This window comes from Varroa destructor, unplaced genomic scaffold, assembly GCF_002443255.2.
Source record: "Varroa destructor unplaced genomic scaffold, Vdes_3.0 BEIS01000007.1, whole genome shotgun sequence".
Lineage (NCBI taxonomy): Eukaryota > Metazoa > Arthropoda > Arachnida > Mesostigmata > Varroidae > Varroa > Varroa destructor.
Window position 1 is genome coordinate 32,633,560 of NW_019211460.1, and position 66,138 is coordinate 32,699,697.

The window sequence follows — 66,138 nt, forward strand, 5'->3', positions numbered from 1 at the left end:
TTAATTAATCAGCCATTAATAAATATTTTCCCTTACATAGGTAGCTTTCTCTAATAATACGGTAATACAATACCGTCGTACACTAGTGAATAGGGTCCGCTTAGACGTTAGACGACGAATTAAAAACATATACAGAGCATGCTTATAATTATATTAGAATATGAATCAAATATAGCAACGTATTTGTATAACGCTAGTGTAAAGTAGGCGACAACAACAACGACAACGTAAGTTGTCGAAGACCTAGAACGTACCTTAATCACAAAAAAATAGGAATATTCAAACACTCATGTGTTAATTCAACAATGTCTTATGCATAAAACATTTTCGATAATGTTTTGCATAGATTTTAGATATGTTGGAGGAAAAACATTTGTTGAAAAATTAACTTAAGGAATATTTTGTAGCTTTTTTTGTAGCTCAGTGGTGTGACATTAGCGCCAGAGTCATGAAGCCACTTTCAGATTAAGAAGCTTCTTATAGACACAATCGTACACGCAGCCCTTTCGTGTGTGTACACAAATCGTGCCAAGCCCCCTCAAACAATTAATCTACAGAATGGAATTACAGGCAAACGTCTCTTGCCGCAGACATCATAAGTGCATAACACTACAGAGCTGTAAAGTCGTCTAGATCGCCCCATGGCTTTTGCCATGTCATGAAAAAGGCTATGCAAAAAGCGTTTTGTTCTTGGGAAGTTAGGCACACAGTAAAAGCTGCTCCCTATATCCATTGAGTGATAGATCGTTCAAGTATCGTATGGCTCTAGAATCGGCGTATATGTGCTGGTATCGGCTCAACGAATCATTAGCTATAATAATAAGGTAGACTTCTATTGGAGTTATCTTAATGCCAATAATGCTCTAACAATACTAAAAAAAAGGCTTCTCCGAATTTTTGGCTTTCTTATTTAAATAATACATTGGTATACAAATAGTGGCTGTTCCTTGAATGGCCTGCTTTCTCTAATACGCGGTCAGCTGATGGTCAGTTGTCACATACCGTTGTTAAGCTACCCGCTTTTTCTGGACAACTTGATTGTTATTAGAGTTCAGGCTTCAAACGGTTTCAACAGTTGGAACAGATTGAAAATAGCATTTTCTTCTTCAGCGTCTTCTACCAAATAAAAAAGGCGCTGAAGCGAACCGGGATGAAAATGCTTACCTGGGTCAAAAAATGGTATCTTCGACCTAATAAACGCATTTCCCCTCCTATTATTATACTTAGACGTGAATCGTCTTGATTTTTGAAGAACAACAGCGATTATTTAGCGAGGATAATAAGCCTAGATATGCTGAGTCATTTTTAAAAAAAGATAGTAAGATAACTGTTAATCAATGAAGACGGTAAACCTACGGCCTGTTAGGTATAGGTGCATCGAAATAGGCGAAAGAAATATCCCGCGCTTTCTTGATATAGGACAAAACGTGATGCAAAGATTATCTTGTACGTAGAATTTTTTCAGAACTCGAGGAAAATTCGATAATCTACACAAGACCGCAACAATGGCTTTATTGAGCCGATTGGTAGAGGCTTCCTAACGGTATAGAACACTAAACACTAAATTGGAATTTACCGTATTTCAGTTACGATACAAGGGAAGCCGTAAACATTACTGATGGATGAACGTACAATTGAATTAATTTAAGCTCAATTCGTTGGTGGCATTTAGTACAAGCTTCAATAGATATTAATTGTAGCTTAAACAGCATAATGAACCAAAGCGTTATTTTTTTGATATTCTTTTTGATACAAGAGTGGCTGCGCCTGTCTCGGTAGAGCTTGAAGGTTCACAAATCTGCCAGAGTGATAGGCTTGAATTATATATACTGTAGGGTAATGGGCTGATGAAGAACTTCTTCTACGAGTTAGTGAACATAAAGCGTCTCAGCCTTAGCTAATCAGTATGGGAACTATTGGTTCTGAATTGTTTCAGTGTGGCCACTTCTCCTCTGAGAAATAGACAGGGTCTTTATAGTAACAGAAATATACTCGTTGGAAGTACTCTATTTACACATTATACGGCATGAAACTAGCAAGTTTTGCACTAAAGGCACTTGATAAATTATATAAAGTCCTACTAACACAAAGATTTATCTAAACAGATTCAGCCGCACCGCAGCTGAAGCACCACTCACCCGCATTGACAATTACCTCTTTGCTGGTAAAGCACGACCGGCTTTCTGTACAAAAGTAGTCAATTGCTCGTAACTAATAGACTCGCTAGAAAAGGAATCATATCATACTTTTAATATGCCGCCTTCGGCGCAATAATGTTAACCTAGAACAATCTGAAATGAAAGCAATAAGCATTTAGGAAAGACATCTTTTTAAGACGTTCTGTACTCGAAAGTTACTTTACTTAATCCAATAACTGTTTATTGGCTCTCGCTTTCAGGCACACTTATTGCTATGATGACGTCTATGAAACATCAAATGGCCGGTTCAATTTTTCACCAAGCTCTTCCTAAACAAAATCTGATATTTCGTTAAGGCATAATTATTAACCTTGCTATCAAAGCAAATACGTGCTATTTGCTTATTTGAGTTAATTACCTATAATAATAATAATATAGAATTTTGTTGTCGCGTCAAGCTGACGGCAAAGTGTCGGCCCAAAAAGGGTCCTCATTAGTGCCCACGGGGTCAACGTGCCACGACAGTTCTTCCCAACTTCAGGACGCGGTAGCTAGCAAACGTAATCAATGACTATAAGCAGTTCAGTCAACATCAGCTTCTTGATAAAAAGAAAACTTCGCTACGGTTAGGCACGTTAAGATTATCCTGGATACTTTAGTTAAAGCTTGGAAAAAAAAAGCATCGCGTTTTTGAGGCAACAGCAAGTGCCACAGCGGCCCTATATTCTCTCTATTCTGTGCCAATACTATCGCCAAAATCGTTAAAAAAAAAAGGCCATGTCACTCTGTCATAGAAAACCTAGGGCAAAAAGCAAGACAGTTTGAGAAAACCTAAAAGCTATAACTTTCCGAAAGACACATATTTGCGGGTTTGCGAATAGATGCATCATTTTAATCGAAATAAGGCACGACTATAGTTTTTAGAAAACATCACTTTTACGTTTAGTAAGCATTTTTTTTACCTGATTACGTCGCCTTTTCTGACTTACGCCCTCACGTGCGCGCGATAAAAATCATAAAACTTATACAGCAGACGCTGAGCGTTTATTCTCGTATGTTCACTGTTATCGTACGGTTACTTAGCCGTTTACTATATCTATTATATGTCCTATGGGATTGTTTACGTATCGCATTCCATATGTTCCAGCGGTCGACAGCTGCGATGGCGACTGACATCCGTTGGGCCATTGATTGCTACTAGCAGCAATAGAAACAGTTCGCCCTGGACCAGAGCGATACGAGGAAGCCTCCACTTTGCATTGTTGCAAGCGAATTAGAAGGATCAAACGTTAGACCCTATAAAGAGCGAAAACAACGCACTTCAATATATGTGTATAGTTGGCGGGATAGCTTGTCACCCCAGTAGCAGCAGCAAGTTATATCGTTACCAAATATTGACGGCAACGTTAGCGTAGAAGTATAGGCACACTATCCTACTATTGTAATAGTAATAACAAATCCATTACCAATTATATATATATATATATATATCGTACAAAGGAAGACACACGCTAGATGAAACGTGCTTTCCGGTGCAGCAATCTATAAATGTATCCACGTAATTTTTATGTAAGTTCGTCGTGTGCGTGTGTGTCTGTGGGATATGCAAATAAAAACAGATAACACATTTACGCGCCGTGATCGGATCTTCATTATACAACAGTTAATTACGTACCGTATCATACCAACATTAGTAATACTAGTGCAGTAAAACATTTTATGCGCAGGCATATATTCACAGTGTTGATGCAGTGATTTACCAAAACGTTAAAAGCCTTAAGGTTCCATTTTTAAATTGATTGAATTTGACCCGAACAATAAGGCAACCGAAGGAAGCGAGGGTCAAAATGGCGCTTCCATAAAAGTTCGTATACGAATTAGAGTAGATGTGAAGCTTGCGCCGCATCACTTCAACCGAACGGATACTTTACGTTCAATCCACTTGGCATTGAACAGAGTAATGACGATTTAACGAGACCAAACAAAAGATAAAATACTGTTGGTCACTGACGCGCCCTGGTGGTTGCCAATTAGGCGATTGTCAATAAGCGAGCCCTTATTTTTTTGTTAAAGTATTATCATATCCATGAATTGATGGTTTCGTGAATCGAAATTTTCCACCATGTGCGAGTTTTACCAAACATATGCCATGTTGCACCTGTCCATAAATAGCATTAATCCCACTTTGGTCATCCTAGTAATATTTAATAATCGTTCATTATATGAATTGTGAGCTCTTTTCATGTACATTGCAACATTGTTGCAATCTGCTTAAGTCACAATACATTGTGAGTACAAGCTGCGACAGTACAAAGGGGTACTATCATACGGGTTGTAAGAGATCCTTTGATTGTGTTCGTATCGCAGGCGGCTGGAAGACGATTAAAGTCCGTTCCGAGCAAGTGCGTCAACCGAATCGATTACGTATATGTGTTTTGACTACGGTGAATACAAACAAATAATTAGTTCTATGACCTACAAATCATCGACAAGATGATCTGTTACGTTTAACAGGTGACTACCACGTGGCAGTTGTACCGAGCGGCTGTAGCCTTATATCGTTTCAGACGGAATCTAAACGTATTTGTACGTATTTTGATATCATCAACCTGGAAATACTGGCTTGAAAAAGTGTTGACCGTCTTTCTTCCTAGATGCCCTTAAGGTTACATATCTTAGGTCAGATGCGTTGCGTCAAGTTATCCTTTGAAGGCTGAGATTTGGCAGTGAACTTGTTGGAACGCCTTCATCCAGATCTAATGTAGAGTGCCTCGAAGATGAGTGACATGTCGGCGAAAATTGATTCTATTTTGCAATTTTATTATGTCAACGGCACAACTACTGACTGGGTCCGTAGAAACACATGTGTACTGTTTGTGGTCAAGATGCGTTATCGGAAGAAACAGTCCAATTATGGTTCTTACGCCTTCTTTCCGGAAATTTCGATTTGGAAAATGCCCCTCATGGTCGAGCAGCGACGCAAAAGTTTCTAAAGAGAAGGATCACCGGTAATGAAAAATAAACCACATACGACAATAATGTGCAAATGAAAAAATATACTTGGAAATTCGTGGTAAAAAAGGTGATGGCATGTGTTTGGTGGAGTCGGAAATAAATCGTTAAATAAAATGAGTTTCTGCCGTGAGGCAAAAAGATTGATTCGGACCTCTGCTGTCAATAACTATTAAGATTAAATCGGGCAAAATCGGCCAGAAACAATGAACAGAGAAGACGTTGCTTTCCACCGTAACAATGCCGGACCACGTACACATTAAGCTACTCGGCAAGAACTGAGAGAACTTCGATGGGAAATTTCAACGTATCCGCCGTATACTCCGGATTTTTTTATTATCCGACTATGATCAGTTTTGGTCTTTGGAAAACTCCTTTAATGGAGTTAATTTGATTTGAATGGAGGACCGTAAAAATCACTTGTCACTATAGAAGTGACCGAATTTCTAGAGTGATGGTAGTATGACACTAGAAAAATGGCAGAAGGTCACTCACTAAAACAGCGCATATTTATTTAATAATATTATTTTACATTATACAACGTTCGGCATAATTTTGAAGCCAGTACTTCTTTGACAACCCAAAATTCGCTTTCATAAAATACCATAGGAAAGATCTGTTATCCTAGAAAGAAAATTTTAAATAAATAGAAAATTTTTAAAAAAGGCAGCTTGATTAACTAATGACCACTATGGCAGAACAAATTTGATGAAGCACTGAGCATCGTCTGAGTTCATAAACCGATATTTGTTGATGGAACTTTCACTATTCAAATCGAGGAGACTCCTTCAGTTAGTATCATTTCACCGAAATATGATTTTATTGCTAATTAGTAATAGGGGTATCTGATATTTACTTGTGTCATTTTTACCGTACAACTTAGGCCGGCCATACATTTCGATATAATCTCAATAAACGTAAAGACAATCTTCGAATGTTAGTTGACACTCACCTGTCGAACCATTCAATAAACGAAGCCAGAATATATATATATACGTATATCCAATAAAGCTGCTATAGCCCACACTGGTGGGTTTCAGCATGCCCAGACTTGTTCTTAGTTAATAAATGAATGTATACAAATCATCAGTTCATAAACATAATTAAAGTGGTATGAACGTTCTGTGCTAGTAACATAATACGATTCTTGATTTAATTTACTTTGGTACGATGAAATATAAACACAATATCATGTTGTATCTAATTAGCAATACTAGTCCCAGCAATAGAAAATGCGGCACATGATTGTGATCGTTGATGACGACACTCGCGATGGAAACATTAAGTCAAACGTGCACCCAAAAGAGTTCACCCATAAGCACGCACCTTGTAAATTGCTGAATTATCGAGTGAGTGTACGTTACGGTTAATAATAATATACCACATATAAAAAAAAATTGGCGATTTTCATCGCAATAGAGGGAAAAAAAAACGAATCGTATAAAACAGTTACTTCTATGATATCATCCTGCGAATGTTCATATCGGACTCAAGATCTGTTCCAGTTCATTACGAGATACGGTGACGCATGTAGCTAGTTTTAAATTACTGTTAATCTCTGCAACGAACAAAAATATGGTCCTGTACATTGGAAATGCCCAGTTTGCCATCGGCAATTGATCACCGGGTATCGACTCAAATGCACGAAAATCGTCTAGTACTTAGTAAACTTTTTCATTCATCTTCAATTCATGTTTATTCAAAAACAAACAATACGCTTACGCGGACAAAAGGGTGATTGTATGGCTCGCTTCTAGCCGTTCTCCACCGTAAATTAGGTCGCGAATGCCGTCTAAAAGAGCATCGGAACGCACCAGACGTGCATCCTACTTCGTTAACTTAATGTCGTACGTTTACCTTGAAGGTAAGGCTGACACGAGGTCTCCGTTCGAGTTGACCGCTGGATCTCCAAAACAGAATTAGGTTACAATCGTTGGAGTAGGACGCATTTTAGAGAATATATTAAGTGATTTGCACAGCCCAAAAGAAGATTGGGCAACTAAGAGTTGCCTCGGACCTTGGAACCTAAGCTGGTACAATGACAAATTTCTGACGCGTTTGCCCTTTTCAACTCAAAGCGGACACTATTTGTTCAATACTATACCACCACTGCTGTGAATACCGCACAGCCCCAGGAGCTCTAGACAAAAACTTAGAACTGAATGGTCCAGTGCTCTAATGCTTCTACAATTCATCTTTGTCGTTAATCCATGCAGTGTTCTACCTCTGCCAACCGGTTTTTCTGCAAGAAATATTACATGAAGATGTTCCCGTTAGCAAAGTGATACAACACAGCGTCCATTTTGATCACAATTATTGTATGGCAATGAGATTCTTGTAAAATATAACTATGGATAGGTATGAAACGATGGTGGCAAATCGCAACATTATGGTTTATAACATAAATGAAAAGCTAAACTATCGTACCCTCAACAGACGGTTACTGAATATGATTTAGCATTGCCTTTTAATCGATTTCAGTGTTGTAGCAAATTGTCATTACCGCCATTTATGCACGTCTACCATTGATTTAGCGCCTTAAGTATTTCTTGTGTTGACGCTTGTTTTACAGTTCTCAGCGTCATTTTATTCCAAATTTTAATTGCGTTTTATCAGTTCTTCATAGGAAACGCGTCGATGTTTTGCTAGCGGCATGGATTATTCAATGGCCCTTAAATGTTATTTCTCCAAGGTGTTTCAATGCAATAGTTAGCTGGTTGTTTTTAAATTAACAGATTTTATGCATACAATTTTATCATTTTTTCCCACCATCTTCAATGCCACTGAACAGATAGCTGACCCGTGCTGTCTTTTATGGTTTTTGTCTATGAAGCTTAACAGATAAAATTTGTTTAAGGCGATATTATCGATTTAAAGAAAATCATATAAACATCATTTAGAATATATATGATAATGCTGAAGTTTAACGAGAGAGCAGAAATATCCGTTCAATCTATCGTTCATCATACGTCACACCAAGTCAACGGAAATAAGACTGATTCCTTCTTAAGACAAGTTTGATTCGTGCTTGAGGCGGAACACTTTTCCAATAGTAGCGACCTAAAATTATTATATACAATTGACTTTTTAAAAAGATAGATGATAAGCAGTAGTTCTGGAACTTGGATTAATAGAAATTTTACTTGCTTCGTGCTCTTTTTCTCTTTCGGGAGCGGATCAGAGCTCAACTTCTGGGGGTCTGATTTCAATGGAGATTCGATTAGTCATAATCTACTGGTTTGCTTTCAGTCTTTTTGAAATTCACCGCGCTAATTGGATTGTGTAGTCCATCTTACCGTTTCTTCCATCTGAATGTAGTATTTTGACTAAACGTAGATGCCTTTATCAAATCGAATATTTGCAGCAACTGACAGGATATTCAATACTGTACTATCTATGATATCGTTCATCACACATTCCTGTATAATATTATATTTATAGTGCCGCACACGCGGTACATCATGGTCAGTCGGCACCGATGAATCTCATAAGACATTTGCGTAAATCTAATGCTCGCAGAACAAGTTCCGTTTGCAACGTCACAACGATCCAGGCAGAAGATACCCGCTAATTCTCATTGGCTCACTGTGCTCCAGAAATACAAACCGTCTCCCTTTTCATTCAGTGTTGTTTTTTGTTCTCGTTTTGGACTGCCCAATTATAGTCCATGACTCACTCGCATGCGTTATTAAATAATTTTTAATAACTTATGAGGTACAACCTGCGTGAATTTATTCTTCAAATTAGTTAAATAGTTATGTGTCTTGATCTAGGTAATTGTGACGCGCCGCCTGAGACGTACAAAATCAGAGTGCAATAAACATGATTAGTTATTATGAGTGCGGGCTTTGTACGGTACCAGCCCTGTGTTGTCTTTTTAGCCACGACAATATGGGACAACAACCCCACTGTGAATACTTGGGGGGTGCCACCTCAACAAGAGCACTACTAAGAAATTCTGCTTTTGTTGGGAGAGGGCACTACCACTGCTCTTTCCGGGATCTCTTAACATTTGGATGTACAATTGGTTAACACCATTCAAAAAGAGCTCATTGGTTTGTTTTCAGCGATTGGGAGTCGTGTCGTGTACGATCAATATGGTGAAAGTTTTGAAAGCGAGATCGCAAAAAGCGCTAGGCAAGCTGCATAGGGACATCTCAACGAGCAATTCTGCGTTGACTCAGACTAGGCTTCAATTTAAGCCAATAATTAAATTTGAAATTGAGGATAGTAAGCGATCTAGTGTTCTCATAGACTGTTTGCCACGAATTCATCATCATTCGCGAGTGAAGTCTGATTTGGAGACGCTGACCGCTGATCTGATTGTAAATGCAATTGCTGAAAACGAAGAAGTGCAAAAGCTAACATCCAGTTTGGCGGCAGCCTCCGGCAACTCTCAGAAGGATGTGATCAGCAGGGTTAAAAAGGAGGTGTCTGAAGTAGCTGTGGAAGACCTGATAAGTGTCAAGCTTGAAAAAGAAGATTTAGAAGATCTCGACCCTACGAAGCAGCTGAAAAATGCTACAAGGCAAACGAGCGAACTAGCAGGCGAGAAGCGTCATCGAGCAGCAAGATCGAATGTGGAGCGACCCTTTGAATGCAGTTTCTGTGAGAAAGCGTTCAAGCGTCGAGCGCATCTACAGACGCATGAAAACGCTCACCGTGGAATCAAGCCATTTAAATGTAAGCACTGTGACCGAGCGTTTACCGATCGTAATGCCCAGGTTTGTCATGAACGCCTGCACGATGGCATCAAGCCGTACGCGTGTGAAGAATGCGGCCGAAAATTTACTCAGCGATCGGACTACGTTAAACATTCACGCACGCATACGGGGGAGCGGACGCATCAGTGCCGCTACTGCGATGCCAAATTCATTGGCAGCAGTAACTTAATCGTTCATGAGCGTGGACACACGGGCGAACGACCACACAAATGCGATAAGTGTAAGGCGACATTCAGTAAACACGGCGACCTGACCAGGCATCAGCGGATCCATACAGGTGAACGTCCTTACGAATGCAAATATTGTACCGACCGTTTCACACAACCAGCGCACAGACGAGTCCATGAAATGGCCCATCTAAAAGTCAAACCCCATAAATGCCGCTACTGTAGCACCTCGTTTCTACGGATCGGTGATCTCAATAGGCACGAAAAACGACACCCCCAATTTACAGGGACCCTTAAGAGGCGGAACGAGATTAGTCGTGTGAACAAAACAGAAATCGAATCAGATAGAGCAGAAAGCCAATTAGAAAAGGTGATTTTGGACGAAGATAGTAACTCGGAGGAGCCCAGTTCAGACTGAATGCTTCGTATTTGGTCCTATGGCCCTGATTACCAAAAACAGTGGCACAATTTCTGCGATAATATGCGATGCATGCCCGTAGAGATAATGCAACTACTGATTTGTACTAACCGCTGACGCACAATTATTTTTGCTCTGATATTTAATGCAATAAATGTATTATATGTATTGAAAAAATATTCAGCATATTGATCCAAATGTATGTTAGCCGTAGCCGTACAGGTAGGGTAACTACTATTAGTCGAACATGGATACTATTTTATGATAGTATTAATTTTTTTCAGGTAGAATCTGATATTCTTGTGAAAGCAATTTACCTAACACGGCGCATAGAGCTTTTAGCTTTCATATAAACAAGGCTAGGTCCTGATTATTGACATCGCAGACTCTTTAAAAAAGCTCTATTGGGAAACGTTGCGTGTGGATGAGCTGCTCGTAATAGATACACAAAACGTACCAGGATTTCAGAGAAAATTGTATTCGAATCGATACGGATAGGGTATTATAGATGTTTAAAGTTTAGTAAGAGTCATTTTACATAGTCACCCGCCGGCCAATCCATGCGGGAAACTTAATGTCGACTATCTCGTGCAAACCGCATAATAAGTACAAGCGCCTCGTGAAGAAAAACAGTGCAGCGACATCTATCTAATCATACATGCGTCTTGTATGTAGACCCGTTGGCCCTAGAACAGTGCCGAGATCAACCAGCATTTGTCCTATGCATGAGTGACAACATTCATCGAAGTGCAATCCGGGTCACTAGTGTTAGTTCAAATAATGCCTGATATTTCTTCTCTTGTTTTCTCTCGTTTACGTATATAATTTTTTGATGATTTCTAACACAAAGTTTTCGTAAATTTCGCAAGCCAATTTAAGCGAGCTTTTTGAAAAACTATATAATAAGACCCAGAGACTCTGGGAGAGTAAATGACAAGCAGTTACTTAGCCTACTATAAGCTCATTATGTTTATAAAAAAAAGGAATTCAAAATTGATATTTGAGGACGAATGGGATATTTACAGGTATAGGCAATCAATGTTTGCCCACGACAGCAAACTCCCTTGGGACTCTACTTTAATAAGCTAAAGGAGGCATTTATTTTCTAATGCCGGAATTGGTGATATTGAAAAGCCTAGCATTTCTTAATGTATATTGCGAGTAAAGGGCAAGACAGTTTCTTCATGTATTGATCTGCATTTATCATGCCCACTACCAGCACATAATTCTATATATAATGATATGTGAATTCAAATTTTGAATGATCCATTTTGTCAACGTCTATCTTTGTGGTCAAAGTCTATCCGATCCATGTTATCAGGATTAAATATAGTTTCAAGCAGACGCGAATAACATTTGCTGACGCTGTCACATCAGCAGTGCAGTCGAATTCAATCAAGAGCAGAATTTGATCGTACAACACCACATCTGACCATCGTATTACGTCAAATAGATCATATCTATCTCCTATGATTTTGTGGTCTTAGCAGACGGGACGTGCCGGCTGCTCACTCGGCAGTAATTCGAATCCAGTTAAATGCGGGATTAGGCGGGCACGTTTGGCGTGGCCAGTGAAGCGCGATTTCATTGAAATCGATGAATTATTCGGAAGACGACGTTTGTTTACGTAGATATATGCAGGGAGCACAGAAAGCGGCTACTGGCAACCGTGAGCGCCAGTCTGTCCTTGCGTGTCTGAAGTAAAATTGAGTAGGAAGAGGTGAAATAGGACAAGGCATGTAAATACGTCTCGCACGATCTCGTGCCGACGACAGTGGTACCGTAGCTGCACCATTCCTCTAGTTTTAGTTGCTTCTACCATTACGTGGCTATCTAAAGTAACCCGCAGAGTCGAAAGAGACAACAAATTCATCACATTAAAGATAATAGCAAATAGGGTATTTTTGCGTCTAACTAGATGAACGCGAGAATGCTTTCGTGACAACAAGATAGATCGCCAGCGCTAGACATAATGGACACACAGGTATTAATATTCACAGTTATGGCGATTCGCTTGACTTCTCTGGTAAAACGTGCTCCTTTAGTGCTCGATTCAGACCTGGACTAATACAATTATCTCTGTTCATCAACATACCTGATGAATCTACAGTAGATAGATAGGGTTGCTCACATTTCCTCTGCCAAAACAACATCAAATCGTCTGACGCGATATAAACGCTGTAAGTGGCGATAAGTATATTGAAACATCGATACATTGTGTACCATGGCAGTTCGTAACTTGTGCGCTTTTCAGTTGGTTCGGTTTACGTTGCTGTTACGGCTGCTTTTGATGCTGTCACCATTTGTATGCATTGTACAAAAACATTGGACATTGTTGGCACGACTGTTACTGCAGATCCGTCACGGACCTAGAATTGAAACGCGACTCGGCGGCTCTGCTAATATTGTAGCAGGCCATTAGGGTAACCCTCATTAAATTGCAACTGCCTTATTTCCGGTTGATTTAGCTGCCGCTGCATTTTCATCGGTATCGCGATCCGTTTTCGCTGTTATATACATATATGGGATATAGCGAGTGAGTTCGTAGGCGCTTCCCCGACATTGATGGTATATGAACAGAACCGGCAAAATTGAGTGATTTTTTTACTGCTGAATTTAGAGCCGCAACAGCAGCAGCCGTACTCCTTGACTATCGGCGATTTGGAAGCGATACGTTGAAGAGGCATCTGATTGGATCAATTTTTTTTGTTGGTTACAAGTCGGTTTTTCAGTCTGGTTGCGATTTTTCGAGTACTATTAACAGGAGAAGATGCACGGGGCTTGCTAGTTGGGAAATGATGTGGGTTGTAACGTGTGCGGGAACACAGGGCACTCGTCGTGATCAGCAAAGGAGTGATAAAATACTGGTATACTATCCAGACGCTACATGCCATTCGTTTTACATTTGCTAACTGACGACCTGTCAGAAAGAAACGAGACGAAAACAATATCAGCATCCAAGTCTCCACAGGCACACATATACACAGTCAAAGACACAGCTAGTGTAGAAATCAAGCGCGCGGTCAGCGGTGGCAACCGCGGCCGTACCAGCGACTGCGGCGCCCCATACGACAAGAGCTACGACGTTGAAGCGGGGTCGTAATGGCTTTTCTTTTTCAGTCATTCGCTCGTCGATAAGAAGTGACCAGCGCCGGGCACTCACGCGGCCGCTGCTAACGCCGCAGCTGCGGTTTTGGTGTTCCGTTTCGTCCCCTTGTAGTGTTTTGTTCATGTGTCGTGTGTTTTGATTAGTATTATTATTTTTTTCTTTTAGAGTGCTGTCTACGTCTGTTACATCTTTAAAGTCGAGCGTGACCCAAAAGTTATCTCTATCGGTGTTAATCTGTGCTCACCCTGAGTTCCGTAAGAAGTTACAAGAAATTCGTCACATTGCCCGTATCTGTGGAATACGCATCGGTGGATAGTACTGAAATCGTTTTGCTACAGCATCCTTATTCACGAATGGTGCAGTCGTTTGAAAAGTTTTTTTTGTTTGTTATTGATCGTCGAGTCGCATTATCAGTAGCAGCGGTGTACTATAGAGGCTGCTTGTGTAATAATCATACTGGCCCAGAATAGGATACTGGCCCAGAATTGGGGTGGAAGCAACACTTGTAAGAGTGTGCTCGAGAATCTTCTTGGAAATTAACACATACACAATTAGCCCCGTAATGCGTCCTCTACCGCGTGTTTTAATCTGTTCAGTGCCATCGATCTTCTGTTACATTTATGTAGCATCTTTCCTTCTGGGTCCATCACATCAAAGCGGGCTTTTCAAAATTTATCTACTGAGTAAACTCGTTCTGAAGAAAGGACCAACACTTCTACCAATTCCGATACCTATCAAGATTCCACAAGAACCGAAAATTGTAAAGGTTCCAGTTATGCACACCTCCCAGCACGTGCATATTCACTACCACAATCCGCCGCCTCATCAAACATCGATCTATCATTACGTGCCGCAGGCTGAAACCGTTCACAGCGAACTAATCAAAGAAGGTTTCTCAACTACAGACAGTATCGACCACGATCATATAACAAAAACTCATGTTGAGCATGACTATACGGGACACTCGATATATCAATACGACGCTGAAGATCTACATGGAAGCACGCAACCTTTGAGCTGGCCTCACGCTTCAACTTATTTTTCACCGGAAACTCGTCAAGTACTAGCCTGACCTTAGCTTTACAATATGAAACACAGTACGAAAACACTTGCACGTCGCTGTACAATTAGAAAATGGGTTACTTAACATATGCGAAAATCGTATGGCCCTGGATAGCAATTACTTAGAGAATTTTTTTGCTTCTGCAGGTCAGAGCACGGGAAACGATTCCATGCCCTGCCACAATAATTACCCTAGATTAATTAAGGCATTCTGTGCCTTTGTTTTCACATCAATTATTGGTCAAATTACATCAGTTATTGAAAAAATCACATCAATTATTGATGTGCCTCGTAGCTAGTTATTAGGTATAGCAACGAGATTTTTTTCGAAACTTTTTTTTCGAAACTAGAACCCTTTACAGCTATGTAAATGGCAAACCTGCCTAATCCATGGTTCTGGTCAAAAATATCAATTAGTGGTTTCGAAACGTGATCACCTTATTGGCAGCTGTAGCAGTTGAATGATTTTCAAAAAGCAGAGACAATATTAATACGGCATTGACCAAGAACGACGTTATTGAGTCTCAAGGCAGTAAAATTACTGAAAAAATCTATGTGCAATCGATGAAAGTTTGCCTGTTGAAACAGGAGCACTCACAGTAAATCTTTGGACGGGTCGTGTAGGGCATAAATAAATGGCCGAAAGGATTTGGGTAGACGTCGGCAAATGCGCACAAAGTATCTGTTGAGAAATGGACATGTGCGATATAAAAACCTAGAAAGTTTTATTTAGAAGCTAAATCTAACTGCTCTTCCAGATATATCCAACATAACATCCTGTTGCAAAGTTCCGTTACTTCATTGTGACATATTGCGTACATATGCGCAAGCTGGGTAATTACCAAATCGGGCTAGCTAAGCGGTAGCTCTTTGACTTAGTCATTTCAAGCAAATGAAACGTTACCATTGTGTACTGCACATGTTTTTCCGGTGTTTTTTTTAATTAATATTTAGTAGTCGAAATTGTCCTGCTTGGTAGGTACCGATATGAATGTGGTGCTTTTATTAAATGGACTAAATAGTAAAATAGCTCTCTATAAATTAAAGGTGTATTATTTTACTCTTATATGTACTGTTCGTACGATTCATGTTCTATGACAAAGTCTGAATCACGTTCCTAGTTATCGTGGAAAACAGCACCAGTGAATATACTTGCACATTTTTTCTTTTCATGTAGCATAGCGTAGGATATGTATAAATATCATCAAATGGGCTGGACCCGGCTAGTTCTAAAAGTCCAATTCGCAGTAACTGCCTACTTGTAATACTTCTTTACACATGTGGGCAGAATTCGTTGTTGAAATCGTAGCGGTAAGAGTAGTGATAATATACCTGGGGTCAGCAGGTGATCTTTATCCATTACGCCGAGAGAAGACGAGAGAAATTGAGCAGATCCATCATTAAATAGGGTGATAATGGTAATAATGACGTCTGTACAAACTAATACATTTTGCTAACGACACACTTACCAAGCCAGCTTCACATTGTCAATGTCAAGCGCTTTGGGTGTACGCAAACAGCATTGGGCCTCATGCGCATACACATCCGGATGCCACTATCTACCCGACTATATGATATATATTGGGTGCGAAACAACTCTAGCGATGTCTGCTAAAGCGCTCAGCTCGGACAAATCGGCACGATTTTCGTCGGAATGACAACTGCTGCGCGTGTCTTCATTGTATATGCTATATATATATATATATATATATATATATATATATATATATATATATAGGCATCATCGGCCAAGGTCAAAATAGAGCAATAAATATGGAAGTTGTCATACACTGATGTGTAGTCGCTGCTACGGGTCCTGTTATTACATTACGCCCATTCATTTTATACTTTTCGTAAAATATGTTCTTTTTGATGTAGAATATTTTTATTTCGTTTTGAGCACTCGATATCAATGAAGTTCGCAGTATGTAGCCAAGCCTGGGTTCCGCTATGCAGTTCTCTTTAATTATCATATTTAATAATAGTTACTAAATGTATTACAAGAGCGGTGCTGTAGGAAGCCTCACTTTACGTTGTCATTTGAGATACTTAATTGATCTAATGGCTTGGACACTTGAAACCTTAAAAAAGATATATAGTACATTTATTTACGGGTCTTTAAGTTATACTTTCGGTTTAGCAAATGACCAGATTTGAAAAGAAATCCTTGGTTTAGAACAATTTATAATTTGTCCTTCTTCTTGCTGTCGATATACGTATTCATGTTGTTATGCAAGGCATATCGCATAGAATCTTGATACTGATTGGCTCTATAAAATTTCATTCAAGTTCGTCGTCGGATAACGATGGTCGTTTTTGTTGTTACTTTTATTACCGCATACGAAAACATTTCTACGACAGCTTTTCAATTGGATATGATTTTTTGCGCAGTTGATCGATCACTTGATTGTAACGAACGGCCACGTTCTATGTAAATTTGTAATGATATGTAAATCTGAATGATAATTATCAACAGGCAAATGTAATCACGCTCATTGTGTCATTGATACCGCTTCGTTTGGTGTGATTTTTTGTCTACTATACCTGTTATGAAACGCCGAGCTTGTTTGGAACTCGACCAGTCATTTATGTGAAATACCTGCAATTATGGGAGCATTTCGCGTAAAGAAGTATTTGTCGAAAGAAGAGCCATAGAACTCTATGTACCTGTAACGTATAGTGTTTTAAAAAATAACGCAAAGCCACAAAACGTTGCTAGAAAAGTAATTCACCGCTTTATAGATGTTTGAAGATCACGACCAAAAAAAATCAGCGTTGTCCGCTCATTTTTAACTAGGCACAACCGCTATTATTACGCGCTCACTTAGTTGATTCGCCACAATTGATAGTAAGGTAATTTACAAAACATGTTAAAAAATACACGTAGGTATGTTACTGGTAGCAACTACAACGTTACTGTAATTCCTGAGAGCTGTAGCTTTGTTGCGAGTGCTCTTGCACTGGATGACTTAACTACAGAAACGATAATTAATTATAGAATTAAATTATTAGTTCAACTGTAATAAGGTTTCAATTCACAATCGATCTTTTCTTGCTAACACATTACACTTGTCTAACTTCTTAATTAGTAGAAAAATATCGTCACTATAGTAAAGCAAATCCATAACAACTTACATGAATAATACGCTCTAAACTAACGAGAACCATAGTACAGATTCAACTTGTGACATTGGCAGATAGGACAGCTTTCTGCCGCCGGATGCTGATATGTGTTAAGACCAACTTGCTCACCGACATTGTAATAGGTATAATGTGGATTCTGTACTCACCAACAATCGGTTGTGTGAATTATATATTGATTAATTAAAAAAAAAAAAAAGGATTGATCACTTGTCATATTTTATATCCGTTTCACCAGTTTTTCGCAGTTTTTATCTTTGCAGATACTAAAAATTGATTGATTTTCATTTTTATAAATTTAGTTCAATGCTGTAGTTACGATCACGACAATCGTGCATTTTGGGATAAAACAAGAACTAACCGGAAGCCCTCGTTTTCTTAGCATCGGTTGTTATAGTCTGTATAGAAAAGGGTTAAAAACAAGTTTATGCAATGAGTTTAAATGAAAATTATCATTACCGGTTCGATCAAGCCAATCGAATATTAAATTAATTACTCGAGCAGCAAAGACAGTCTGTAATAAAGAGGACAAGACGGTAAAATGAAGCATGCTGGCGACGGAACGCACGCTTTATAATATATACATATCGAATAAAACATCAAATCGTAGACACTATACTATTAGATATTCCATAATGGATGCTAAAATATAAGTAAGCAATTAGTTAATTGGAAAAACGTTTGCTTATCCTAAGAGCTAGCGGACGCCGACAGCACTCGTCTAATATTACTTCGTTTAGACCGCTAGCTGTTAAAATAGCTGGTTAAAAAAATATGGCGAGTTTGATCTAAAAAATAAAAAAACACTTTTCTATTCAAATTGTGGCAAAAAGTAGTTTCCAAAACCATCACTCTATACGACATTCTCTTGTTTCTCAATCGAATTATCTAATCCGTCTAGTTAAAATTTTTGACTCTTGTATTGTTTAACTAATTTTCGAGACCTATTCAGTTGCCAGGTGGTGAGTTTCATGAAAAAATTATTGGGTAAGACGGAAGTACATCACGAAGGATCTCAAGAATATTGTAACTGCAAAAGTATCTCCGACTTTATCTCTTGCAAGGCAGCTTGAAGAGGTTTTGCCATCTGTGGTCTCTATTGCTCTGCATGACTTGCCTCGTCGATCAGGTCTTTTTTGTTGGATAGTCTCGTTTACTCAATGTATTTCGGCCATATACAGATCCTGATTAACCCGAATTTACCAGTATTGAAGACAATTACCACACAATTAGATTATAGCGGATTTGTAGCGGCGATCGCGCGCTTCAGATTGATATATCATACCTAAACACTGGAGAGGCAAAGGGGCAAGCCAGTATCTAAATAGTGCGAACATTACTTTTTAAACAATCCAATACCTAATAGTTAGTCAAACAGCTGTTCGTAGATTGCATCGGTATTCCGATGCTTTCGATGATTGCACTGTGAAATCTATGTAAATCTCTATGTAATATAAAATCTCATAGAAAAAGGTGGGTTGATATTAAAATTCAGTTTACCGCAAAACCACTGAATGGGACAGTTTACTTCGGTAAATCTCGATTGACTACTGTTTGTGAGCGGAATCGACTAAACATTTTATTTCAGGTACTTTGTTATTAGCGTATCAGGTTGCTGGACGTTTTGTTAATTTGCTATTGCTGACAATTGGCTTTTCTCTCTATAAGTGTCTAAGCTTTCATTGGTGACAATTTTAATACCTTTTTACATTTAATAGTTATATTTAATAGCCAGTAAGTGAATCGTCTGTGTTATGATTTACACGTTAAAAATACATTTGAAAGGAAAATATATAGGGAGTGCAGTATTTTTTTCTCGTTTTTTTTAAGCCGTTCAAATAATGATTGAATGTACTATTTTTAGCCATCATTATAGTATATCTAGGCCAAATACTCATGTGAGATATTTTGTAGAGATCTTATGAACAAACCTTCCGTGAATTATCCTTGTATTCTCTTTCTTTGTAATGATTAAATGGTATTTGAAAATTACAGGAAGTAACATGGGTTGCTGTTAATGTCAATAATATAAAGCTACTCTGATGCACATAAGTTAGGGCGATATAAATCTGTGAATTTATGCTAAAAATCGCTATTACGAACAGATTCAATGTTTTCGTTAGAAATTCTGAATCCTATCTACTCTTCCAGAATTTGATTTTATTGATCAACAGAATCGCGAGTAGGTGGGCCCACATTATAGATGCGGCATCTTGGCTGATCGATGTAGCTGCATCCTAATTATGGAAACAATACTGTAATCATTGATGCTTTTGATGATAATCGGCAGCGCTGATCGGGTTTATGGTTGTTGAACTCCGGCTGTTAGAAAACCACTGAGGAAAAATCTTGTTTGAAAATCTTGAAAAAAAGTTTAGGCTGTTCCGCCGCTTATGTTTGTAGAGGGAACAAAGTCGATTTGAGTCATGCTATGTTTGAGTGAAGCAACATAATGCTCTCAAGCTAGCCATATTTGTTTACTCTGTGAATTCAGTTACGGCAGATAAAAGCCTCGGGGTATTTTACTTGGACAGTTGTGGCCATTTAATCATGATAGAAAGTCCCCGTAATAACGCAAAGGTAGCGTATTTACCAACTAAATTTTGGAACACTCAGGTTTGTGATCGAATTCGAGCTTAATTACACTTCGACTCGTGCTGCGAGTCAGCGGTCTAAAGAAATGTCTGCAATTTCGAGTAATTTATCTGAAACATCTATGAAAAACATTTATCTGAACATGATGATTCTAAATCGAAGAGTGACTACCGCTACACTGTGATATATAGCGGTCCATAATGTTACCTCTAAACTAGATATTCCCTAAAATAATTTCTCAGTGTATTTTAAGTGGTTTAATTTCTTTGAAAGCCTCAAGCAATTCTTCAGCATACGAAGCGTAGCTGACCCGGCATCTTATTCCATGTATAAAATAAATGAAGAATCCCAATGTGCATAATTCAATATTGTAGTAAGAACGTTTGCTTTTATGTGCAAATTTAAATAGTAAGTTAATTGTTCAGTACTTTATCCCTTTGAGAGATAGTTCTTGCCCTGCAAAGGATTTAGGAAGAAGCACAAATAAGGAGCTCTGCACTTGCTGAGAATACGGTCGAACCTTCTGTGTACGATCGATAGAACTACTTTGGGAAAGGGAAGTTTGTTTATGATTTTCACTACTTGTGAGCCTTGCACGTGCCAATATGTGATACACGGCTAATTTTTTGAATATACAGGTTTTAGCTTAATGAATCGAATTTTTTTTTCGATAACATTATTTGTCAGCACGATATCCATCACAACAGGACTTCTACATAGATATTATGAGTGAACCGCTTTCCGAGTTTGGCGAAGTTGAGAAACCCGTATAAATAGTTAGTTGGGATGTTAATAAACATTTTTTGCAATTGTGTTCAAAATTGTATGATATAAAGATCGGTTGTTTTATCCAGACGTACCGTGACATTGTTTCAAGAAGTACTGAGACGCCACAATATGTCGTCGAGCATCTTGAGCCAACTGTGTATGGGCATTTCGCTTAAAAGAAAAGTGCCAGAATCAGAAAGCCAGCCAAGGAAGCCTGTCGAAGTCTGTACAAATACCAAAGAGTTGGACCCTCGTAGGCTAAAAGCGAAACCCGAAAAAGTTCAAAACAGGTAAACCAAGATAATATGCTTGTTTACTGATTTCGGCTGATCAGTGAAATTGCCGATTGAACTCTTAGCAATTGTTACTCCAAATAAAACTTCTGACGTGTACTACTAAAACTTTTAAAACTAGTTAGTTTTTTTTATTTTCTTTTAAATTTTTTTTCGTAGAAAGACGAAGCGCCGGATCATCAGAATTAACTAATCAAAGTTCTGTTTTGATATTTAAAATACGGAGAACAGCGGCATTTTCAATTAGTGTTTGGCTCATTTAAGGAAACAGATAATTGCAAAGATATGTTTGGTTTCAGTTGAGCAGCGCATGATACAAGCACGTCCTCACTGAGGAATCAAGCACCAATATGCTATTAGAAATATATTTACAACATAGTTATACACTTCGAAGCAGCTTATAGAAACATTTCTACCGAGTAGATATTCACATCCGCAAGATAGCTTATAGTATACATTTTCTATTTAAAAAAAAAACACATCTGAAAAATCCTAAGTTAATTGAAATCAATGTTTCGGAGTAAATTTTATCTATTTTTCATTTTTTGCATGGATTTAACGGCCTAGGGTTGTCACAAAAAAAAACTGTTACGAATCAGTGTCAGTTTTTATCGAGGTATCCATCTGTGTTATATAATCTTTTTTGATTGCTCAGATAATGCGTAGAGTGCATGGCAGGATTGAACAAGCAACTTGTTGAATTCGGAATCCGTATCTACTTACCGATATCTAAACTCTGTAGGCTTGTATGATTTCAGATTGCGTACACATTATGGCATTGGTGTTTGGGGCGACGATATTCCTGCTCTGCTAACAGAGTTTGCCGAGTTACGAACTCGGTATGGCTGTTCTAAACAGCTATTGGATAACGTGGCTGCCTGTGGCTATGATCGTCCGACATCTGTACAGATGGCCATTATTCCCGCCATGCTCGAGCGACGAGAGGTGAGATGATCAAGGCAAGCTATGGCGATTTCATCATTTCTAAATGAGGGACCCTGTTATTCAAGTTTAATCGATCACGGTTCTAGTGGCATTTATGCATATAAAGGTCACTTCTGATGACGGATGGGTCCGAAATGAATTATTGTCTTGCCAGTCTTGTCTGGGTAACGTTCGGGTCAATAAACTAAGTGACCAGTAACACACCTGAAAAATGTTCGAACCTCTTGTTCATATAGAAGAGTGTGATAGAGAAGTTGTACGTCTATAGTAGAACATGTAGTATATATAATAAACACTGAGAAACACACCAATCTAAATATTTCAAACGTATTTTTTATGTTAGAAAATAACATATTGTCCATCCAGAAACTTATTTGCTAATTGCCATTTTTCTGAGTGCAGGTTCTCGCTTGTGCCCCGACAGGTTCGGGCAAAACTGCGTCTTTCTTAATACCACTCATACATTTGCTACGCGAACCATCGACAGAAGGCTTTCGAGCCATCATCGTCTGTCCAACAAGAGAATTAGCTAAGCAAACCTATAGTGAAGCCATGCGATTGGCAGAGGGCTCCGGCCTTCGTATCTATGTGCTTTCAAAGACATCAAATGCTCAGAGAAGGTACATTTTTTTCTCAGATGCATTGTTCTACTTAATTAAAGTGAATAAGATTTTATATTTGCCCGTTTTCCTTGGAAGTACAGATACATAAAATCAAGTCATAGTTGTCATATATGCGCTCAGTTGCTTGACAAAGCTTACCTTTGTGCAGAGCTATGATGGTGTATGACCGTGTTTATTTATCTGGAAGGTTCTCTTCAAAAATGTATGCAAGCTTGGATATAATGGTGACAACTCCCAATCGGCTGGTATGGATCTTACGTGAAACGGACCTATCACTCGCTCGAATACAATATCTTGTTATTGACGAGAGCGATCGACTTTTTGAAACTGGTAAAACGGGTTTTCGGGATCAACTTGAGAAGATTTACGCTGCTTGCATAAGTGGACAGCTTCGAAGGGCATTTTTCTCAGCTACAGCCAGCAAGGACCTTGATAGGTTAGTAGTTGGTCTGTAGCAGGATAATTCCAAATCACTATCATTTTACCACCTTTGAAATATTTACGTTCGTAGAGACGGGTTTACCACTGACACTAAATAAGCGTATCCAAACGAAAAAAATAAAGGGCTCGCGTAATATTTTTTTTAAATAATAGAATCGTCTTAATTCTAGTTGTGATCGGTTTAAAACGTTTTGCACTTACGTAACGTATCTCGCAGGTGGTGTCGCCTTCATCTGGATTCGCCAATCGCGGTGGCGATTGGCGCGAAGAACTCTGCCACAAAGCAGGTCGATCAGAAGCTCGTTTTTGTTGGAAACGATAACGGCAAGCTCTTTGAGTTGAGGTATACATTCTAAAATACTTTGTCTGTTTTTCATATGAATAGAATAGATATTCACTCATGTGCATCGTCTGATGCAAAAACAATCAAGCCAAATTTTGGAAAATGAAATTGAAGTAAATATCGGCCGACTTTAAGCTAAGCGCCCAGGAAGTCCGACTTTTGATTACTTTTCGAGAAAAACAGTTTTTCATTGATAACTAATTGATATATATTTCTTTAAAATTTTGGTTTTGGCATTTCTGAATTTACGCGCAAATTGCAGGCAGATCATCCGGAGCGGTGTGAAACTCCCAGTATTGGTATTTACTGAAACGAAAACAGCTGCCCAGCAATTATACGAGCATTTGGCATTGGATGGTTTAAGTGTTGATGTGTTACACGCGGGAAGAACACCTAGTGATCGAGATCGTATTATCGACAATTTCCGACTTGGTAAAATCTGGGTGCTCGTCTGTAGGTAAGTATTCCGTAGTCTGGAACGGATGGCGATCATATATTGTTATTCTGAAGAATAGTTGTGTGATTTAGTAATCGGACCCTCAAACTTGTGTCGTGAGCGCTATTTTTTCCGATTAGAAAATAACTTATCAGCATTCAAAAACCGATTATTTGTTGTTATTTTACATCGTTCCAGTGAACTTGCGGGCCGTGGAATTGATTTCAAAGGTGTTGAATTAGTTATAAATTACGATTTTCCTCAAACTACAGCAGCGTACATTCATCGCGTTGGCCGGACAGGACGAGCAGGTTGCACTGGTCGTGCCCTCACTTTTTTCACCGAATATGATGCACCTAAACTTCGTGAAATTATTCAGGCAAGGTTTTTACGATAATACAATCCTTATCCGTGTTGTTAATGGCTTTTTATGTATACCCATGAAAAATATGTTGCAATATGTTAGTCGCAATAGCTTTTTCGGGCTAGCAGAGACTGTCGTGTGTTAATCTGCATTAGGCATTATCACTTAATTTCTAAGGAAGTCATTTAGTTGAACGATATAATAATATTAGTTAATTCAACAAGTGCTAAATAAGTGCTAAATAAATAAACAGTATTGTTTGCTTGAGCGTCATAATGTTATCATGTAATTACTGGTTCTCATGTTGTACTTTTTTCATACGAGAGCAGTTTTTATGAAAGCTAAACAGTTGAGAAAGAACTATCTTGAGACGAGTACTTTCAAAAAAATAGCCTTCGCTATCGATCCCCAAACTGTTACCAAAGCAGTAGATCCGGGTTGAATTGGTTAGGAATCAAGAGTTCTTCACAATGATGCGAAGAATTATTGTAGTACGCAGTTAGTATTTACGCGATGGGTTGTTAAAAAATGACCTTGAATCTCAACCAAATTCTTATTCAATTCGAGTAACTTTCTGTAGGTGGTGCGAAAGGCCGGCTGTGAAGTGCCTGAATATATGTTGAAACTTAACACTAAACGATTGAAAAATAAGCTCAAGGTTAAGCGTGAGAAACGACAAAAAATGAAAAAGAAGACGTCCGAGAAGAATCTCGACGAAAAATTCGCTGAGAAGAAAAGGCAAAACCGTAAGCTGAAAAGGCTTCAAACCGGCCCCAAGAAAGACCGGGCTTTGGAATCATCTACGGATAACGTGAGTGCCTCAAATAGAAACTGCGAACAGGGCAAGCCATCAAAAAAATCCTTTCAAGAATGGAAAACAAAAGCAGGTGGTGAATACAAGTGTACACAGAAGCACCCTGGTCAAAAGCAAGAAAGTCTATTCCTTGATAGGATTGCTCAATCAAACGAATAGTAGCAAACCTGTATATTTTCATAAGCAGCGATAGCGTTTATTTTGTACATATAGTACATGTATAAAGCATAAATAAAGATGAAACGTGTCGGACTGCCATCCGTTTTTGTAAGTACATAATTGGGAAATGACGTACGTTTCCAAATAAGAGGCAATATATTTGCAAAATATACTAATGTATCTGCTTAGTCGAAAACCTTTAATCGAAATTTTGAAGACCTCATAAGGTTTTGCGTAACCGTATGGCAAATTTGAAGGCGAGTCAAAGGATACAAATATTATCGGTTGTGGTTTGGATTTATATGTGACCCGAGCGACACATGTACTGTCATTCAAGTGTTTTGCTAATGTTACCATAGAATGAACCTCGCCAAGGTCCTTTCGATCATTCGCGTATAAATCTGTTTGTGGAATTGAATAGTGCCGTTCGTGTGGGCAAGCGAATACTTGATGAATGTTACGTAATAATACTCTATCCTATTATGTCTGCAATACGCTTATTGTTATATATATTCGTTCAAATACAAATTTGAGTACGAGCCTTTCATCCTATTCCCTATCTGTCTAATATTGTGTACAAACCGTCGGTAAGTTTTGCGAATCGAAGATTGTAAAATAAGCCAAATAGTGCGTTTTTGAAATGACCAATTTTATATATCATCAAAGGTGGTGTTAAACAAACATTAATGAAATATGTCCGTTATTTTTTGGGGGGTTTCGAATCTTTATTTCCAAACACTTATAGAATATGTATTATTACTGGTATGCGTAAAAAAATTATGTCCTAACGCAGTTTCTAATCTTAATAATGGTTTAGATAAAGCAGTTTTTTCTGATCATTTTAGCATTTCGGTGCAAAGCAATAATGTGCCCTGTGCTTTATGCTTCCATTTGCCCTGCCTTAGAAGAAAGGATGAAATTAGACAAAGTAACTCTGCGTGGCTGTCGAGAAATGAGACGCTCTTGTTTTCCAAGCACTTTTTTATACTAAACGCAACGTTAAGCTTTTTCTGTCCCTGTCTCAATAGTGTAGGCAGTCGATAACGGCATTGTGCGTCACATGTATCACAGAGGAGAAACTCTTCTGAAGATACCTAGGTTACTTGTCGCTTTGTAACGATAAGATGAATTTTAAATTCATATCTGACTTTTCAAGCTGCATGATTGAGAAGAGTTTTTTTTAACTCGGTGGCATTGCTCATTCCATAACCAAGAAATATCATGTGGTATTTGCATTTGATGCCGCTGGTCGTGATCACCGCAAATTATATGCAATGGTCGATACTGACGCGATATCGGTGATAGGGCAACTACAAACATATTTCTATAAAATACGTAATGGTGACTATACTGCTATATACATAAGGATTATCTGGACACCGGGCTTTCATAAATCAGAACGCACGACATTTACCCGAGCTTAACATGGCACCTAAATGTTCAGGGTGTTCTACAGTGCCATATCTCATTATCCGAAATGAGCTTAACAAATTTCAGATCTATTATTATTATTACGGCCATTATTTTCTAACATTAACCGAGTTTTCAATAAACATACGTAGTTACCTTACCTACACACGTTCTACAGAGCGAAGGTAACTGCAGAGGGGATCCTGTATAAAATTATTAACTGAGCAGCCCAAAGCTAACCAACGCTGTGCAGGCACCTAAAAATTAAGCGTATGAGATATGCACAACAATAACAAGTTTATCGTGAGGCTTCATGAACCTGATGCTTACCAGGTATACCCATCCGATGTTATACTGTATAATTATGTATAAAAATAATTTCTAATGATGGTTTGGATTTGAGTACATGCAGCTCATGTACAGGATACGCAAGATATTCTATTATGTATGTATATGCATTACCATGGCCGGTTCAAACGACAGTCATATGTGTGCTTAAACCATCGATTGGTGCTCGTTTGTATGTATCTAAGGCCCAAACACAGGCAAGAGACTTGGGCCGCATAGGCTTGTTGCACTCACAAAGGGTGATAGCGGTCAGAGACATCCGAGCTTAAACCGTTGTGTGGACTGCTTTATGGGCATTTTTAAATAAGTAAAGTCTCTAAATTCGTCTCTAGAAGCTTTTAATTAACATGCCTTTCTTTACTCGTGCTAGTAAGCGTTTTCGAAGGAGTTGAACTCAGCATCGCCTTGTATTACACGGAAACCAACTAAATTTTCACCTCGTATCTAACAAACTCAACATCTCTCAAATGTCTGCCTTCAGTTGTTGTTTCCTTTAAACCTGCCAACCTTGGAGGTGCAACAATGTAAAACTTGCAAATGATTTAAGCATGCGTCGAAATTAAGGGCAGCTTTTGCACTCGTGTTTGGAAACTCTAAAGATCATTTGGAATATGGGAAAGTGGCTTCTGAAGCACATCAACTACCTCCAGCAGTTTTATCTCCCAATTATGACTGTTCCTATAAGAACTCCTGATGGTGCGTTTTTTCTTTGAGTACAACAGCCTAACTAATTTCGCGTGCATTTATCCTGGCTAGTACATAACGTTCGTTGGCTTAAAGTGGGCCTCCGCACCTAGCCAAAGCAGATATCAGGCCTTTGAATGTTCGTGCCATTGGGTGGAAACATCCAAACCCTGGGTCCTCGGTCGTCCAATCTGAAAAACTTCTTAACGCGGCTGTGCAAGCTGCTGGGTGAGCAGAGTTGAGCAAATTAAAAATTGTCATTGTTTCCTGCGTTTTCTCATGATATCGAACGAGCTAGCGATCCTATGGTCATAGACGCCACGGATGCCGTGCAATATACTTGTAAAAGGGAGCTACTTAATTCAACCTTTTGAGTACCGAAGGACACGAACGTTTTTTCAAACCGGAAGCGGCAATAAACGAAATATATGATTACTATGCTACAACAAAACTATGACGAGCTGACGAGCTCAGTCCCTCAACTACAAAAACTGATTCATTAATTCAATCGCTCAATAATTTGTCTTTAGGAAACTGCAATTTTAGTATACAAGAAACCAACTAACCTTAAACACTTCTCTGTCGCGCTCACGGCGGGGTCAATATGGCTGATGGAGTAGAGCTACCACGGCAGTACGCAAAAATTCACCTGCGGTGCAAAAAGTGAGTTTTGGGAAGCTCTGAGCTGCTGCAAGTTTACTTATCTTGCACATTTTAAAGCTGATTAATACATGCATGTATTACTTACCTCGTATTTTTTAATCCTTAGATGTTTAAGAAAAATTAGAACAATAACCTAATAATTACTGCGATGTTCCAAAGGCGTCCTAAGATAGATTTCAATATATCGGTAAGTACCTTCAATAGATCACACTATGCTGCAAGTATTCTCCAAAAAACGTTTGGATAAACGTTTCTTCAAACAGAGTAATCTATCTCTCCTTCATTTATAACTCTAAAAATATTTCACTAATTCACTAAAAAGTGAAGAAGAATATACCTATGACGGTGATTCAACTCCGTAATCGATGTTTGATGAAGGCGTGCTCGACTAATCTGAAGCTATAGCATGACTATTATGGGCGATCTCATATTGATTAAAGTGAATATTGATCCAAAATCGAAGTTACTTTAATCCCATATGTCTATGTAATTCGCTCACACAAGTTTAGCTTTTTAAAAAGTCCTTTTCCTTTAGTTAGAAACCGCACTATTGAAAAAACTTTTTTCTAAATAACAGCATCCGAATATGTTATCCTTTTATTAAAGTTATAATTAGTAAGCTCATTCGATAAAGTATTATTGCTGCTTGATTTCCTTCAAAATTTACTTCTTAATCAAATACCATGTATTTGTTTGTGCACATCTGTAAACGATACTGAATCGATGGTTCACGAAACAAGTACGAGGAACTAAGTGCTTAGAAGTCGATGTATGCCTTGCAGAGAAGCTTATTAGGTGATAACTGTTAAATTAGCAAGTCACTTAATCTCAGAAATTTGCAGCATTCTCACTGTTTTAGCTTGCTCTCTTGCTTACTTCAAAGCCATTTAATCTAATTAGCAATCTGACGAGTTAATAAAATGAGAAACTTACAAAAAGCTTGAAAAATAGCTTGCTGTTGTATTGCCATAGCTGTATATATGATCACGAATTTAGGCAGTTAATAAGATTCGACATAAATTAAGTGACAACGGAATGAGCAATCCTTACTCGGAAGTAGCGATTAAGCGAATTTTAAACAGACAGATATTTTTGATATTTGATTGATAATTGATGACAGTTCCACCGGAAGCAAACAATATATGAAAATTACCATCCAGCGTAATCTCTAATAGATGCATCATCAAAGATTCAAATCGCGGATGAAGAGCTGATAGTTATGATGAAATCGTCTTTGAAATCGGTAGACATTATTGCGTGACTATTCTGCCAGTCGTGTCCTTGTACTCGGAAAAGTGCACACAGAATTGGGACGAAAGTATACAGCTAACACGCTTGAATGAATATAAGTTTAAGAAGTTAGTTTATAAGCAACTTCTAGTAACTGTGGAGACTAAATAATATAAGAGAATAAATAACACAATTAGAGCTGGCTGGTCAGTAAGATTTGAACTGTTCGACGAAAGTAAAGGGTTAGCAAGAGACATTTACGAATATCAATTCGAATTTTTGAAGTGGAATCGTTTTTGCATAGGATCAAGTTGAGCCTATTACAGAATACTTTTTTCGACCATTAAGCTTCGTCTTTCTATGAATCCTGATTCTTTTATTATTTATTTTATTTTAGTCACTAATAGTTTTCAAACGCTTCCCTGGCCAGATGCACCGTACTCGCTGCATTATTTCGTTAGCCGTGGAGAGCCCTTGCAAAACACATGAAAAAGTTTATTATTCAGACATCGCATAGTTGCTCGGCAGTGACTGTGTCTTAGAACGTTCAAAACACTGCATCGTAACCATTTCGAGGTACCGCATTCGTTACTAAATGTGAAATTTGTATCCGAAATATATTCAGTCAGTTTTGCATGCGGCAAAGCATTAACTTGGCCTAGTCATTTCCGTTCTTAATGCTTAATTAAATACCCGAAATAAACGATTTGTCCAATCGTCTAAAAACGGCATACGAAGGCTGCAAAGGAGAGGTTTTATTCGGTACACTTTGCTAATGTTCTTGAAAATTTACCACACCACTTTCAATCTAATCGTTAACAGAAAGAAGCATTACGACAGTTCCTTAGTCAACCGATGCTAAAGTACTAAACTTCATTTGGCTCAGCAGAACGTCGTGAAGAGAGGGTCACTTTGGCGGCGTGAAGCTAATATTCAGGATTGACTATACTAGAAAAACATCAACGGTGGCATTAGTAAAATGGTGTGGAAGGCCAGGCGTGACTATATGGTAAGCTAGCGCAACGCTTGACTATTTGAAAGTGTCGCCTTGCGAAGTTTGAGGAAACTGTTTCTACGAGAGTGTGCAGGGAAGGTAACCATAGCAAAAAACAAGGTATCAGCTTTGTGAACATGGACTTCACCCTGTTTGAATTTTTTCAGCAGTATTGCGAAAACCCATACTGTTGAACATGCTACTACGAAGAATCCACAAATACACTAAGACAAAATCATTTTCGTTGACGAATAAAGCTATAACAAAGCAATAACACCGTTTTTTTTTTATATATTTTCAAATTTACGCATATCAACCATGTTGCCATTCGCAACAGTCATGCGCTGTACAGGTAGTTCTATCTGCGAAAAGCTGTATATCATATTCGATAATTGCAATCTCCGCGACAATGAGATGGGTTTGAGCTGAACAGAATAGACCTCCGCGGTCGGCATTATAAGAAGATCCGCTCCTTTAAACTAACAGCGACTAAGATAGCAGCAACAACGGAAGATTAAAAACCACAAAAATATGCGTTGCATTTTAGTAGCGTGAGTACCAAAGAGGCTAGCACGCTCTCAGACAAATCAGGCCAGATCATGGGATCTCGCGACACCTCAACCAGAAGCTGAACACGAAACGATATAGGCAGCCATACATACTTTAACAGCTCTCTCTGTACTGATGCCTGAGACCAAAACAATCAGAGAAATCGTACTAGGCAGTGCAAAATCCGATGTGCATTACGATGTTCACCACCTTTCTTGCAGTTTTAAATCGTAACGTGTTTAAGAATCGTCGGGTTCATGAGCCTCCAGGATCGGGGGCTAAATAAACAAATACATAACGACAAATGTTTATACGTCAGCTAGAAATGGACTGGTTTCAATCGAATCACTGGTATTATTCGAGATTATCAGTAGCATATCTCGTATCACCAAAAAACCGCCAACATATAAAAATGTTATAAAAAAAATCATACTATCTTATGCTCATCACACTCTTAAAGAAGCGCCATACGACTAATATTTTTACAGGCAATCATTATTACCATTTTTGCATTGGTCTCTTAATACTATTCGTACCTCGAGAGTTAAGACTACAGTTTTCAATTAAGTAAAATAATAAAAAGTCGATAATTTGACCACGTTTGACTAAAATAAACGGCATTCTACTCTGTACTTCTGATATGGCTATTACAAGCAAATGTAGGGGACTTTAAAATTGAACGGCTTTTGAACGGCGTGCTGCTAGTAGACGAAATTTGGCAGATAAATACTCCACTCTTCTGAAAAATTGCGAGTGAAGGCATCGAAGCTCCTCGAAGGCCATAGCTCTGCGGAAACTCATCGAAAGTTGGCGAAGATATTAGATAAGCAGGTCTTAAGCGAAACATAAACCAAATACTAGAAATGCGGAAACTAAGTAAAGAATGGGTCCCCAGTGAATTGAGTCTAGGTCAGTTAGAAATGTGTGTATTCTACATGCAACCTACAATCACTTAATCGACAAAGGTTCGCTGGGAGCCGTCTTAAATGAAGCATAGTTCAATCATTACCGCCAGCCGAAGGGGGACCAGACTAGCCAGACCCCATCGCCACGTTTCAGTTACTTCTTGGATTATGCAAAGGAATGTCGCCTGTTGGTTTTAACTCGCTTATTTTCCTAATCTGTGTCTATGTTATTATGAGGCCCTAAAAAGACAATTAATGGATAAGTATGTTTTACGATTAAGTTTACAAGCCATAGATTGAGAAATCACATATGGGAAAGCCCATCATATGTATATCATTGTGCAGAAGACTACAGAGCGATAGGACACATATGTAAGAAACAAAAGAGAGTTTCTCTAACATGTATTAAAAATAATCACTCCCAACTGGTTCAAAAGTCTGAAATGGGCCTACGGCGTCACGTGTTGTAAACATTTAGCAAGACTATTGAAACGAAATGTTTCAAGTCTTGTGTCTGGCATCACTGTTAAGCATTTTATGAGAACGCCGGCTTCCAGTACGAAACGGAACGTGTGTCTATGCCCGGATTCAAACCCAGACCACGACGTGTCTCTAAAGTTAGCAGGCAAATACGTTATCCTATAAGCTACCATAGAGAAAAAAACAATTGACGCTGAGACGTTTGGACCTGATCCAAGAAAAACGAATGTCCGATTTGTCTAATATGTACACCGCATCTTGTAGAATTGCATTGCGCCCGTATCATATCAGGAAACGGATGCTCATCGAAAAGCAGGCACTAAAGAACAGACGTTAGTAGGACAGCATAACCATGTTTCAGATTCAGATCGCTAACTCCTCTTTTCATTCGATAGCCTTCCACCGTAGTTTTGAATGTCAAGTATGTATCGCTTTTGGTAAAGCAGGCGGCTGAAATACGTCTTTATGGGGCCGTAATCAGATCGGATTGATTTTCTGGTACGATAATCATCTGCAACAATGTATCGATGCCGGCATCAGATGAGCTCCACAGTCAAAGCACGATGCTCACAAAACATGTGAACAGCAAACAGCAGAGTACAGTCAGCGTTTGCCAAAGAACGTATTGCAATGGGACTATGAGAGCGAAACAGAATGGTCGGATTACAGATACAATACTTTGATTTCGTCGTCGGCTGTGTGTTTTCATAAATTTTGAATCAGACTGTAAGTACCTAAACGACAAAACCCAGCGGACAAATTATTGGTAATGCGCGTCAGCTCAGCTCGTGTGATTGAACTGGTGTTTAAGGTCTTGTATTTGTACATGAATTTTCTTAAGGAGTATCGGTCATTCACTTCGTTATTACCTGTTCACGTAAGCAGGAACCTGCACATATGAATGATTATGTCGAAGCAATTTCCTTGATATCGCTATGCTAACACCAATAGTGACGACCATGACGTAAATTTAGTTTGGCCATAAACTCGACCGGGTCTCCTTTTACTGAAGTAAACCCTGATGTAAGCACCTGTCGTTACGGGCCACCTCACTAGCACCCCATATTTTTCGACTTGATAGCGTTCCAGATGTACTACAGTGTCTTTTAGCATTAAATATAGCATTTCTATTTTATACAAATCGTATATCCGTAGATTAAGATCGATTTATAGAGACACATATCAGTGTGCAGATGCTATATCGAAGTTGCATTGATTACTAAAAAAAAGTATGAAGTTATCTCTGCAAAAGAGATCTTGTTCGAAAGTCTAATAAAGGCAAAATTATAGTGAAATTTTCCATCATTTAGTTACCTATTAAATCTACAATTTAGGGCTAAACAAATTTACTCCATCTAAACCAGCTGTTATAAAAAAAACGGCAACATAGGTATTATATCTATCACTACTTGTATAGCAAATTTTTGTCGTGTAGATCATCATAACGTGGCCTTGAAACAACTCCTAATTTAGTAAGGGCAGCTAATTAAGATTGATCGCATCATATGGATATTCCCGTCGAAAAGACTAAAGATGTTTTGGACTCTTTATTTTTGCTCTAACTTTTTAAATAACCTCACATATTAGAAACTATACTAATTTTGTGGTACCTTTAAGGCAAGACCGGAGGTTAAGCACAAACGTAATTATATTTATTTCGTAGTTGCATTGTGCAACATTTGTGTCCGGTAAGCATATTAGTAATCTTCTTCGTGCCTTATTGTACTCAAAAAGAAATTACGTTGCTTTGTCATCTATATTATTATAGTTACGTAAATACAGTTTTATTGTGATTTGACCTCATACTGGTTTTAATTTCTTAAATACATTTGTGATAACGTGCTTGGTGCCAAGTTGTCATGCATACTTTCGCCCTTCAGTGGCGCTCGCGCTCCCCTTCGCTGTTGTTTTTTAAAGCAGACGACAGCGTGAGGATGTTCGACTGTGCGAAAAGTATAAACAAAAACAAAGTGGGATCTTGTCACATGTGCGGTCCGTAGTATTTTTTTGTTTTGTGTTGCCGTGCTCTTTCACTGGTGTAAATGCGAACGCGAAGGACTAGTTTTATGAATGCAGCACAATGTTAACACAAAAGGTGTTTATACGTAAGACTAAGCGAGGCAATATTCTGAAGATTGTTAGAGAGCACTACCTTCGCGAGGATATTGGCTGCGGTTCGGGAGCATGTTGTAAATGCAACGATAATTGCGCGAAACCTCTGCAAAAAGACTTTAAAAGTGCTAGTGAAGTGGTTAGCTACCCTCATTATGTTGTGCCGGATACGAACATTGTTTTCCATCAGGTAAGCTATTTCTTTTTCAATCAGTTTTCTCAACGGTAAAAGTTAAAGGCAAAAAACAAAGCTCAACGCAAAGCAACTAAGTTATATGACCTTATTCAAGAACTTTAATAGTAAGTAGCTATCTTATATTTATATCGGAAGTTGTATTCAAGAATTATCTTCAATCTACTGCCGGATATATTCCGTAATATCATATTTAAAGACATAATACGTGTATGTGCCTACAAAGCTCAATCTTTTAATGACACAAAATGTATGAAATTTGAAACGTCTTTTTTAATCCGGGTACGTATAGCTTCATTCAAGCAAAATGCTATCTGTATTTAGGCACCAAATAGCCAGTTTGCAGTGCAATAGGGGTATTAATCGTAAATTAATCAGCAATCCTTCATCAGTTTGATTTATCTATTGCCACAAAACTCAATAGCTCTATATGTGAGGTAGTGCAATTCTGACTAATAATTGTTGATTCTATGTTACATTGATCCCAGATGGATGTCCTAAAGGACGATTCTTTCCGCAACGTAATTGTCGCTCAGACGGTGATCCAGGAGTTGCGACATCGTCACGCGCCAGCGTACAATGCCGTCCGAGAAGTCATGGCTAATCAAAGCAGACATTTCCACTGCTTCGTTAATGAACATCATAAGTAAGAACAATTTATACTCTCTGTACTGGGTTGCTGGAAAGATATTGATCATTTCTAAGCCATTGAAGTATTTTTTCGTATTATAAAGTACTACTATGAAACTAAATATGCGTTATGTCATTCGATGACCTAGTACCATTTGTCGAATGACACCATAATCCCATTACAGTAAAACGTCGCCTGTTTCTAGGTGAAAAATTGTGACAGTGATCTTTTACTGTCTAATAAAGTAACTAAATGACTACCATTAAGGAAATTCTGCGGAAATCGAAATAGATTATTGTCTAATTGCAAAACCCGAATATGCGGCGGATGTAATAGAATTTCCTATCCAAGTTCTTTCAATGTTCGCCGGCCAGCTAATATATGTACGTTTTGGCATTCTCATGGTGGAAGGTGACGTCTTATTTATTAACTAGTCTCAACCGATTCTTTTTCAATGCCTTGTTGTAATATTGTTAGTTGTTGACAAGGTCCTAACCAATTTTTTTAGCAGGTGGCAGTACTTCATAATGCACCATTCATTCACAGTTCTGCTAACCCTACAGCCTTACTTCTTTAATTTGCCACAGACTGTAAAACACATTTTTTTAACCTTTATTTGCACGTAATTATTACATATATATATATGCCAAATATAGACTGATAATAAATCAGAGTCAGTACGTTTTCTTTTTAAGCTACATATACTCATTCTCGTGTTTTACCCTCTCTGCCAATTGCGCTCAGGGACACTTACGTGGAACGGCTTCCAGGAGAATCTGCTAATGACCGAAATGATCGAGCCGTCAGGCGTGTTGTCCATTTCCTTCAAAATCATTTCAATGAACAGGGATTGGCCATTAAGGTAGGCATGACCAACGCCGAGATTTGATGTAAGGATGATTTCGTCACGATGTTTTATACTTTGTTTTGCATGAAATATGGAGACTTTTACTGGATGAACGTTGAAGCTGAAAGTAGAGCGTCGTGTATTAACTTTACCTTTTAACGAAGCATTACTAAGCTTAGAACTAGGTCTAAGGAACGTAGAACTATGAAGGTAAAGCATTAATTATAATCAATGTTGTCTTTATTCACGATAGGTCGTCCTTATAACCGATAATCGAGCGTGCTTGGCTTTGGCGAAAAAAGAGGGTTTAACAGCTTTCACCCTCAAGGAGTACGTGGGAGGAATGAATAAGCCGGAACTTTTGGACAAGATTGTTATTGGGCAGGATGGATCCGGAGAGGTACTAATAGTATTGATATAATTGACTGTTTGTCTAGTGCGATAGTTTATTGAGTCCTGCCATTCAATATACAGCGGAGCATTATCTACCATTGTTTAAACAATCTCAACGCGCTAGTAATTCTTTTACAATATCCTCCGCAAGCTGATTATGCACAAGGTAGGCTTACTTGCCAGAGGCCATACGGGTCCTATTTATTGCTGTCACATGAATGCAATTTGCGCTCTTCTTTAACTGATGCGTCAGTTTAATAACTTCTACAAATTACTCACACGGGTTTTAAAGTTAATATCATGTATGGTATTTGTACAGTATACGTTTTATTTTTACCATCTACAGAGCCTTTTCAGCTCTCTCTTAGGGGCCAATAAGATAATTTTTACTATGTTCTAGGGAGATCCTGTAGCCTCAAAGAAGTTTATGTACCCTGAACATCTGACAGCAGCAGCTCTGCAGTCTGGAATAAGAGCTGGACGACTTCGCGCAGGAAAATTCATGGCGTCACGAGAAAATTATCTTGAAGGCTATGTATGTTTTGGAGATGTAGACAATGAAGATGAGGCAGATAGGGTGCTTATACAGGGCCTCATGAATCTTAACAGGTACTTTCTTTAGGTTTTTAGGTTTAGAGATTATTAATGAACATGGTACATTTATTAATGATAATCAAATTTATAATACAGTTGTTACCTCACATGCTTTTAGTACGATTTATTTGTAGTGACAATTGCAGTAATTGGAGAATTCGGTAATTTATTAGTTCTTTTATCCACTTCTGCTCCTGATATGGTTTTTCCGCGTCTAAACGATCCAAGTTTTTTATTATTACTTCTATCAATTTCTATATTGATTTTTTTCATGTTTTGTTAGAAAAGGAACAGCAACAATATTATAAGCAAACCGGCAGTAATTTATATAGCAACTGCTTAATGTGATGTAAGAATCTGCTAAAAAGGAAAATAATATAAATCCATTTGGATGTATTAATGCATTATGGATTAATGCATTTTCTTCTACAATACGACAGTTACAATTGTCTTCTATGATTTATTAATATTTTGGGAATTTTCTTATAGGTCCGTACAAGATGACACTGTTGTAGTAGAGTTGCTAGCCGAGTCCGAATGGGCAACTCCCTCATCCGTTGTACTTGAGGATGAAGTCGAGGAGGCAGATAAGGTCGATGAAGAAGACGACGATGGTGATGAAGCTCGTCGAGAAAGAGCTCTTGAACGGGTCCTGAGGGAAAGTAAAACGGAAAAAGGAGTGAAAAAAATGCCGACAGCAAAGGCTAGTGAACAAAAATCTATTGATCACGCTACAACAGCGTTATAGTTTAACATGCTTCTTCTAAAGACAGTCACTTATGAAAGCAAAAAGCTTAAGCGTACGCCTATTTGGATTTGTGCCCAAATGCGTATGTGTTTGATACATACTGAGATTGTAAGAACTTAATATGAAATTCCTATTGAGAGATTGTTCATTTAGCGGAAGTTTATGCCCTGACATCAAACCACTTATTGTGTCCTGTAGTGCGAATATCATGTTAGTCTCTATAGCATATTTAAATAATAACGTCTCTACTCGACGTTTTTATCACAGTGTTTGTATTTATCTTCAGGTGGTCGGAATCTTGCGACGTAAGTGGCGCCCCTACTGTGGAATCCTTGCTCCTAGCGCAATCAAGGAGGCAACTAAGCATCTATTCGTGCCAGCCGAAAAGAAAATCCCAAAGGTAGGTATACATCGAAAATATCCTGCGACAAGTTTTTCGTTATGAGGATAGGATGCGACAGTTCTTATGTTTACGATCAGTTGGTTGTGCCATTTAAATGTTTCAATAGATGAGAAGAAAACGATATGATGTAGTGTTAAAATCTAGTTCAATATCATGTATCTCTCTGAATTTAGATTCGAATCGAAACACGCCAGGCGCCGACTCTCGCAGGCAAAAGAATTGTTGTCGCCATCGACAGTTGGCCTCGTCACTCAAGGTCGGTGACACAACAAATAGCACATTAATATAATAAAAAATATTTATTTGGCATATTGTTCAGGTGTCTCATTAACCACATTTTGATGTCTATAAATAAGGATGTTAGCTGTATAATGCGACTCTTTCTCACTTAAATGTTTAATATTAGAAAACGAAAAGCCAATGCTTTTTACTCAATTCAACTCACCCTCAAATATGTCATGTTGCTTTGTAGATATCCATTGGGCCATTATGTGCGCACGATAGGAGAAATTGGCGATCGACAAACGGAGAATGAAGTCCTTCTGCTTGAACACGACATTCCGCATCAGCCGTTCTCAACAGCTGTTCTTAACTGCTTACCGAAGATGCCTTGGATAGTCACTTCCGAGGTTAAAAAATATACGTAAATTCACGATATTTAGCAAGAGGGAGACTACGTTAATCGTATCTATCTAGACTATCTCTAGTCATCGAAGAAGTAATCGCAACTTGATGGGTGTCTGTTTTATGTTCTTACAGGACGAAAAGCAGCGTGTAAACCTTCGAGACGTGCCAATTTGCTCTGTCGACCCCCCAGGCTGCACAGATATCGACGATGCTTTGCATGCGCGTCATTTGCCGAATGGAAACATCGAAGTTGGAGTTCATATTGCCGACGTATCTCACTTTATTAGACCAGGAACGGCCATTGACAAAGAGGCCGCGGATCGAGGAACCACAGTTTATCTCGTAGATCAGGTAGACTGCTCGTATAAAACTGCTACGTAAATGCGTAATAATAATTACTAATATTTGTTAGTCATTTACTTTTATTATTCATCAATTTCGATATAGAAAAATAACTTGTACTTTTTCTAAGGAAAACAGAGCCTTTTTAGTTACACTAAACATATAACATGCAAAGACAATCGTCTGCAACTTTGCGATGTCTATGGCAACTGTGTTATTCGTTTATGAAACCACCCTTTTAAATGAATATTCATTAAGACAAAATTCATATAAGGAGCTGTCCATATGAGATGGTCGTCAAATAAGGTTAAGATTTATATCTTTGGTATTTTATTCCGGATATTTGGTGACTTGCGAAAGGGCATGGTGGCTAGGCTAAGATTTTAGTGGCATAACTTATTTCTAACAAGTTAAGCTCTCTCTTGAGAAGAATCATACTTTTCACATTTTATTTTAGCGCATCGATATGATTCCTGATTTGCTCAGCTCAAATCTATGCTCACTTCGTTCCAAAGTTGATCGTTTTGCTTTTTCGGCGATGTTTGAGATGACGCCTGACGCTAAAATAGTATCAACTCACTACCACAAAAGTATAATTCGAAACAAGGCATCACTCACATATGCTGAGGCTCAAGCAATGATTGACGATAAGGGCCGAAATGATGACGTTACCCAAGGTTAGAAAAATATACAGTATTTTCCCTTACATATTTGATGTTAGTTTGAACATCTGTTAGACGCTATATTTACGGTGCAAGTAGTATGGTGTAAAGGTTTTCCCTTAAGCATGCTATCCTTGTAGCTCTATTTTGACAAGGTCAATATATATAGAATAGTGTATCACATTTTCTTTATGACAAATACATACTAGCACTTCACTACGAAAATAGTTATTTATTAACAGGTTCTGTTAAATGTGTTTAAAATTGCGTTTTTAATAACAACAAGGATTCAACAATTGGTGACGCAGCTTTCATACTGCCCTGCTATTAATATTACTTTCGGCTATGTTTTAGGTCTTCGCTTACTAAACGTGTTGGCGAAAAAGTTAAAATCAGAACGAATCGCCAATGGAGCACTGGGTTTGGCGTCAACTGAAGTTCGGTTTCAAATTGATATGGAAACGCACGATCCCATTGACGTGAAGACTAAAGAACTTCTGTAAGTGCCTATTACATAACTATTAGATATGTCATTCTGGATCGGTTAGATGAATACCTAAATTAATCCATAAACACCATGTTACCTAGTGTTACGCTGATGTCTTATTTTGCTATGTGTGTATTTTCCAGAGAAACTAATTCAATGGTTGAAGAGTTTATGTTATTGGCAAACAAGTCTGTGGCTGAACGAATTTATCGTGAATTATCTCATTGCGCCATTCTGCGACGACATCCGATTCCTCCTGTGGGTAACTTTGATCCTCTCGTAAGAGCTGCCGCCACACGTGGATTTACCGTAAAGGTAAAAACAAATAATTTAATTTTAAGTCTTTTACTTTAAATAAGTTGAGCTTAAAAGAGGCGTTTCATCAGCTCGAAGCTTGTAGATAAAGGCTACAGGGGTTCTTGATAGGTGGTAGAAGTTTTACTACAATGCAGATATTAAATTATTCAATTTGCATCATATTTCTTGATTTCACCACATAATACATGCAGCGTTATTTATTAGAATTGTAAATTTCTTTCAATAAAAATTTAACAGTGAACAAACCTGTAGACTACTCATATATATTCTAAATATCTATTACCTTTATAACTAAACAGATAACGTACATTGGTGTTTATGGAGGCGAGGAAGATAATTGCCCTTGTTTGCAAATTTTGACAGACGAAAAATCAAGCCCATTTTAATTTTGCTGATTGACAAATTTCTCAAAGCCTTTCCTGTTTGGCTGAAACTAAAGGTTTGAATTTTCAGCTGTTAACAACCCTTTTTGTTGATACACTTCGTTACATTGATGAAGCCGTATAATGTAATGCGTCACGCGGTTTTGGACGTATAACTACGAATATCCTCAGGAATACATTTTTGAAGTAAAAGCAGAGTTACTAGCGTTCAAAAGCCAGGTTGTCAATGCTGGCAGTGTAAGCATGAGAAATGTTGTTTATCTCAATTTTATCAATAAATTTAAATTAAAAAAACATTGACTGGCCTTTTTAGGTGACAAGTGGAAAGGAGCTGGCTGACTCACTGGATGCTGCAGACGAGCCGAACGATCCGTTCTTTAACACGATGTTACGAATGGTAGCAACGAGGTGTATGACTCAAGCCATATACTTTTGTGCAGGTACGGTCGCCGAAGCCGATTTCCTGCACTACGGATTGGCGTTGCCGTACTACACGCATTTTACTTCACCAATCCGAAGGTAGGTCCAAGCACATCTTGAAATGTGCTGCATTTGTTTAATTCGTAAGAAATAGAGTTATTCCCGTAGCACATAGGAACTAGCGGCTGATCCACACATACACTAGTAAGCAAGCGGTCTGGGATATTATATATGTGTTTAGAGATAATCGCTGTGTGTAGCCTCGTGATACATTTCCATATTACCCGAGTGGACTCAGTTCTTTGCACGCATATTCCTTTTAGATACGCCGATTTGATGGTACATCGTTTACTCGCCGTAACCATATCCGCTGACGCCACCTATCCTGATCTTCTGGATAAGCATCGCTCACAAGTACTTTGCAACAATCTCAATTACCGTCATAAGATGGCTCAATATGCAGGAAGAGCCTCTATGTCACTGTACACACAGGTGGGAATGCCAAATTGATTGTCGTTGTTGTTAATAACAACTCATGCCTCTCAGGTGTGCTTCTATATTCTTGTCAGGTTGTTCTCCGTTTCACATTTATATATGCTGTCATTTTCAGAGATATTTCCGAGAAAAGTGTGCCTATGAAGAGGGCTACATTCTGTTTGTGCGCGAAAACGCCCTACAGATTCTTCTGCCAAAGTTTGGTATGGAATGCACGCTCTATGTAAAAGACAAGCCAGGTACTGCTCAACCAAGAGTTACGATACCTTTCACCTATGATGAGGAGCGCTGCACGCAAGCCGCTAAGGGAGTTGTTCTCCGCCAATTTGAGCGTGTCACAGTTCGTGTTTCACTCGATCGAAGCAATATACAGCACCAAAAGGTCGTCGTGGACTTAGTCGATCCGTTCGTAAGTATCATTTAAATTTTCTTTAGTTTTTTCTTTTAATTTTACTTGAACAAGGCGTTAGAGATTTCAAGGTCCGTTCAAATGTATGAAATAATAGACCTTCGTATTTTATGGACTTGCAACTGTTTTCTTTGCTAGCTTAATATTTCGTAGATCACTGCCATTTAAGGTTTTCATTTCTGTCAAGCATTTCCAAAGCTCTGAAATGAATTGTTGCTCAAATAACGTTTTAATAAATATTAAAATACACTTGTTTTATCTAATGATCTACCTCTTGATTATTTGTAGATTCCAGGGTATAGTATTGAACAGGTGAAGAAAGAAAAAGTTCAGTTTAATGAAGAAAACCCTACTTTGGAAAAGAATCCGGCGAAATCCGAAGCAGCAGCTCGAAAACAGAAGGGAAAAGTCGCAAAAACTAACAAATAATAGCTCAAAAGATCTTCATGGAGAAACGTTTACTATTTCTCCTGTATCTGACTATGTATATACAAGCACACTCGTATTTCTTATACATTTCTATTATATATATCGAAGTAACGATATATACCAATGATGTCATAAGAATAATGTTTGTATTAATACTGCTGTTTTTGTTCTAAGAGCATTTCTATCCCAGTTATGAATTAGAATGGTGCCGATTATCCAATGATCCTCAAAATATGCGACCCATTATTTTTGGACGGTACATATGTCATAGTCGATGATACGATAGTAAAAACGTTAGGTGAGGATACTTATAATTACTGGACTATTTAAGAATTTTATGTTTATGGTTAATGTAAGAATGATGTTTCATTTTGTTTTTGATTATAATAATAACGCAGTCGCAATCCTGGTGTGCTTTATGTGAAGCTTTGTTTGTTCAACAACTGTCACTTAAATATATTTTTTAAATATATTTTGCTTAAAATATATTTTGCTGGAAATGACATACTACTACAATCGAACGGTAGTATTCTGGATTCAGGTCCCAGCTGAGTAAAATGGGATCTTCTCGGGAGAGTGAGTGTGAGTTCAAAAGGTCCTTTTTGTATGCAATTATTTAAGCTCACTATTTGAACGTTTGTAAACGGAAAAATGCTCTATTGCTTATAGGTAAGAACACAAGTGATATGTTCTGCTCTCGTACCTATTTTTGTAATAAATTGAGCTAATTTAAGTCAACGTTTTTTTATTCAAAAAAAACAAGGTTGTGACGCAAGATATGTATAGGTAGGCATTAGATTCGTTTATCGCAAAATAAGTCAGATTATATCTAGGAATATTATTAGTGAAAGTGTGACACAGTGTGATTTAAAAAAAACAGCGTAAAAGTGCGATTTCTATAGTAATGTTTTACCGCTTTTACTAAAATGCTGAGTCACCCACGGGAAAATCTGAATGATTAATCACTAATGGAAGAATGATTATGAAATATTTTTTTATTTCTATATGGTGTTTTTGTGGCATTACTTAAGATTACAGGTTTAACTTCTGGATATCAATAGATCGTTAATGTGGTAAGGACAGTGTTGAAAGATATAACGGATAGGACTGATTCATGATTTATGTGTAAACCCGCGTTATGTAGCTTATGTACGCGCTGGTTGCTTGCCAATCACTCTTGCCACATATGTAAACTTATTAGTCCTATACTAAAATCATACGCTGTAAATATAACCTTTCTGCAAATAGTGGGAAAAAAAAATAGGATATAATAACTGAACCAGTGGTAATTTTTTAATTATCAATATTTTTAGTACAAGGAAATCTATCGATATTCAATATTAAATCCGGCTCGCCAGAATGAAAAGGGCTAAAAAGCTGATGCGCTAGAGTAGTGTTTTTATTCTTCACACATTTTTATTTTATATACGTGTTTTCGTTCAAAGCACTTATTTTCTAACATATAGCACTTTTCTGCTACGTTCCAGCCGCATCAAGGACCAGCAAAACAATCATTATTTAACCCTCTCCCCTAAATGGACTTACAGTAGACGCTATGTTACTAAACAGACAAACTGATAAATCTTGCTTGGCCGCCGTCGGTACATGGTTCCGGCATAATGTACAGTTTGGAGGAAGATGAATAATAATTAAGAAGTTGTTAGTGTCCTCAGTGAGACATCGTTAAAGTACCTTCGTTTGTGAAGGACGTTTTTATGAGAAAAAATAAATAGAAAGACCCTTTGCACAACGTTACTCATCATGGACACATCCGGATGCAAGCATCTGTTTGACGGCACTCGAATGCTCACCTCGTTTCATTAGTTCGGTATAAGCGGACTGCACGAACTACCTTCCAGCTATGTCTGAGGTGATCCACCTTTCTTTTACCTAAAATAAAATCATTTCCGTCTATATTCAAATTGACAGTGAATTTATGAAAGAATGGATTTGCATGCGAGAGCAAACGTCATGAATGGCGTTATTCATTAAACTTAATGATCACATCATCTGTAACTTGTAATTGGCACTGATCTGCTTCAAAACGAGTTCGCAACATCTAATTGGGTGCGAAAGACCTTCGAGCCTTCGTATAGTTTCATAAAATGCCTCATTCGTGGAAGAAACCAAACATAGCTATGTCATTGGGAAAGGCGTTTCACTTTACCCCAGCCGATCTTCCCGATATACAAAAATATTCTAAATTGCTGTGCAGATTCCTTCACGAACATCAGTGGCTAATCGACGCGTTCGTCCTTGATTTTTTTCTGTGCAAGCATTGGCAGTATATTCCCCGCGGATGGAGCTCCCTGCTCGACAAAGTGACTATTCCACAAATTGCTTGCTTTCTTGAGGGTCAACCCAGATTTCCAAGCAAGGTGCCACCGCTTTCGTTTTTCGCGTTTCTGAGATTATGTAAAATACTACCAATGGGCCGTCGATCAGTAGTTTGTTCTACACGGGCTGAAATGGACAACTACGCCTTTGAGGACACTCGCTACTCTCTGACCACTGCCTTTAAGCGCCATATGAAGGGTAAAAAACGCCACGAAATCGGTCGGCTCGCCAAGTTGGCGGCCGGTTTATTCGAATCGCAAGGCAGCACTGACAGTAAAGGCGTCACGCACGTTCTAGATGTTGGCGGCGGTCAGGGCCATCTATCGCGGCTTCTAAGCTTCGGCTATGGGCTGCGTGTGGCCACGCTCGATGCGGAGGGTGCGCTTGTAGACAAGGCGCAGGTGTTCGATGGCAAGGTAACTAGAGATTTGGGACGGGCCAAATATCGAGAACGTCTGCGGCCGGGCTTTGTCACGCAGGAGTTTCTACCACCGGTTCACCTCGAGAGAACAATCGGAGTAACCACAGCTGCCGAGGATGTCGAGTTTGTCACACGCACAGCATGGAAGGATCCGACTGTGCAGTTTGGTTTGATTGGCCTCCACACTTGCGGAGATCTTGGACCCACCATGTTTCGACTGTTTCGCGAAAGTCCTCAAGTAAAAGCACTCGTATCGGTTGGCTGTTGTTATCACAAAATTCATCATCTATATCCGCTAAGTGATACGCTTTGCAGTGAACAGCTAAGCTACGAGGCCAAGGAGGTGGCGTGCCACTCGATTGAGACCTACATTAGAAAGCTACTGGAGGAAGACCCTGAGAAAGGACGTCTTCACTCATTTCGAGGCGCTCTTGAAGTGCTAATCGACCGATACAATCCGGAATTAAAACACACAGCTCTTGCTAATGTTAAGTACACAAGCGGGTTGACGTTTGAAGAGTACGCGGTCAAGGCGCTGAAAAAGGTCAACCACGTAATTCCTGAAGAAGAGTTCAGCTCGGTAGAAATTGCCGGATACCTGGACCAGTGGATGCACGTGGCGACCTTTTTCGCGTTGCGATTATGCATCGCTCCGGCGATCGAAAGCCTGCTACAGATGGATCGAATAATGTATTTGCTCGAAGCTGGTTTCGATGTTGATTACGTGCCACTGTTCGAGCCAACAATATCACCCAGATGCCATGTTATCGCTTCTATAAAGAAGTAAATCTTACTTATCTATATAGAATATGAGCAAAGCTATTTTAATAATCGGATGCCTCAAATTCCCATATATTTTTGTAATAGGACATAATCAGTTTTTAGAGGGTGCTGACGTCACGACCAGAAATCTAGGGAACAATGTGCCTGGTACGAGCTGATTAGCTAATGGGAGGAAGTACGAGCTACGGAGTAGATTTTAATAAATATATGTATACGATATTTATTTAATTAAACGAACGTGGTTAACACCACAGGAATTGTTTCCATATGTAAAAAATGTCTAGTGACTACATTATGTTGAAATAATTGAAAGCTCATGTGTGAGGGTTTGTCTGGCAGTCAGTCTAAGTGGAATTAGTATAACAGGGGTATAACATAATTGAATAAATATTAATGATATTCTTGCATTTTGTGTTGACGTTTGCTATTCAAAAATATTTGTTTGTTGCTCTTCAGTTGTTGTTTCTTGGTAATGTTGTTTTTTACAATATAACTAGTCGTCAGATGCTGAAAAAGAGCGACATCATATTACCATTTCAGTATTAAATTACAAATAAAGCGGAAAGTACAGATTACAAAATTAAAGAGGGTGTATGGCATATATATGCTGTACACAGTACTCAACAATTCTATTGATTTTGTCCTGTTGATTTGCTAATCACTGGTTAGCGCTAAATGATTTCGTACTTACGTAAAACCTCGACTGAACATCATCATATGAAGATAACCTTATATATCTGATTCCAATAAAAATAAAAATGACATTTTCACCAATAAGCTTGCGAGCGTTATTCTTGTTTGGTTTTTGTTCACTCTCTCTTCCTGTTCGAGGTACATCGAACTCTTTGCTGTATACGGATAATGTGATATTCTTGAAGAATTCGGAGCAACGAGCTCGGCTCGGTGCCCTTATCGAGGATCTGACTACGACGGGCCGGAGACAGCTGAACGAGGCCAGCCTCAAAGAGTTAAAGAAGATAGCTCGGTGGGTTTCTAAAAATGTCGGTAGGGTATATGTATATATATATATATATTCTTCTTTTAATAACTTTGAGACCATTGTAGGGCAGTAGGATATCTACAACTGATTTTGTTTTAGCCTTTATCTTGCAATTGCTTATTTTTGATAGCTATATTAGTAGATAATTAAGCGATGGTTGTCATCTCGGGGAAATGAGAATGGAGAACCGTGTCCTAACTTCCATCTCGGTTGTCATTCAGGTTAGGCAACTGCGTTAGCAGACTGCCTAATAGTAATTTCAAACGGTAAACCTAAAACCATAAAGAGTTCCGTTTAATAAAATATAGTTTTATTTTGATTAAAATATCTATCTTGCAGTGCACTTGTTTACAATTCAATGATCTGACTTAGATTTCTTAGTTTCTACTTATGGCAAGCTAACGAGGCTTGGTTAGCACATGCTTCTAAAGATTTAGTCTGCATGACTGTAGCCGGGTAATTAAGCTATACATCATAAAATAAATGTTAGTTTACAATAAGGATCATGGCATTTGGGCTTATTTGTGCAGAACTTCGGATGATCACATCCGACACGTCTTCTATCTGTTAAGCACCCAACTTGAAAAGGATCATGCCGAGATCAGGCTGTCAGCCGTTCAAATCATCGATCAGCTTTTCAGACGGTCCCATCTGTTTCGCACAATTTTACTCGACAAATTTCAGGTATGATAAATCAAGATGATAATATTACATGTACGTAATTGAGGTCGTCTCAGTCAAACCGAACAGCAAAAACCGATGCAATTTAACGCCGCAACTGCAAAACATGCTAGAGCACGTACATGAACTAACAGACCTCTACGTTTCTGTCGTTTTCGTTTGTTCTCTATGGATAAGGTAAAAATAATTTATTTAGTTACAGTCCCAGTACAAAAAAAAACACGCGAAACTCTGACTGAGGCTGGATATCGGCAATGCCTTTCCTCACATATCCCATAGCGCCGACTTCTTATTTAAAAAAAAGTTGGATTGGACTTGAATTATTACCTGCTTGTAACTAATTTTATGTACTGTGTATTGCTTCTACTAAAGGCACAGACACATAAGCTTCGTGATTAGCTTATTGAAATGTATTATTTTTTGATATGTCGGTTGGCTCACGTCGTGCATCAGATGTTTTTAGAGCAGACCGTGGAGACAGATCGCGACAATCCTCTACCCCCGCCGAAAAGCGCTGCTAAAGAGCTTAAAATGATGACACTTCGTTTGGTGCAAGAGTGGCACAACGAGTTTAAGAGTGGATATAAAAGTCTCACGCTTGCGCTAAATTACCTGGAAAACTGTCAACGCGTTGAATGGAACTTTGTTCAAAGACAGGCTGAGACTGCAGTGACAAGTCAAGCAGACATCACAGGCAGACGCTATCGCGAGAACATTCAGGTGAGGAACAAGCCGCGTTTAATGTAAGATGGGTGCTGCGAGGTCAGGTAAATATAGAATAAATATGACTTGATTGGTTCCATGTTCTGTCCTGTAGAGTATTGTAGACGCAATATCAGTCATACATTTTTTTAAAGTGTAAAATAAACTACAGTAGAATTAGCACATCTAAAAAGCCAGACTATAAAGATGTTTGTTTTTTTTATGTTCTTTTAGGCCGAACGAGCTAGAGTAATATGCGTCGAGGTGGATAATCAAAAAGATGTTCTTGAAGGAAATATCATCGAACTTGAAAACTGTATTCAACTTTTGCTTCCATCAGTTGATGATCCATTTGAGGTTTATATCATATTATGTATTTTACATATTGATCTGTCTGTGAGGTCTCTTCAAAGTAAAAACCTGGTGATTATGAATATCAGATTAGTTTTAGTTTATTTAATAAGCCGCGATTGTGACTTAAATGTATTATTTCCTAAATATTTCAATATTTTGTATTAAGCTTCTTCATTCATAGTTGATAGCTATACCGTACCGGGCTTACGTATGTAAGTCGACTTACGTAATGCGACGTTTAGTATACAAAGTGTTTGTTATACATCGATATATGTAGGTGGCAAAGTAAAAAAGCGTTTGTGGTATTAAAAAAAACACATTGCTCTCTAGGTTGTGTCATCTCAGGCTGACTTAAATAAACCGGGACCCAGTAACGATGCGCCCGGCAGTCGCTCGGACAGACTGCGGTTACGGGGTATACCAGCTAACTTCAACTTGGTCGTTGAAGTGGATCGCACCGTGCGAATAATGGAGGGCCCAGAAAACACCGATATAATAGCCAATCTTAAGGAGTTCAGTCAGATGTTAACGGATAAACATCTACCTCTCGTTCAGAAGTGGTTAAAGGTAATGAACGTTACAATCTTTCTATAACCTCTACTTGCTTAGGCATCTGCATAGATCCATAATCTTGAATGACGTCTGGAGCTAGACGAGCCTGATACGCGTTGTGCGATTAAAGGAATTGAGGAACGACTCCGCCCCTCCTCTTTTTTATATCATTTGTTTTCTATTTTTAAATACTGGCATACATTGACTTAATAAAATATAAGTGCCAATTACGTGAAAGAAGAGCTATTCAGTTGATTTTATTTTGCACCAAAATATGTTGACGATAACAATAGGTTGTTTCTGTTTATGCTGTTGTCGTAGTTACACCTGGTTATGTCTCTAAATCGATAATGTCTATCACAGATTCATAATATATGTGTAGTAACCTAAGATTCGTTGTATTTTTACACTTTGTGTAACTATTCAATCTTCTTTGTGCAATACATATTATGATTTCTTTATTGATACTTGGAACTAAGGTAAAATAATATTTATTTTTATTAAAAAATATGGATCATTGAGTAATATTATAATGGGGCGTTTCCCATGTTATGTGCAGTTATGGCATCGAAATGTTGTAAGCCTAGACTAGGACATTGATTTACGGGTATTGCCCTGTACGTCATGTCTATCGAACAATAACTAAATTGTAAATTGTAACTATGAAGTATAAAAACACTAATGCAGATTATATAAATATTAGAGTAAACAATAATATAATATTATAATAACAATAATATAATAATAAATAAATAACAAAGTGTTACCATTATATTCGGATATAAATAATGTAAGTTACTGTATGCATCTTTTGGTACTAAGTAACAGTCGAGCAAATCGTCTATATGACGTGGTTAGCATTGCTGTTCTTTTGCTCTTGTAGAATGAAGGTATATTTTCTTGTTCCTTGTTCTTCCAATTTGCTTCTCACCATGTACATTTGTACATTTGCAACCGTAGTCATCATGAACTTTACAGGCTCAAGGGCACTACTCTCTGTAGAGGATTGGGACAAATTACAATGTCATCATGAGCCCCTGGTTCTATTTCAAATCCTTGCCAATTTATTTTGAACATTAAATATCGTGAGCATACTTACCAGTATAGAAGTGACTTTTACTTTGAAGGTTTCCTGTTTTTATCCAATTGATTTCTCGAGTTCCGTTCAATTCGAGCTATCAACAACTGTATGTGTTGCACTTTGGCAACGTGTGCATTACTCTAACTAGGCAGCGAAGAGAAATCAGCACGGAATGATCTCTGATCGATGGCATATTTGTTATCCGCTTGGCACTCGTAATTTCCTGAGTCCATCTGGCGCGCTGGATCAATTTCTAGTTTGGATTTAATCCTATTCTCTTGCTGTTGCCATTCCGAGATCTGAAAGGTAGACTGTTAGACAAGTGCTTTTATTATCATCATCGCAACAGCAATAGTATTATGACGGTAATAGACAGATCCTTTAATTAGCAACACTCTGAAAGTCGCTTTTCTTCATGTGTTAAGATACCTGAGAATATGGATGCGCTTGCAGTTCCACTCCGTCTTTGAACCAAGTTATTTTCGGTCGCGGCAGACCCTTTGCAACGCACACAAAAACAATCTTGTGCCCCAGGAAAAACTCATAATCGAAGTGAGATGCTTTTTCTATAACCGCTCCCTGTAAATAATGCGATGAGTAATTTTGCAATTATTGTGCACCGGGAAGTTCAATTCAGCTATTCATGTTATAGTCAGACAGGTATATAGCATTTAGCAAGTTACTCATAATCGGGTTAAGGGCCTATCGTAGAACTATGCTCTGTGGTACGCAATTTTTTTTAGCAGAAAACACGAAACTTTTGTGATCTTACATTTGGGTTGTCGTAGTAATCCTTTCTTTTCGTATTCTGGAAGAAGATAAATCTCGAACTTCCCGAGCCTTTCCGAGAACGACCTCTTCCTCGCCCCTTGGCGCTTCCTACAAGTTGAATGGCTGCCAGAAAGATCAGGGCGGTCACAGCCAAACCGTATAACGGGCGCATTATAGCACACTTACAGATATTTAATCACCGTAAAATATGGAGATACCTGGTGCTGAGCATTCACTGTTTCTGCTGAAATGGTCAATAATATTCTTAGAATGCGTTATGCATGCGAAGGCCGAGATTGTAGCTATTCGCAAGTACTGATCTTTGACACCATTCCAAGTACTTAGAATAAGGCGATCATCTCTTCGTTAAGAATACGTCGATATGGGCAGTGCTTGCGTGCCCTCTAGCAATACTTCTTTTGCAATCAACGGTTATACTCCTTACAGCCTGTACACTCTGCGAACGGATTGTCACCCATTAGGAGAGTGTTTTTTGTCGCGTTGACGTACATCTTGATTAGTGCTGCGCCGAACAAAGGTAAACAGCTTCATCTGCGTGCTGACTTGGGTCTTCTTGTCTACGATGGTTAGAAACAGCGAGATATTTTTCTTATACATGCCTTCCGTGGAGGCTGACGGTAGACTGAGGTACCTGTGGCACTTGTGAGACTCGGGAGCAGGTCAGAGGCCTCTTCTTTTGAGACTGTTTCTATTGCCCCAAAATTACTATCACCAGGTGAGAAAAGGTTCGATGAGCTTCTGTATCTCTGGCAGATTCACTGCATGCATGCGATATATTGCCAAATGTTTTAATATCGGTTACATGAAGCAACATGATCGATGTAAATGTGACGTTGAGATTGAAGAAATGAGTACCTTTCACCAAAAGACCGAGACAAATAGTGACAACATACAAAATAAAAATATAATATCTGATAACATGTTTATTATGTATCCACAGTGTAGACCCGATTTCTCTGACATTTTGCGTAATATATTGTACGATTCAAAATCGGCCAGCCGATCTGGAATTAGAATCAAGATCCATTTAGGAATTCACTACCGAAATATGTTAGCTCCAGATCCAAGAGGGCTGGCTGATTGTTGTTGTCGTTGTTTCCCTATGTAATCAACATCAGGTCAGTCTTTTAGCAAGGGATGATGGCAATTTTATAGCCACTGTCGTCACTCTAAAGAGAGATCCTTGTATCCGTTGGGGATTTTTGCAGACGTTGAGCAAGCTCCACGGCGCATCGACTTATCACATAAAGTACTTGATCGATCTCAAAGAGAAAATGGAACGCCTTAAATGTAAACTGAATGATCTAAAAATCGAAACTCCAGTGCGTACAACAGGGCAGGGAGGAGATACCTCAGACGAAGATGATGACTTTGAAGAGGTGGAGCAGAAGGACATCGAGACATTGATTCCATCCCACAGAAGAGAGGAATATGGTTAGTTGTTAGAATCATCATGATTACTTTTTGGACGTTGACGAATAATCCGTATTGACTTGTGTCGGTATATTGCTTTCTGGTGGCTTCAAGACAACAGTAAAACTTAGAAATTCATACACCTAGTGTCTGTCGCTTATTGAACATGTGTTAATATTGATTTGATAACATTTAGGTTACTATTTAATTTAGTATTGATTTCTTAATTGCTTACCGGTAGGTCTCAAGCCAATCTCAGAAAAACCACCACTTCAAGCAAAACGGAATGTTATCGATGAAACTACGGATCCGACCTCAAGGGCAGCCCAATATAAAAAGATCGTGGAGAGGTACTCTCAACAAGCTAAGCGAAAGCGAATTGCAGAATCTAATTCGTTGTTGGAAGCACCAAATCATTATAAAGATAAAGCAGCATCGTCATCACGTCAGGAAAGTAAACCCGTCACAAGCAAATCTGATGCACCGACTGAAGAAAGGTTATCAAAGTTCATGGGAATAACAACCAGTTCTGTTAGTGAAGGTACTAAAGGCAGTACTGCACATAGTTTCAAGAATGATCGACCCAGAGCGAAAGAATTTCCGCCAGAAACGGCTATGGGTGACCAAAATGCCAAAAAGAATAACCGCAAGGATCAACTGCTAAAGAGGGCCCCCAAAGTGAACTTCGACATCGATCTCATTCATTGGGAGGATGAGAAGCTTGAGACCGCTGTTCAGGTTTGTTACAGATTATCCTTGTTTACCCACTAATAAATGCTGATATTATACTATTTCCCTGTTTATTAAACTCATTTAGATCGGATTTATACTATTACTATTTTTTTTTTATAGGTGATTCCGTTTGAATCCCACAATGGCTTTCATAAGCCTCGTGATGACGACCAGATCAGCGCTCTACAGAGGATGGCTGGTGAAGCGAGACTTCGAGAAAGAAAAATTGACTTTAGTGGAACATTTGAGCCAGTCCGGTGGAGCTGTAGAGCCCCACTGCCATCAGGGCGGTTGTGCCCTCGGCAGGATCGGTACAAGGTAGACAATATAATTAGGCTACATTTTATTTTACAACGTTGGCATTTTTAACAATATAATAAGACACAACGCCATTATGAAATTCTAGAACCTTTTCTCTTACCTTTATTTTTAGAGGTCAATTTTGTTTGCTCGAATGCATTTAGGTTTAAATAATGTATTCTAAAATCGATGAATATGCTTTGACCTCTCGTTTGTAGTGTCCGTTTCATGGTCCAATTATTGCCCGCGATAAAGTAGGAAAAGCCAGCAATGACGAAGGTGCAGCTGACAGTCCTTCAACTTCTTCGGGTGACATGACGTCACGATCGGGTCTTTTAGATTGGCAAGACCCAGGGTTGCTACGGGATATAGAAGCTCAAACTGGCATTGATCTACGAATGCCTCCAAAAAGGGGGACTGGCCAAAAAAAGAGAAAGGTAGAAAAAGGAGAAAGTAAAAGTATGATACTAAATAGATTATGTAAAGCACTACATGTTTCTAGCATACTAACTTGCACAGATTTATTTTGGTGCATGCATGTAGGGGTGTCTCGCAAAGATGTATACTAGAGTTAAAATAATGATAATAAAATGTGTTATCAATTCACTTGTGCTTTTCAGAAAAAGGGTGGCCTTACAGATGTGAAAAAAGAAGAAAACACCGCCCGGCGAAGATTAGAGAGAAAAGTCTTTAATAAGTAAGTAAAACATCGATTCTGTTATTTCACACGCTCAGAAATATAATTATTATGCAAGCTAACGTCTAATATTAGCTTTGGTTTAGTATCTGCATTTAATTTAAAAATACTATTAACATTAAAGTAAAAAAAATAACTGACAATAAATATGCTGCATGAACCTATGTGCCTTGCTTCAAGTAAGATTGGTTTTTATCGTTATTAATACTTACATAATCTCATTCAGCTGTATATGCTTTATCTCCATCGCTCCCATTGTAAACAATATATATTGTCATATGAAGGCTAATATTTCGCGGTTTGACGTATCGCATTGTTTCAAAAGAAATGGCTGCAATATATGAACAAGTATTGTTTATTAACAGTGAATTCTTTTGTTAATGTTAATATGAATTTTTATGTTAACAGGTCATCAGTGATGCGAGTCGCAGCCACCCTGGATGCATTAGATAGCCGAAAATACGACGATAAATTTGGGGACCAATGGAATTACACTTAAATATAAAACTCACTTCCAAAAAATAAAACTCACTCGCAGTAGATTTTTTGGAAGTTCCTATGTACAAACAATTTATAATTATGGCTTTCATAAAAAACTGATAGTAATTTTAGTAAATCTATGTTCATCCATGTCAGTGTATCAGGTAGAACCCTTGCATGATGATGAGGAATATGATTTCTAGGCAGGCCTATTTGTATTAAGCTAATAAGTACATAGTAGTAATTTCAGCTTATTATTCTTCTTCTTTAGATTTTGTTCATTGACATTCAAGTGTTATATACCGGTCTTTACCTTCTAAGCTCGCCGTCATCGTCTTGTTCGGTTGAAGCGGACCCAAATGTGCTTTAGGATGTTCTTGAATTTATTTTAAAAAGGGGTATATCGGGTAGTGAAAAGCAAAATGTTCGATGTCTCCTATTTGTTTCCGATCCAAGTCAAAAAATTGCAGAAACAACACAGGGTCGACGTCTTCTGCACAAAAAGGATGCTATAGAGGATAATATTGCTCAAAAGTGACTTACTTGACTAATATAGTATTTTCAATCTAGACAATGCGCTTACCTCGATTTTTCAAACTTGTCAACGAGTAATTTGCGCATTTACAAAAAACTCATAAATAATAAACCCAGATAACCACTAAATGTTTTTTAATAAACTTCATATACTAACCATAGACTCAGTTAACCTTTCAATATCAGGGAGAGATTTTAAACAAACCAGGTATCGAAAGTTTTGTGTTTTGTCAGCCATCATACCCATCTTAGATGAAAAGGTTTGTGATTTGGGCAAAACAGTTCTCTAGCATGGATCTTGTAGACCATAGAAAAAAGCTTTTAGAAAGTATAAAACACTTGATAAACAATAAATAAAAAAGCAATTAACAAAAGTAAGCACGTACCAATAAAATATCCACATGTTTATAGACTGTTTTGTTCAGTTCAGTTGTCCACTATTAAAGCCATGGTTGGCCGTTAAATAAATGCATATGGATGTCGCATTTACAGGCATATTTGTATGTTTCGTTATTCGCCTAATTGTAACAAAAGGATTCCATTGTTACTTACGTAAATATGGAGTTTATACGTTATTAATAATCATTGTCCTCAATGCAGCCGACCTTTCGCAAATCCCTTTAAGTAAGCTGGAACGAATATTTTTTCTTTGCTTAAATCGACTGGAGTAGCGTTCGGTAAATTGAGCGTGTAATTTGACATCATAAAAAGGCCTTCGCAATTTTCAAAACGTGTTATTTTTAAGGCAATTTAAACTAGGTCCTGGAGTATAATTCAGTTAGCAAATAGAACAACCACTTAATTTTCTGAAGGCTACCTGTCTGCCTGCTCGACACCAATGCACGATGTAATTTAGTCATCATTTCCAGCATTCTTTGCTACTTCTCTACAATTTTGTGGTAGAGTGCGAACGACTGACTAATTTCTTCTTGCACATTTAGATTTCGTTTATCGTCGATTCTTTAGCAGTAGTCTAGCAGCGAAACTTTACTTATCCGTAATAAAGAGAAATTTCGCTACATGCAAAATAAGATCGTAATTTCTGTGAACGCTATGCCTAAGATTGAAAATAAGTAGTGCATTCTGCGAAGTGTTCCGATACTCTCATCTTGATCCTATGTTCTTCGTACATGGAGGCAAATTAGTAATTTTTTTGGGTCCAGCAATACAATTAGTGAATCCTGGATGGAGAAATTTTGTGGATACGTCTTCCTGCGGTTTAATGCATTACACACTACGATCAAAATAAAATACACAAAATGCCGAGTACTTATTTATTTATGCTTGTATTCATAATATATATTAACAAACATCGATCAGATTTTCTTTCAAATTTAAATTACATACTCGTTGTTGCCACTCGTATGTTGTTGTTCAGGCCTATCAAGGCGCATGCATACTAGGTAATGCAATTCAAAAGCAATATCTTGATTGTCGGCCATGGTCCTATAAAAACGCCTAGCTCTATTCGAGGACACTAAATGCATGTTTTAACTTTATAGAAATGCGACTGATAAGCAGCACTCAGCGGGAACGGGGAGCATCACTTTACTATTATGAGTTGTGTATTTACAGCTGCAGTAACAAAATGCTTCTTGTATGTTGATATGAAAGGCATTTGATCACGTAGATAACTTACTAACTCATACCGGATACATCTTGTATGGACCGCTGTATCCGTGCGGAAGATACTCTTAGTTTTGTGACTGGCAAGTGTGTAGATTAGAGATATATTTTATGCTACTGTGGCCAATAGTATAAAATATATATCTGTTTGTCAGTTCTAGCAGTAAATATTTCGCGTCATAATGGATTGAAAAAGCCTCATGATACCATGAATAAATCCCATGTTAAAACACACTGTTAGGTCTGCTTTGGCAACGGCATGACACGCTGAAGGGCTAGTTCCGTTACTGGAATATCTAACTTCCCTTTAATGATCCGACCATACATCCTCATCTCAACAGCATGTAATAAATGCGGTCAGAACGATACGCAATACTAAAAAATAAAAATTAAAAAACGAAAACAGAATAGAATGCGTAAAACTAAAGAATGATTTTAATGACGTTTTCTACAAAAAGCGTTAGCCAACCTTTGTGATAAAACTTCCACCTTCACGGCAAATTGTGTAATTAGCTCTTTCATCATGCGTCAATTTCACTACCATGCCAACGCTATTACCATCGATAATTTTATGTCTTCGTTCCTTTTTCACGTTTTCCCTAATATCATTTTCAAATTAAGCGTAGCATTACCTTAATTAATGATCGTTTTAATCTTGCATATGATATTCATCTACATAACGCAACCTATAATGCCGTATAAAAAATTAAGTGATAAACGAAGAATTCAATCGTCATCTGTCTTGAAGAAGCGACAAAAATATGAAAACAACGTTAGGGCCTCATTCCGTAATAGCTAGCAGTCTCTGCTTCTAGAAGACTACATACGTCCGTATGCAAGGTCTAAAAAGTCGTTACTTTTGTTTATAGTAATGATAAAGTCAAATATCTGTACGCTTACATTCAATGACAAGTAACACTACGGTACGGTTTAATCTTAATACTACTGGTGCATAGGCTTAGTCTGCTATTGCGTCTTTTAAGCAACTTTTCGATTTAGATTGGGTTTTGCCAGATGCTGGTTAGGAGCAACTTTGACGTCCATCATTGTCCACGGTTCAGTTTCATATGGTTTGCTACGTGACCTGCTTCAGCATAAACGCAGGTGTTCTGTTTGCCCGCGGCCAGCCCAGCAAGGACCCACATCTCCTGAGAACTTCACACCGTCACAGCTGATAAGTAAGGAAAAACCGGTAAAAAATATGAGTGAAAATTGCGCAGAACGAACGGGTTCGACAAAAAAGAAGAAGAACAATAACAATTACATACAGTTCATTAAATAGCGTTTATATATTTACTGAGTCAGGCACGCAGCTAGTCATTAACTGAAGCGTGAACTAATTCGCTCTTTAAATGGCACGGTAGAAAGCAAAAATCAGGGCCAGTACCGCAGGCTTACACGTTTATTTATAATCCTGTTTTCTATAATTATTGTTGGGGTAACTCTGCCGAAATAAAAGCTCATTCCATATGCATGGCGTACAAAGCGATCCTATGTAACGAGCAATTTCTGTACCCATATACTATTGCTCTAAAAATGAGTGTGTAAAAGTTACGTAGAATCATAAATGTAGCATGAATCACGATTAAGACAGCAGCAAATGAGTGTTATAAATATGTATCGTGTCCCAAGTGGCACATCGTTGTCACAATAACAGGCCATAATCCATGGCATCGAAAGATATGCGCAGTAAATTTTCTGTATTCGATCTGCGCATCGTCTCCAAATTGGTTAGACAATTACAACGTCAAGTGGGCAATTTTTCTCCTGGCAAAATGTAGGCCAACTTATAATTAAAATTTCACTGGGCTGGAATTGGGCTAATTATTTATATGGGTCTTAGTGCAAAAGCGTCCAATTGCTATGTTACTACGTCGAAAACTGCGGCGGCGACATTTGCCAAATTCAATTAACAGATACAGTTCAGGCCTTTAGTAGGTATGGCACGGATAAATATAATCGATTCAGTTATATATATACATACATACACAAGTAAAATAATCGTTAATCTAAATGCCGTTGTCATCAAATCAAGGAGCGAGTGCTTACTTGTATCGGGCTTGTTGGCATTTTTCTCCACTAGAATCGTCCTGTAGTCATCATCAGGTATTTCTACGAGGTGTTCATGCAGATACTGTAGCAGCATATACGAATACCGAGTGTGAAGTAAGTCGAGCCTCAACTTTGGTGTAGATCTTCAGTTTCTAGCCCACTGGCACCCAAGCACTCATACAAACTGCACTCTAAATGTTTTTTTTCGCAGAAATATTCGCTGGTAGCGTGAATAGCTTATAACGACAATATTACTGTTCGTAAAAAGTAAAAGGAAAAAAGGACATGGCTTTGTTTGAAAACGTCCGTACTGTCGTTTTAACGGTTCAAAAGTTCCTGCTGCGATATTTAGTATGTTATCGGCTTCTCAATTCGAGTATATGTCTCAATGTGCTCATTTCCGTGCAGTCTCTAGATCGCCTCGTACTGCACCTCCTACATGAATTACTATCTTTTCAAGACTTATTAGTATGCTTCTCTATACAAATATTCATAGCAAAATACAATGAAAGATTATTGTTGCTCCCTAGAATATTCGCGGTAGATTTTATGCTCGAGTGATGGCCGAATGCGACGATATTCATCCTTTCAATAGTATTCGCAAGGATTGGGCTATTAGAAGAATGTATGCATTAATATATCTCATCAGTTTGTATGCTAACCTCTAGTCGAAACCAGACACAAACTTCACATGTGATTTTCTGTTTGTGCAAAAATTTTGGGAGGCCGACTACATAAAGTTGAGGCATGGCTTTAACAAATGACTATTCCCCCTGCTTTCCTGCCCTGTTTTCCTCAAAATACTCCTTTACGAAGGGGCTGCACCTTCTAGTCGACTCAATATATAATGGATCAAAGTAGAAGGCCACGGCGGCGTGGAAATTTATCGAAAATTGGTGAAGAGATTAGGCAAGAAGACCTCGCGTGTAAGTACAGCATCTGGACGTTGCAAAGAATGGAAATTAGAGTGTCAAAAACGAACGAGGGAATGATTAGATCATGAGATCCAAAGGACAAAAATGGACGGGGGAATGTACATTAGAGGCATCTTCTAGTGTAAGATATTCGCCAAAAATAAGTCAATGAACGTAGCCGACCATCGTAAGTGTTTCGAGAGACATATGGACCATTGGCACGCCAACCGAAGTCACCGTTTCCTCTACTATTTCCTGAATTGGACAAAGCTGTTGTCCACCATTGGCTTCAACCCGCTTATTCTATCAATCGAGGACTGCGCGATGGGGCTTTCTACGCCCTAGAAAGATAAAAGAGCATATCTCACTATCGACTTGCTTTGAGAAATCATAAACAGAGGAATTATATATGGGACCGTGAATGGTCGGTACACATATTAAGAAATCACAATTGTAGCCCAATTATGAAGAAAAAATTATTCAGTTTTAAAATCCACCGGATTTTCTTGTAACAGCCTTATATATATATATATATATATAGAAGTGGATAAATAGTTTCACTTAATGTTTTTCTTATCTAGATGTAAAATTTTTATTTTATATCCGCACATATAAGTAGATACAGCAAATTTAAGTCGAAAAAGATTACGGTACGTTTAAAAATAGAAGATAACACCTGGATAAGATACCGTTCTTTTCTGATTGGGCTCAATAAGCCAAGTGGAACAACAAACCCATGTTCGCAATAACGATAAAGCACTTACATTCATTAGCATTAGCACACGCCTACCCCATAGTACTGTTGTAATTATTTACGTGGAATTTTGTGACTGGAAATAAAGGACGTGAGAAAAATATGTTAAAATCCAAAGCCGGCAGGCACTGCAGCTGATAAATGTACCAAATGATAGTAGTTTTAGTTCTTTCATGTACAACCAATACATACACTGTTTTCGATTTTTAAAACCACTGATAAGCCACTTAATAGTTGCCAATTAATATTTCGAATATGCAATAAATTTCTTCTATATCAGTCATTGCTAAGAACAGCTGGCCCAAATGAACCGAAAAAAAACAACACTTACTTAACTTATTATGTCGAGAAACTATTAATAAGCGCTAAAGAAATCTGGAAAATATACAGCCAAGCAAATGTGAGCGCATTGTTAAAAGATCACCAACTATGGACCGCAGGCCCACATAGGAAATATGTATGTCTCGATCTATGTATCGATATATAGATCGAGACGTATACATCTGCCTATTTTTCCTATATTCTCACTGAACCAGCTATTAAATATAATATTTATTCAGGGTTACAGGGGTTTGTATACAATTTGTTCCACACCCTAATTTGTTTGATAACTTTATAATGTTTTATATATTGCATGCGTGTGTTTATACCCTTATACTTGATGTTTTGCAACACATACAACAATAATACAACCATTACGTTTGTTTTTTTATAATCTAATCTTTCTCATTTGCTGTTACAAAAGCGGAACACAACGCCTCGGCATCTTATTCAGCGTGCATCACAATCGCTGGCACGTTAGCCATGGTATTGTTGTATGCACTGTGTGTAATCTTAGAGATGACACGAATGTACTATGTGCGCCATTACGGAGGACAATCAGAATCGCTTACACTCGTCATATTTTTCTATCCAATCACGGTTGATCCTGTTCATCGTCTTGGTCCCGCTTTGCCGTTTTTCTGCAGCGTGATCTTCTCGATCATCATCACCATTAGTATGAACTGCAGTAGCGGCAGCTGTATCACCACAATGGTTAGCATCATCTTGGTTCATTTTTCGTTTCCCTGCAGCAACGTCCCCTCCCCCAGCTGCTTTTCCTCGTGCTGGCCTCTTCCGTCGTCGTTGTCATCGCCTGTCAGAATAGTTCTGGTGATTTCTCTTTCTATTTTTTTCTATCTGCATTTTTTCACCCTCTCTTTCCCTTTCCCTAGCTAATTTTCTTTCGAACGCTCGCTATCTCGCCTCATGCGAATTTACTCTTCACGTGCAGTCGTTGACCCGACCCGGGTGATTGGATGGCGGAACAATCACCGTTTTCGGGGTACGTTGTGTTCTGCGCTACGCATTTGGGCGGTTAAAGCCGCACGGACAGGGACGTCCGAGCAGAGATAAGAAATTGATGGTAATGGTTCCGATGAAGATTGCTTGAATTGATATTGTTGACGATGCTGATGATGCCGGCAATACCAGAGGTTAATTTCAGGGTCAGGCATTTATTTAGCTGTTGTTGTAGCTCAGAGCTGCCAGCGGAGCAGTAGTTGGAGAAACGAAACGATAGCGGGAGCACGAAAAATTATATTATCATACGTGATATCTATATACAAGAGCCATATTTATTCGATTAAGTGCTCGTCAATCGTTGGGCCGAAGTGTTATACAAACAATTTTTAATGATGATTTAACCTTGTTACTGACGTACACCATCTATATTCGTATGCGTAACATATCCTTTCCTTCCCCCTCGTGTAGACGTAGTGGGTCACGTGGAGAAATTAAGCAGATCAAACAAAGCGTTATATTCATCTTTCCCTATTTATGCACACAATCGAGTATTTAGTACATAATGTAATGTTGACAATGTTAGAATATCTATTATATCCGGTGATAATTGATAGACTATTTTTTTGACAGCTGCGCACTATAAGCGAGTCAGCTATACTAATAGGAGCAGTATCATCAGTAGCAATTTATTATGTATAAACGCATTTTTTTGCGGCCTCATCGTAACGTCTAGTTAAATATGAAATAACGATATAATGGCTTTCGAACGGTTGTTATCGATTATGCTAATCGATAATAACCGTGCGGTTCAACGACTAGAATTCCAAATCGCTTGAAATTGCAGTAATTTGCCTTGCCTCTGTCTGCTTGAGTATAAAGAATTTGCCTCATACTGTAATATGAAGCAGACACTTAGTCCCAATTCGTACGTCGTTCCATATCGTACATAACGACCGTAGGATGGAAACGATACTCACAACAGCTGCACTACGAAAAATTGCTCCTCGAGATGTTGTCAAGCTTGATTCCATATTTATTTTCGAGGAGAGGTCTATAGGACCTTGAACCACTACTTTGCTATCTGAAAACAAAGGACGGCCCAGGTCGCGTGGACGGCTACGAAACGTTTGCTTGCGCCGCCCACTGTATTTATTACAAGAAGTTTTTCGTCGTAACGAAATTATTAACTATATAGAATATTCGATTCAGTGGTCCTAAATGGCAAGTAAAAGCTGGCACATAACGAAACAAAAATGGTATTTTAAGAAGTAATTTTGGAAGCACTAGTACAGTATTGTAGATATTCCCAATGTCATCTAAATTAATTGAAAAATAGCTGGTCGAAGCGAGATCTGAATATTTCTGCGCGCAGGACTTCGACAGTAAAGCGGCGCCCTGTATGCTATGTGTAATTAAATCACAATGTTTTGAGACCTAGAGTCTGGACCAATAGGTGTAGTAACGACGAATATAGTTATGGGAATTAACACCGTTTTTTATTTCTACCTTTACCGTTTGGCGTGCTTCATTTTTCTTCATCCAATCGTTACTACCATAACAATAGAATAGAAAGCGAGCTTTATCTACATTAAAAACATGCGTGGTAACGACGTTGGTTTGACCATATATATATATAATTTAAAGCTTCAAAATAAAGAGAGGGTAGTGTTGCAGACGACGACGACTGAATTTGCAACGGCGCACAATTTTTGTTGACATCATTGGCGTTGTATAGAAATGCGTTTACTGACTTCAAATACGCACTTCTTCTAGCTATAATATTGAGACTCACAAAAAAAGCACCACGCAATTACTGCACTGAAAAAAGGTAATATTTTTTGCACCCACTTGACAGTCTTTAAGCACCCCTTTAACTAGTTGAACGTATTCTGAAGGGACTAATCTATGGAGCAGCTCATTACAACACGAAATACATATCTACATAGCTATGATTGAAAATTGGGGCCTCCGGAGACCTCTCTCAGACATGAAGGTAAAATGTTTTTCAGTAATAAATATCAGGGTCAGAATGTAAACCATCAGTAATCTTCATAAAAACTGCTTAAGGAATGAATTCTACTGGCCGTCAAAGAAAATTGCTCAGATCTCCGTTTATTTCTCGTTTAGTCTACAATAAAATAACAAACATGATGGCGACTCATGTTTAGCTGGGCGTCGCTGCGTCGAATTTCCAGTCAAAATACTGTCTATTTTTGTTTAAATATTCCACATGTTCCGCCCTTATGGTTCGCGTCACCGTCACTGGAGCGATGTTTCCCGTGAAACAGATTCGCTAAATTGGCTCGTACTGCTTTGTAGTCGCGTGAGCGCTAACGACAGTGTTGCTCACATTAGACAGTAAAGCAGTGCACTGGGGCGTTAGAATTCGATGTTTTCGGAATTTATACTTCACGGACGCAACTCACAAAAAGGCAGCATCGTGGTAGACCAAACGCATGAACGTAGCTTATAATAGATGAAGCTAATGAAGAGTGAAGTCTGCTTAGCAGTCGACGATATTATTTGAGTGCACACGCTTTTTTGACGTGAACAGGAATTAGTTAAACTGTATGACATATTAGATAAGCGAAACTGAAGATGTTGTTTCAGGGTGAGATCAGATACAAACGTGTCATTCGTTTTTCTGGGCGTGGCCGTTTTCTGGGCGCAGACACCAACAAAATTCGTATTGCCTGGCCTAGGTTAAGTGCTTTTTGGGAAAGGTCGGGATTACAGCCAGTTTACTCGAAGATCGAATCCTAAATGATGAGCTTTCTATCCCATAAATGGGACGGCTTGCCTCAGAGACTCAGTCAGCCAGTAATACTGGCATGTCTATAGTCTAATCACATAAGACAGCCAACAAGTAGACATAATTTTTTCAAGCAAAGAAAACATATTATTATCGTTTTTTTTAAATTCAATTGTGAAATAATCTAATAGTAATAAACAATTGTACCATTACATTTAGGCTATAAACAGCCCGATTTTTTAAATTTCTACACACGTTGATGGGCGTACGTGCATATATAAGCGGCTATGCTTCAATCATTTTCAATACATTCGCCACATTTGAATAATAATTGCTCTGTGTACGCATGCATCTCTATCTAAATGTAATACGTTCAATGTAAACGATAGTTAGTGCACTTCAAGTATCAACAGTAGGGGCTGAGGATAGAACAGTCTATCTATCAGCAAATGTAAGTAGCATCACGATGATGGGGTACCCAGAAAAACTGGTCTTACTCACACTGCGGAAGACGGAAGGGAGTTGTTCGTTAACGGAAATGACCCAGTTTCTGTTCAGTACATTTCCAGAAACCATAAAATTCTTTGCC

The 66,138-nt window shown here is 38.3% G+C and overlaps 7 protein-coding genes and 1 long non-coding RNA gene across 12 annotated transcripts in view; 6 read left to right on the top strand and 2 right to left on the bottom strand.

The window, feature by feature from the left end:
- LOC111253654 (uncharacterized) overlaps positions 1-3,774 on the top strand; it is a 7,777-nt gene extending 4,003 nt beyond the window's left edge. The window contains exons 5-6 of one of the 2 annotated variants that reach the window (XR_002674758.2): positions 2,399-2,763; positions 3,286-3,774. This is a non-coding gene — a long non-coding RNA (uncharacterized LOC111253654). Of the gene's footprint in view, positions 1-2,398 lie in introns of both variants that reach the window. The other variant, XR_015317840.1, reaches the window with a different exon arrangement.
- A 5,473-nt stretch (positions 3,775-9,247) lies between these two features.
- Positions 9,248-10,459, top strand: LOC111253652 (uncharacterized). The gene has a single exon (XM_022813371.2). It carries the CDS (start codon positions 9,248-9,250, stop codon positions 10,457-10,459), a length of 1,212 nt encoding a protein of 403 aa, XP_022669106.1.
- A 10,474-nt stretch (positions 10,460-20,933) lies between these two features.
- ais (DExD-box helicase 52) lies at positions 20,934-25,651 on the top strand. 2 transcript variants are annotated; one of them, XM_022815487.2, is made up of 8 exons: positions 20,934-21,424; positions 22,186-22,372; positions 22,775-22,992; positions 23,183-23,431; positions 23,654-23,779; positions 24,042-24,236; positions 24,414-24,594; positions 25,160-25,651. In XM_022815487.2, the coding sequence occupies exons 1-8, from the start codon at positions 21,264-21,266 to the stop codon at positions 25,550-25,552; spliced, it is 1,710 nt and encodes a 569-aa protein (XP_022671222.1). In that variant the 5' UTR covers positions 20,934-21,263; the 3' UTR covers positions 25,553-25,651. The 2 variants fall into 2 exon arrangements, with proteins under 2 accessions (XP_022671222.1, XP_022671223.1); XM_022815488.2 differs by lacking the exon at positions 20,934-21,424 and having other exon boundaries at positions 22,248-22,386.
- Positions 25,652-34,758: 9,107 nt separating this feature from the next.
- Dis3 (exosome complex exonuclease RRP44-like protein Dis3) lies at positions 34,759-44,041 on the top strand. The gene is made up of 17 exons (XM_022814005.2): positions 34,759-35,117; positions 35,609-35,766; positions 36,496-36,613; positions 36,852-36,998; positions 37,392-37,600; positions 38,075-38,288; positions 38,620-38,733; positions 38,910-38,992; positions 39,209-39,365; positions 39,496-39,714; positions 40,163-40,382; positions 40,722-40,866; positions 40,998-41,169; positions 41,869-42,074; positions 42,299-42,467; positions 42,586-42,879; positions 43,168-44,041. Exons 1-17 carry the CDS (start codon positions 34,896-34,898, stop codon positions 43,306-43,308), a joined length of 2,988 nt encoding a protein of 995 aa, XP_022669740.1. The 5' UTR covers positions 34,759-34,895; the 3' UTR covers positions 43,309-44,041.
- A 692-nt stretch (positions 44,042-44,733) lies between these two features.
- On the top strand, positions 44,734-56,664 carry LOC111253869 (UV-stimulated scaffold protein A-like). Its single transcript, XM_022814007.2, has 12 exons — positions 44,734-45,178; positions 47,728-47,834; positions 48,380-48,533; positions 48,984-49,250; positions 49,467-49,589; positions 49,917-50,153; positions 53,220-53,445; positions 53,666-54,162; positions 54,277-54,474; positions 54,675-54,893; positions 55,077-55,153; positions 55,562-56,664. The coding sequence occupies exons 1-12, from the start codon at positions 45,170-45,172 to the stop codon at positions 55,650-55,652; spliced, it is 2,205 nt and encodes a 734-aa protein (XP_022669742.1). The 5' UTR covers positions 44,734-45,169; the 3' UTR covers positions 55,653-56,664.
- LOC111253870 (methyltransferase-like protein 25B) lies at positions 45,175-47,626 on the top strand. The gene has a single exon (XM_022814008.2). It carries the CDS (start codon positions 45,414-45,416, stop codon positions 46,851-46,853), a length of 1,440 nt encoding a protein of 479 aa, XP_022669743.1. The 5' UTR covers positions 45,175-45,413; the 3' UTR covers positions 46,854-47,626.
- Positions 50,366-53,184, bottom strand: LOC111253871 (immunoglobulin domain-containing protein oig-4-like). 3 transcript variants are annotated; one of them, XR_015317835.1, is made up of 4 exons: positions 51,992-53,184; positions 51,649-51,798; positions 51,238-51,530; positions 50,366-51,134 (listed from the first exon to the last, which is right to left on the bottom strand). XR_015317835.1 is itself a non-coding variant. In XM_022814011.2 (3 exons), exons 1-3 carry the CDS (start codon positions 52,160-52,162, stop codon positions 51,360-51,362), a joined length of 480 nt encoding a protein of 159 aa, XP_022669746.1. In that variant the 5' UTR covers positions 52,163-53,184; the 3' UTR covers positions 50,366-51,359. The 3 variants fall into 3 exon arrangements, 2 of the variants coding, with proteins under 2 accessions (XP_022669746.1, XP_022669744.1); XM_022814011.2 differs by having other exon boundaries at positions 50,366-51,518; XM_022814009.2 differs by having other exon boundaries at positions 50,366-51,530.
- Positions 56,665-62,697: 6,033 nt separating the features above from the next.
- Positions 62,698-66,138, bottom strand: part of LOC111254317 (uncharacterized) — a 29,220-nt gene continuing 25,779 nt past the window's right edge. The window contains exon 5 of the mRNA XM_086975857.1: positions 62,698-63,036. Coding sequence (XP_086831983.1) covers positions 63,031-63,036 — 6 coding nt within the window. The 3' untranslated portion in view covers positions 62,698-63,030. The remainder of the gene's footprint in view (positions 63,037-66,138) is intronic.

Excerpts from the sequence above, each read along its gene's own strand:
- LOC111253652 (XM_022813371.2), top strand. The coding sequence starts at position 9,248 with ATGGTGAAAGTTTTGAAAGCGAGATCGCAAAAAGCGCTAGGCAAGCTG.
- ais (XM_022815487.2), top strand. The coding sequence starts at position 21,264 with ATGTCGTCGAGCATCTTGAGCCAACTGTGTATGGGCATTTCGCTTAAA. Across the intron at positions 24,237-24,413 it reads ATCTGGGTGCTCGTCTGTAG|TGAACTTGCGGGCCGTGGAA; the intron begins GTAAGTATTCCG and ends ACATCGTTCCAG. Across the intron at positions 24,595-25,159 it reads AACTTCGTGAAATTATTCAG|GTGGTGCGAAAGGCCGGCTG; the intron begins GCAAGGTTTTTA and ends AACTTTCTGTAG.
- Dis3 (XM_022814005.2), top strand. The coding sequence starts at position 34,896 with ATGTTAACACAAAAGGTGTTTATACGTAAGACTAAGCGAGGCAATATT. Across the intron at positions 39,715-40,162 it reads CAGTTTATCTCGTAGATCAG|CGCATCGATATGATTCCTGA; the intron begins GTAGACTGCTCG and ends ATTTTATTTTAG. Across the intron at positions 42,468-42,585 it reads CTATGTCACTGTACACACAG|AGATATTTCCGAGAAAAGTG; the intron begins GTGGGAATGCCA and ends TGTCATTTTCAG.
- LOC111253869 (XM_022814007.2), top strand. Across the intron at positions 53,446-53,665 it reads CCACAGAAGAGAGGAATATG|GTCTCAAGCCAATCTCAGAA; the intron begins GTTAGTTGTTAG and ends GCTTACCGGTAG. Across the intron at positions 54,894-55,076 it reads CTGGCCAAAAAAAGAGAAAG|AAAAAGGGTGGCCTTACAGA; the intron begins GTAGAAAAAGGA and ends TGTGCTTTTCAG.
- LOC111253870 (XM_022814008.2), top strand. The coding sequence starts at position 45,414 with ATGCCTCATTCGTGGAAGAAACCAAACATAGCTATGTCATTGGGAAAG.
- LOC111253871 (XM_022814009.2), bottom strand. The coding sequence starts at position 52,162 with ATGCGCCCGTTATACGGTTTGGCTGTGACCGCCCTGATCTTTCTGGCA. Across the intron at positions 51,799-51,991 it reads ATTACTACGACAACCCAAAT|GGAGCGGTTATAGAAAAAGC; the intron begins GTAAGATCACAA and ends CATTATTTACAG. Across the intron at positions 51,531-51,648 it reads AAGCGCATCCATATTCTCAG|TCTACCTTTCAGATCTCGGA; the intron begins GTATCTTAACAC and ends CTTGTCTAACAG.